At 41.1% G+C, this 72,089-nt stretch overlaps 1 protein-coding gene and 1 long non-coding RNA gene across 5 annotated transcripts; both read left to right on the top strand.

Moving 5' to 3' along the window:
* Window positions 1–31,073: 31,073 nt before the first annotated feature.
* Window positions 31,074–34,022, top strand: LOC129605076 (uncharacterized). Of its 2 annotated transcripts, none has more exons than XR_008696565.1 (3): window positions 31,074–31,525; window positions 32,712–33,283; window positions 33,482–34,022. It is a non-coding gene; the product is annotated as an uncharacterized LOC129605076 (long non-coding RNA). The 2 variants fall into 2 exon arrangements; XR_008696564.1 differs by having other exon boundaries at window positions 31,826–33,283.
* A 16,897-nt stretch (window positions 34,023–50,919) lies between these two features.
* Window positions 50,920–55,372, top strand: atf5b (activating transcription factor 5b). Of its 3 annotated transcripts, XM_029172064.2 has the most exons (4): window positions 50,920–51,145; window positions 51,825–52,040; window positions 52,373–53,558; window positions 54,174–55,372. In XM_029172064.2, the coding sequence occupies exons 2-4, from the start codon at window positions 51,899–51,901 to the stop codon at window positions 54,358–54,360; spliced, it is 1,515 nt and encodes a 504-aa protein (XP_029027897.1). In that variant the 5' UTR covers window positions 50,920–51,145; window positions 51,825–51,898; the 3' UTR covers window positions 54,361–55,372. The 3 variants fall into 3 exon arrangements, with proteins under 3 accessions (XP_029027897.1, XP_029027899.1, XP_029027898.1); XM_029172066.2 differs by lacking the exons at window positions 50,920–51,145; window positions 51,825–52,040 and adding an exon at window positions 52,073–52,121; XM_029172065.3 differs by lacking the exons at window positions 50,920–51,145; window positions 51,825–52,040 and adding an exon at window positions 52,080–52,187.
* The last annotated feature ends 16,717 nt before the right edge of the window (window positions 55,373–72,089 follow it).

Here is a 72,089-nt window from a genome sequence, read left to right as displayed (position 1 = left end):
GTGTGTAGCTGCTGGAAGGCTACATAGCTGGCTCACTACGTAGGAGAAGAATAAAGAAAAGAAGGATGTACACAGTGTGGAGTGAAAGTAGGTGAAGGAAAAAGAGTAAAGGGAAGGAAAATTAAAGTGAAAGGAAAGTGAGTGATTAAGCATGATGGGCGCTTTGCAAAGTGAGTGGGTGAGTGACATTAGATTGACAATAAACATTTACATGAAACATCTGCGAGAGAACGAGTTTGAATACTGGATGTAAAGTTATAACAAATAGTTGCATTGCATCTATTATTTTTTAACAAACCTTTTATATTCAAAGTTACTTTACATTTAAGCCACTCATGAGGTTTGTGTACTCGTTATTCCACCACTCTATTCTCACCCTCCGCAGGTGGTCTCATCCACTTTCCAAGCTCAGGTTCTCTACCAGAGGCCAGGGAGCTTGAGGGTTCTGCGCAGTATCCTTGCTGTTCCTAGGACTGCACTTTTGTGGACTGAGATGTTGGATGTTTTTCTAGGGATCTGTTGTAGCCACTCCTCCAGTTTGGGGGTGACTGCCCCCAGTTCTCCGATCACCACAGGCACCACTGTGGTCTTCACCTTCCAAGCCATCTCCAGTTCTTCTTTGAACCCTTGGTATTTCTTTAGTTTCTCATGTTACCTTTTCCTGATGTTGCCATCGCTTGGTATTGCCACATCCACCAGTACGGCTTTCCTCTGCTCTTTGTCCACCACCACAATGTCTGGTTGGTTTGCTATACCATTCTGTCTGTCTGTATCTGGAAGTCCAACAAGATCTTGGCTCGCTCGTTCTCTACCACCTTGGGAGGTGTTTTCCACTTTGACCTTGGGATTTCCAGTCCATATTCCACGTAGATGTTTCTGTATACTATCCCAGCCACTTGGTTATGGCGTTCCATGTATGCTTTCCCTGCCAGCATCTTGCACCCTGCAGTTATGTGCTGGACCGTCTCAGGGGCCTCTTTGCACAGTCCACACCTTGGGTCTTGTCTGGTGTGGTAGATCTGGGCCTCTATGGCTCTGGTGCTCAGGGCCTGCTCCTGTTCAAGCCATTGGTAGGATTTGTTAAGATCAGCAACTTCAGTTATGTTCCGGTGGTACATCCCATGTAAGGGCTTGTCCTCCCATGATGGTCCCTCTTCCAGCATCTCATCCTCTGTTCTCCACTGCCTGAGACATTCACTCAGCACGTCATCTGTCGGGGCCTTAAACTTGATGTACTTATGGATCTTGGATGTTTCATCCCGGATAGTGGTTTTCACACTCACTAGTCCTCGGCCTCCTTCCTTGCGGCTAGCGTATAGTCTCAGGGTACTGGATTTGGGGTGGAACACTCTATGCATGGTGAGGAGCTTTCGTGTCTTAACATCTGTGGTCTGTATCTCTTCCTTTGGCCACCTTATTATTCCCGCAGGGTATCTGATCACTGGCAGGGCGTAGCTGTTTATTGCCCGGGATTTGATCTTGCCATCGAGCTGGCTTCCTAGGACTTGCCTTACTCTTTGGAGGTATTTGGCTGTTGCCGCATTCCTTGTTGCCTGTTCAAGGTTGCCGTTCGCCTGTGGTATTCCAAGGTACTTGTAATTGTCCTCAATGTCTGCTATTGTTCCTTCTGGGTGTGAGACCGCTTCTGTGTGGATTACCTTGCCTCTCTTTGTCACCATCCTCCCACATTTCTCGAGCCCGAATGACATCCCGATGTCCGAGCTGTAGATCCTGGTGGTGTGGATCAGTGAGTCGATGTCTCGCTCACTCTTGGCGTACAGCTTGATGTCATCCATATAGAGGAAGTGACTTATGGTGGCCCGGTTCCGGAATCGGTATCCATAGCCGGTCTTGTTTATTATTTGGCTGAGGGGGTTCAGACCTATGCAGATCAGCAGTGGGGACAGTGCATCTCCTTGGTATATGCCACATTTGATAGATACTTGGGCTGTGGCTTCCCATTGGCTTCAAGGGTGGTTCTCCACAACCTCATCGAGTTTGCAATGAAGGCCCTTTGTTCTGTTGATGTTTTACAGCTCCAAGCATTCAGTGATCCATGTGTGTGGCATTGAGTCATAGGCTTTCTTGTAGTCGATCCAGGCTGTACATAGGTTGGTGTGTCGCATTCTGCAGTCTTGGGCGACTGTTCTGTCTACCAGGAGTTGGTGTTTGGCTCCTCTGGTATCCTTACCAATGCCATTCTGTTCTACGCTCATGTATTGACCCATGTGCCCACTTATCTTAGCTGTGATGATGCCTGATATGAGCTTCCATGTTGTGGAGAGACAGGTTATTGGCCGGTAGTTGAATGGGACTGTACCCTTTGAGGGATCCTTCATTATCAGGATTGTTCGCCCTTCGGTTAACCATTCAGGGTGGGTCCCATCCCTTAGTAGCTGGTTCATTTGTGCTCCCAGGCGCTCATGGATTGCAGTGAGCTTCTTTAGCCAGTAGGCGTGGCTCATGTCAGGGCCAGGTGCTGTCCAGTTTTTCATACCTAAGACTCTTTGTTGGATGTCTGCCACTGTGATAGTCACTGGATTCTGTTCAGGGACGTTGCTGTGGTCTTCCCTCAGATCCACCAGCCACTGTGCATCACGTACAGTACTGTTCAGTTTCCAGCCTTGGTGGGTCTGCTCTGCTGTTATTACCCTGCCATTGAGAGTACACTTTCGTAGGTTGTTGTTGGGGATATGCGAGGACCACAAATTATAATAATATATAATATATATAATAACTCAGCAAATCACAACTTAATCTTATGGTGTGTTCGTATGGAAGTACTGTATGTGTATGCGCGTTACCTGGGATGGGAGGTGTGTGTGTGTGTGTGTGTGTGTGTGTGTGTGTGTGGGTGCATGTGTGAGAGAGAGAGAGAGAGAAAGAGAAAGGAGGAGGGAGAGCGCCCCCCTTTAGGGGCGTGGTGAGGTGGCACAGCTGCGCGCGTGTGCCGGTGAGCCATTTGAATGGAGCGCGCGTGTCTGGCGCTCACAGGGAAAGAAGGGTGTGAAGGAGTGTGAAGTGAGACTAGCGTGGATAAGACTTGTGGTCACACAAACACGTGGGACTATATTCTGCGATATAGTCACGTGATCGCGGAAGCGTGCAATGGTTGAAACGTGCGCTTGGCGTGGTCGCAGAAGAAACAGAGCACTGCACAGTAACACAATAAAGCACTTAAACTAGCGAAATCACCGATTACAACACTTCAATGTGCACCTCTTAGACTCACGTAGATCAGTAACGTCGTTACAGTCACGTGATCGCGGAAATGCACAGTGGTCAGATCGCGTGTGCAGGAAAAGAAACAACACAACAATAAAACAATTACTGATACCCTAAGAGTTCTACTCTGCTCAGACCTAAGAATGCCTCTGCCTTACTGCGCAATCCTGGTGGGAAGATCCGGCGTGGCGTGCGTGCTTGCGCTGTTGCAGTCAGGTCCAGGTGTGCGTCGCGGTGATCACGTCGTGATCAGCTGATGCGGCGGCGATTGAGGTGGTTAAGCTCGCGGTTTCCTGCCGTGTGGCTGGAAGTAGATGAGTGATCAGGCCCGTTCTCTGTGTCGACGTTTCCGTTGGTTCAGCTGCTGGCTGCGGTGGAGGCTTCAGGCGTGCCGGTGCAGAGGGAAGCTCCAGGTGGGGCAGTGAGCGGGTCGAAGAGAACAAGGGGAAACGGGACAGGGTCGGAAAGAACAAGGGAGAGAACAAGGGACGAGTCTTCGGTTACGACGAATTTTATAACCGTGTTTTTGGTCACGCCCGTCCTATTGTTTGGTCCAATCAGGATGGCTGACGTCCAAGTTTCTCCTCCGTTTGTCGCTTGTGTCAGCGGGAGTTGGATGTCAGCGGGGGACCCAGGTATGGGTCCCCAGCCTGGCGCCTGGTTTTGGGATTTGGTTTTGAGATTTGAAATCTCTTTGTTCTCACTCACTACTATCAGGGTGAGGACTTTACATGCAGGCCGCAGTATTTCCTTTGTCTGAGCATGTGGGACCTTAATAATAATTCTGTTAATAACAGATTATACAGATGAGGTCCCCCAACATTGTGTTGCGATCAGTCGGTTTGTTCGTCTGGCTTCGTTGTCTCTGGTGTATCTCTTTAGGCGGCTGGCCAAGGCTTGTAGCCTTAGCCAGGCAGTTTCGAGTGCTTAAGGTATGGGCATCTGGCTGTACCTCTTGGGCATCGGTCTTTTCATTGCACCTCTCTGCGCCTCTGTTATTTGGCTCCCTTCCCTCAGAGCTGCCTTGATTTTTGCCTCCAACCTTCGTTGCCATGGTGGGTATTGTTTCTTATGGCTGCCATGGTTGCTCTTATAGCCAGGCTCCTCTAGGATCACTGATGCTGAAGCGTATATCAGCTCATTGGTTTCTGTGATTGTTGTGGTAGGGATCGCTCTCAATGCTGCATTCACATCTTCCATGAGACTTTCTGATGGCACTTAGCCATTGTAGTTGTCTTCGGGGTTGCCTGTTCAATCTCGCCATGATCTTATCTTTCAGGTCAGTCGCTGCCTCGCTCAGCGTATCTGTGCTCTTTGGGGCTTCGTACCCAATTTCCGGTTGGGGAGATGGTGAAACCTCCCCTCTGACCTGGCGTCCTGGCTCCCCCTTGCCATAGTATTTGTGTTGTACCTCGTCAATCTCAAGTTGTGATAGCAGTTGCCGTTTGTGGATGTTGGAACACTGAGCTACTAGTTGCTACTAGTTAGCCTTGAATGTGGGTTTCTCCGTTGCCATTCACCGCACATTCTTTGCATGTAACCCCTCTGACTAGGGTTACTTGAGTAGTAGCATTCCAACAGAGCCTTGTTCTCGCATCTTAGCCATTTCTTTCTTGCTCAAGGACCCACACTGGATGCTTATTCGCCCTAACGGGGATTTGAACCTTGACTTATGTCACCGGATGTCCACCACAGAAACCGAAGAAGGTCTAAGTCTTCATCAGGTACTTTAACTTGGTGAAACATCGCTTCCATTTCTGCCATGGCTGCTACTTCCTCTTGCCAAAATCTGATTATAACACCAAGAGTGCTTGTGAGATTTGGTCCCTGAAGCAGCTGTTCATTTAAGGTTGTGCCAATATGCGATATTCTTTTTCGGGTGGAAAACCCCATGGTGTGGTAGGTACCACACTTTATCATCATCACGTTTAAGATCAGTGATGGGTACCTTTAACAGCATATCCCTTTCCTATAGACAGACTCAGTATCGTGGACAGGCAAGGTTTGTGAGGATCCCAACGAGAGGATCAAGATTACAGTACCGCTCCGTCAGAGGCAGGGTCGTTGTCAAAGTAGCGTGCAAGGTCGTTACCAGGCAGGATCAAAGAACAATGCGTACAGAGCAGACAGGGACTAGACAAGAATCGGTCTCGGTGGTCAGTAGCAGGGTTCAAAATAACAAGAGAATACAGGATAGGCTAGAATACAGGACGCAGGAAAGTGGTGGAAATCACACAACAATCTGGCAGCTAGAGCGTGTGTGAAGTGGAGGCTATATACTGGAGTAGATTACTGATTATGAGCAGGTGTGGATAATGAGGACCGGTAATGGCAGGGAGAACAGCTGTGAAGTGACATGAACAGGAGGACCTTTCAGAGTAAGAGCGGAAGTAGACCTAAAACATGACACCGAACACGTTGCTCAGCAATTTTCCGATTGTTGGGTATCTGCACGTCTTTGTTTTTTATGTTTTGTCTAGCACTTTAAAAAGCAGCATATATTATGCTGAATGCAATATTGGGATGAACAGCTTTGCTCTAACAAGAGGGGTATATATAAAATATATATACTCTGGGTGGGGTGGGGTGGGTCTGCAAAACCTGCTGAAACCAAGCAAATCTGTTAAGTACATGTTAACAATCGGTGCAAAAAAAATAAACAGGAATGTACCTTAGGCTAACACATTCATAACTAAACAACTGTTGTACTGTAATTTACCTTGGAGATTATTACTAATACCAATAATAGTGTTAAGGTATGTGCACATAATCATAGAAACATATACATATCATACACATACACATATGGATTGTTATACATGTCCCATACTACTTCATAATAGTCATGACATACAACACCACAATTTCCATATTCACACATTATTGATATTGGTAGTGATAAGTATCAGTAGTACTTACAGTTGGGTTTGGAAAGCCTGTTCAGGTGTTGAGTGTGCCACTACAAGGTTAGTAAAGCTGTAGCTTAACATTGTTCACCCAAAAGGTGAGGCAGACATTGGTGCATGAACAATGCCACTTGTGAAAGCCAGGGTGATGTGAGCAGCTCGGCCACTACGCCCATCCAACAAGCTGAGGAAAGAATCCTAGCAGCCAGGGAGCCCACACACCTTCAGTTCCAGGAGGGCAGGTGTTGCGACCCAAGCCGCCCACAAAGAGCCCCCGGGGGAAACCTGCAGCAGCCACAGAGACAGCAATCCGAGGTCAGAGCGGGGCCTACCCCATCGGCCCGACCATATCCCCTGGCACCACACCGGGCCCGCAGCACAAGGCCAGCAATTGGTGGGTGTCAGCAGAAAAGAGACCACCCAGGCAGACGATCAACGTACCCAGGGCGGAAAACCGGACCCCCACACTCCAACCGCACCACACGCATACAGACTCACACAAACACAGACGCATACACACACCCACACGTACATCTCAACACACACACCATAAACTCTCTCACAAGAAACTACTCAATCATACGTGAACCCATGCACACTCTCAGATACATTCTCGCACCCACACCATTGATGTAATTTATTTAAAGAACTGTAACCTCTTATATCTTCACCTTTCCACTCTTCCTCCTTAGACACTATGGTCAAGTAGGTCAAAGTCGCGTGTCTACAATGAAAGAGGATTTAAACTGAGCTGAAAATTATTAATCATAAATTAAGTGTGTGTGTGTGTGTGTGTGTGTGTGTGTGTGTGTGTGTGTGTGTGTGTGTGTGTGTGTGTGTGTGTGTGTGTGTGCGTGTGTGTGTGTGTGTGTGTGCGTGTGCGTGTGTTCACAGCAGCAGGCAGAAGAGGGCAGCAGACATTTAGGCTAAGGGCAGACTGTTCCGTGTCTCTCAGTTCAGACTCAGAGAGGAGCTCATTAAACTGGCTCCTTAGTTCTGGGTGATGAATACTTGATTAAAAAATATGTTAATTCTGTGCTTTTAAGAAGATATTGTCTAACAGTTTAAATTACTGGCCCTTGATGATCTCATTAAGATAATCTTTTTTAGCTAAAAGCTCCCTTTACTACCATCAGAGCTTTTCCAGAGAGACAGAGTACAGTGAAAAACAGTGAAGGAACATCTACCAGTGAATAGAGAAAGAGAAATCAGATGCTGTGCCTGGGATTTATGTTCAAAGGAGCAGCCGGCACTACTGGGCCATGTAAACCTCTCTTGAGTCAGGGAATGAAATCTGTTGTTTAACAATCCTTTATTGGAATCCACACCTTTACCAAATATATCAAGATCAGGGCCAAACAGAAGCACACAGCAGCAGCAGCTACACGAGCCAGAGATAAACACAATCCCAGAACATTTTGTCAGTAAGACCGTATTAGATTGTATGATTTCGATTTCAAGGAATCTATCTGTGTCTTTGTCTCCATGTACTGTACAGTGTGTCTCCAGGGGTTAAGCAGGGGTGTACTGAGCTGTACTTACTGTACATTGTGCACTGAACTATCTACAAGCAGTTTATTAGCAACAAAACACAATATAGAAAACACAACAAATTACACTTGATCAAGCACATTTATACATGAAAGGATAATAACCATTTGCAAATATGTGGAGACTGATTCTGTTTTTGCTGTTTTAATGATTAGAACATTATTTACTGTTAGATCCTCACTGATCTGGTTGATGTGAGATCTAAATGATTAATGAAGTTGTTGCTTCTGCTGGGACACGAGCTTGTGGAAATATGCGAGGGCCCACTGTCAGTTGGCAGAAAATAGATGATACAAATGCACAAATGTTTTTTTTTCGGCTGCTATATAGCAAAGCTGCAGGTGTTTAGTCAAGTACTGTGTAAATAAATCTCAGAATGTCGCTAAACATTATCAGTTTAAAGGGGAATTTAGTGCACATAGATGTAAAATGTATCGGTTTCATAAAGTCCGGTTCGAATCATGTGATATATGGTACTGAGGTCATTCACTCAGCTCACATTTTAGCTGTTAGCGTCATGTTAGCCGCTAGCACGATGGTAGCTCAGCGTTAGCAGCTAGCGCTAGCCTCCACATGACGTTCAGTACAACTTTGGCTTGGCTGTGATAGTAAATTGTGAGAGTCAGCTGTGTTCCTAATTACTACCGAGCCTGTTGTGTGTATGTTGTAGCCCAAGTAGACCCGTAAATTTGGGTTATGGCAAGTTCTATCTAAGTCTAACATGTATGTTGTTGCTGTCTTCTCGTATGTGTTGCTTATCTAGTCAGCTACTGTAGCTGTAAATGTGACAATGTTTTCAATGTTTTTTTTTTATACAGGCTGACGCATCCCAGCTACCGAAACGCAAGGAGGTTGTTTGCAGGCTGTGGACACACAGCTACCTTGTAGGAGAGTTGTTGCTCACCTCAGGAGCAAAGCTATGCACATTTAACAGCAGTATGATAATTTGTTGGTCAATAGGCAGTTTTATTTGACAGAGATTTTGCATTTCACATTTCAGTAGTTGTAGTTTTCATAATCTGATCTATATTATTGTCTATATATTTACTCTGTATGCAGTTGGTCAACTTATTTTGACATTTTAGTCTGTTGACGGGTAATTTGTAATTCTCGTGTTATGGTGTATGGGGTGCCAAATGTAAAAGGAGCACCTATAACTAGTTTTCTCACATTTAACTAAATGACACAACACGTTGTCTCACATTTAGTTAAATGTGCAAAAGTCTAAATGTAAATGTTAAATGTAAATGTAATGTTAAATGTAAATGTTAAATGTTGAGTGTAAACTGAATATTCATGAATGTGCAAGTAGACTACACCCCTACCCTCAAACAGCGCTGGTCTAAGATCAGAGACGCAAACTCAAACACCTCAAACAGTGCGCGCAAACCCCGCCCACATCCGATCTGGAAACTTTTGTTTTTAGCCTGGACTCAACTTTGGCTAGCTAGTATAGTTAGCTAACTAATTCTCCACCGGCGCCGCAGAAATATTCTATTTAAACCTACTGAACTCCCCATTAGTGGTGTTAACGACAGAACAGCAGTTTGAAGCGGAGCCTCAGCCCGCACACCTGCCGTTACAGCTCGTTCAATCGCCGCTAATGGGAGGGAGTCGGACCTGGCAGCCATGATGGCTTCGACTTCAGGTTTTTCTCCAGTATTTTCGTGCACCGATCCAGAGTCAGATGTGGGTGGAGCTATGCGTACTGTTTGACGTGTTTGAGTCCGCGTCACTGATCTAAGATAATAGGTGGTGGACTCTACTGAAATATTCAGTTCGATCATTGAACATTTACATTTAACGTTTACATTTAACATTTAGATTTAACACATAACATTCAGATTTACATTTAACATTTAGATTTAACATTTAACATTTACCATTTACATTTAACATTTACATTTAACATTTACATTTAACATTTACATTTATATTTAACATTTACATTTATATTTAACATTTACATTTAGACTTTTGCACATTTAAGTAAATGTGAGAAAACATGTTGTGTCATTTAGTTAAATGTGAGAAAACTAGTTATAGGTGCTCTTTTTACATTCAGCACCCCATAATGATGCAGATTATGTGGAAAATGTGATGCAGACCATCTTCAATAAAGTCCTGCTGGACCCAGGTCGTTATATGGAGGACCTTGTGAACATCCCTGTCCCACCGGCCCTCTGAGCAGAATTTGAGCAAATGACAATAAGAAGGTCAAAAATGTCAAGCAATACTTTACAAACAAACACTATAAAAGGTAAGTTAAAAAAACGTGTTTGCTCCAAACACCATTACAGCTGATCTAACTACCTCTATATATTGTTTACACTTGTGAGGGTTGTGAGTGAGCACTTCAAAGTGACCATCTTTTTTACCGCAGTACCGCCACGGGTGCGTCCCTGACTAAGGATTTTTAATCCTGCAGCAAGCTGAAAAAAATCAGGGTGCCAGTCTCGTGTTAACCACCAGGTGGCGCAAAGATGTGAGGTCCGACTGTTCACTTCTATGTGTGTGCACATTAAGCACAAAAAACGATGTCATGGTATTGTATCATTAAATGTAGAGTAGTTAATTTTTAAATATTATAGATTATTATGCGTCTATGCTCGCTAGTGTGGGCTAGTGTTTGTTGTCAATTGCCGAAGCTGCTGATGTTTTTACAGTTCCCAGGCCAGCCAAGAGACACAGTCCCTCCTCCAGCCAATCCAATAGAATAATATAAGTATAATAACATAAAATAGGAATCTATATTTATTCATCAATCTGTGTTATAAATGTATTTTATATGAATATCTGTACTCGTCTTCTGGTTTGTTGATCATGAGGAAAAAATACAAAACAAACTTGGTTTTCGTTTCAGCTCGTAATATTAATTAACGGAATTCAAGTGTTTTTTTTTTCGACACAACACACGGAGTTGGATTTAAAGCTGATTTTTCATTTTGAGAAAAAAGCAGAGAACGAAAAACTAAGTCGTTGTCTTGTTATAACAGCTTTTAAGTTTAACGAAACTCTTAAAATTTACTCAGACCGCAATGACCTATTGTTTGCTCTGACTCTGAATGAAACGTAAGAGCCCAAATGACAGATGATGTGTCCAGGTAGAGCTTAACCGGAAATGTATGCTTGTCAAATGCAGGCAACAAGAGAATCAGGGAAGTGGCGTCACCATCTGAAGCAGACAGTGATGTGACGTTCCAACGATGGTGCTGAGGAGCCACTTATTCATAGGCAGATGACTTGGATCAAGTTGTCAATAATTCTTGTTTCGGGGAAAACGAATCGACTGTGGCATTGGAGCATTTTGCCAGAATGAGCTTTGCAAAGAAAGGACACTTGGTTTCCAAACCGCGACCCCTCAAACTCCACGTTTGGGGAATGATTTCTAGGTGGGGACCAGGACCAATGATTATTTTCGAGGGGATTATGAATAGACAGTTTTTCGAGGAGTCCATAATCAAACGCACAGTGGGGCCAAATATTAGAAAGTATATTGAAACACGGCATCGGTTTTTCCAGGACAATGACCCCAAACATGTTGCTGCAAGAGCCTGTGTGGAGGCGGAATGAATCAGCTGCGTGCGCACACCGACGGAGTCCCCTGATCTGATCCCCTACTAATTAAACAACATCCTGCTTCTAAAACCAATGGTCTTTTTCCTATACTCCTGACATTAAAAACCTTTCACTTCACTGCTTTTAAACGCAGTTCTTATGGACGTTCACATAAAATCTGTAAGAGGATTTTATTTAATATAAATAAATACATTGTATTAAATCTTTCTCTATGGCGCGTCAGGACTCAGCAGATCAACAACGCATTAATGCAGCAGCTTGTTTGTTTTACATGTGCTTATTATGCACGATAAATGTTAACGTTTTTTACTGAATGAAAACAAAAATAACTCCTGCTCTGCAGCATAAACCACTTTGACCAATTTTAAGTTGGTCAAGTTAAACAGTTAAAACAGTAAGACATAGTCAATGTGTCCTTTAAACGGAAGCTGCATTATTATACTTTACCGTAATGACATTTACCACAATATCTGCAGAAAAACAATGTTTTATTACACAGGCAACACAGTGGATTTGGAACTCGCTTTGCGCGAGTTACAGCGTCTGATGTTGATTCAGTTCCAAAAGCAAACTTCAAACCCCATTCCCTACTACGTATTGGCACAGAGACATTAACATATTGTCTCCACTCGGTCAATAGGTGTAAAACACTTTAGCTCCGAGACAGAGAAAAACTCCATGGGAGATCGGGCGCGTGATCAGCTGCACCTACGTAGGCTGTGGGACGCCAAAACCTTTCACTTGACTTTTTTAAAACGCTCTTCTTATGGTATTTCACACAGGTCTGGCAGACTACCACTGCTAACGTGTAGAGAATATCATATAATAAAAATAAATAAATTGTATTAAACTCTCTCTGAGGTATGCCAGAACGCCAGGACTCAGTAGATCTCCGACTCAATAATGCAGCAAGTTGTTTGTTCTGCATATATTGATTCTGCATGAGTAATAAGGACTGTTTTACACTTATTTAGCCGAAGACAAAACTCAAAAGAGAGACACCCATCAAGTTTTAACAAATGTGCAATAAAAAATATAAACAGAAAACGCTTGAAGCGTTATATTCTGTTTATTTCGTTATTACTCCTTTCACCTGTACCACAAGTCATTGCAGAGCTACAGCCATACAGCCAGCTGGTTAACTTTGTTAGGAACACATTTCATATGGTAGAGGTGAAAGGGACACTAACAACCCAACGCAGCCGAGGCTGTAGCAGGCAGAGAAACGTAGATCTTTGTCCTGCGTGTTGATACGTGTTTACCCTTCCCCCAGTGTCCTTGCTCTGGGACGTGGATGGCCCCGCCCACTTTCATTCACCAGACGGACATGAAAGAGGGAATAACGAAATAAAAAGCTGGTTAAATTTGTAGGAACACGGCTGTAGCTCTGCCTCTCTATGACTTTATGTGGTAAGGTTGAAAACAGTAATAACGAAATAAACGGAATATAAAACGGAAACACTTTCAAGCGTTTTCTGTTCACCCAAACTTGATGGGTGTACTGTCATCTTTTCAGTAATTTTTAGCATTTGCATGTTGCTGTATATGAATAACAAAATTAACAAAATCTATGTTTGAAAAAACTGTGCAGAGTTCCGTGTCTACATGAAAGCGGGCAGAACAACGTCCGTCTATGACTCACTGCCGAAAGCGGCTGGTGAACCTCTTGGGAACATGGCTGTAGCTCTGCTAAATAATACAGGCAGCCAGCCCTATTAATCATTTGTTATTTTCTTGTATGCCAAAATATAAAAATGTTCAGTAATTACAACTTCTGCTTCCACCGGGATTCGAACCCGGGGTAAAAAATGGACACATCAAGGCTGTTAAACAATAAACAAACATTACACCACGGAGGCGTTGATCCGTAGCACTGCATGGGCCTATATAACATAAATATAGGACAGTGTGGGGGCTGATCGCCACCTATAGGCCAAATAGACGTAACACAGCTCCAACATGCTAAAAGCCCGGTGATACCGCGCTGAAAGTGCAAACAGATTGCCGTAAAGGCTGACACCTTTAAGTGCTACGACTGTACTTGGGAAATACTGGACAGTTCATTAATCTACTATTCTATTCTTTATACCCTCTAGAGTGGTGTCAAGGAAAACAGCTGCATCCTCCATCTGTACAGCAGCTGCACTGCTTCCGTCTTCCAAAACGTGATGAAGACAAAAAAGATCCTCACATCTCCCCAGCCAACTGCCCATGACTGTACCTGTTCCACTCCAAAAACTATGCTTTCAACATAACTATAAATCCTACCCATTCATTTTGTATCCAGCATTATAGTGCTGGTGCATTGGTTGATAATAAAGTTGGCTTTGACTATTGCTGTTTCACTGAACTATTTTTATTTTTTATTTATTTATTTTTTTAATATTTCAACTTTTATTTAGGTTTGCCAAGAAAACAATAATTTAGGTATTTCACAGGTGGTCAAAGTCCAACATAGGTGCCTTGTCTCTCAGGAAACACTGCCCTGATCCAGACCAGGGAAGATGGGATGACAACTTAGATAAGCAGCCTGAATTACACTTCAGGTCAATGCCAGACCACCAGGGACGGCCGGTGTGAACCTGAGGCAGATACAACCTCTTCCCGACCGGCGGGAACCTGAGGCAGGTACAACCTCTTCCCAACCGGCGGAAACTAAAGCGGAGACGGCCTCTTCGTGACGGCGGGAACTGAGGCTGAGACAGCCTCTTCGCGGCCGGCGGGAACTGTTGCCGGCCGCAACAGTTTTTTGTCCAAAAAAAACAAAAACAAAGCAAAGCATGACTCCATTACGAGAGTTGAGAGACCTGAGACAGGTCGAAAACCAAGTCCATACATAGAGTCCAAAGCACAGTCCAAACAACCGACAGACCACCAGTTCGGCAGACGACACCAGCGAAGGGCCCTGCCAGGCCAACGAGACGCCAGAACCAAGTCCAGAGATGAGCGACGAACCAGTGGCAAGGACAGACCTGGGACCAGAACACGAGCTGTACCCGGACGTGAAGCTGGAACCACAGAAGAACCCAGACGTAGAGCTGGACCCAGAGACGAGTGAGGACGAAGAGCCAGAACCAGGCAAGACACTGGAGCCAGAGATGAGAGACAAGCCAGGGTCGAAGACAGATGACCGGGACCCGAACCAGAGACAAACCCAGACGTGGAGCCAGAGCAGATGTGGCAGTCGCTGGATCATCCGGAACCGAGACAGATGTGGTCGGTACCAGACCACCAGGAACTGAGACAGACGAGGTCAATGCCAGACCACAAGGGTCTACAACCTCTTCCCGACTGGCGGGAACTGAGGTGGAGACGGCCTCTTCGCGGCCGGCAGGAACTGAGGCGGAGACAGCCTCTTTGCGGCCGGGGGGAGCTGAGGCAGAGACAGGCTCTTCTTGGCCGGCGGGAACTGAGGCGGAGATGGCCTTTTCACAGGGCCCGTCCGGGCTGCGAGCGGCCTCCGCTTCAGAGAACAGAAATCGCCTCCTCCAAGCCAACAGGGACAAAAATGGCCGCTTTTTCAGGGCCAACAGGCACAGGAATGGCCTCCTTCGGGCGAACAGGGACAAGAATGGCCGCTTTTTCAGGGCCAACAGGCACAGGAATGGCCTCCTTCGGGACAACAGGGACTAGAATGGCCTCTGGCTTGGCTGGGCGGCCGCGGAGCTTGACAGGGCAGAAGCTGGGTTTGACTGGACTGGAGCTGGGCTTGGCAGCAGATTTGTTTAATATGAACTAATCTTTTATATGACTCGGGAGGAACGAGTCCTCTCTCTCCTGCACATCTCCAGGTCCTGGAGATGTGCAGCTCCTGGAGAGACGGGAGGTGGCAGCTGATCACCTTCTCCGCCGAGTGGATGACACACTGCAGCTTGGCTTTGTCTCTGGCCATGGCCACAGCGAACCAGACAGTGATGGAGGATGTGAGGATGGACGTCCCAGTCTGTCAGTCCAGACACTCCTGAAGTTCCGCCACAGCTTCACTGGTCCACTTCTTACAGGTCCTCACAACTGGCTTGCAGAGTTTTAATTGCTGCCTGTAGGCTGGATTCAGGTGCACCATGATGTGGTCGGACAGGCCCAGCCCTGTGGTGGCCCAGCCTGTCCAACTCTGGGTTAAATATTAAATTAAAGTCCCCTCCTACTATAGGTTTGGAACCAGAGTGAGGAGACAGTGATGGGAAGAAGCTGTGAAAGAAAGAGGGGTCGTCAACATTAGGACCATACACATTAGCTATGCAATATTCAATGCTTTCTATAAAGATATTAATGATTATATATCTTCCTTCTGGATCTACAATAGTATTATTATGAATGGCGACCCCTCTTTGTTTGGAATTGTAATCGGCTAAGTAAACATGTGGGAACTCTGTTGGTGCCAGAGTGTAATCTATAGTTTCGGGAATATGAGTTTCTTGTAGTAAAGCAATGTCTGCTTGTAGGGTTTTCAAAAGGTTAAATCTTTTAAATCGTTTCTCTTTTTTTATTGATTCCACGTACATTCCAAGTAACAATCTTCAGTGGTGTCATAACTTACCTGACTGCTGTGGATCACTAGTCTTGTGTGTATGTAGTGTGACAGACTTTAGGTGTGTGGCTAACCTTGAGTACCTGTGTATTCTGAGTTGTGTGTTGTTTATGTATGTGCACATGTTTCCCCTGTGCAGTAGATGTTTGTGTGTGGCTGCTGGAGGGCTACATAGCTAGCTGACTACGTGGGAGAAGAATAGAGAAAAGAAGGATGTACACAGTGTGGAGTGAAAGTAGGTGAAGGAAAAAGAGTAAAGGAAAGAAAAATTAAAGTGGAAGGAGAGTGAGTGATTTAAGCTTGATGAGCACTTTGCTAACTGTGGAGTGAGTGACATTAAAATGATAAACATTTAACTGAAACATCTGCGAGAGAGAACGAGCTTGAATATTGGATGTAAAGTTATAACAGTTAGTTACCTTTGCATCTCCTATTTTCTTTTAACAAACCTTTAATATTAAACCACTTTTGTTAAACACCACCTCCTACAGTACAGCCATGGAGTTGCTACCGGTCCCAATAGAGCTCTCCGTTAACATACAGTTTGTCTATACTGACCAACGAGGTGTAGGCCCAGTGAATGACCTTCCCTCTGACCCTGGGGGAACAAATAAACTTTCAGGAGGTCAGGCCGGGAGAGTCGGCAGGCCCTGGGTGGCGTCTTGAACTTCTCAATGGACCAGGAGACTGCTTCGACCAAACATCCAGCAGGAAGGATGAAGGCAGGGGCCTCAGGATCCTCATGCAAATGGTGAATCCGTGACAGGGCGTCTGGTTTGCCGTTCTTGTATCCTAGACGATAGGAGACATGAAAATTAAATCTACTAAAAAACAAGGACCAGCGAGCCGGCTGTCCTGAGCTACTCTAGGTTCTTGAGGTCAGTGAATACCAAGAAAGGCTGGTCCGACCCCTCCAGCCAATGCCTCCTTGATGGCGATCACCTCGCCGTTACTGATATCATAAGTCTTTTTTAGCTGATGACAACTTGTGAGACACATAGGCGTAGCCATGAGTCTTGCTGTCCTTCAGGTCCCGTTGCGAGAGAAACACAACGACTCCGGTGCTGGCGTCCACCTCCACGATGAAGGGGAGAGTTGGATTAGGCATGTGCAGGACAAGTGCTGAAGTGAAACTCAAGTGAGAGCATGGAAAGGTGAGGTAATATGACTAAAATGCTGGATAAACCTTTGGTAGAAGTTAACAAATCCGAGAAAGTGCTTCACATTGGTGTGACCTTGGGGTAAGGGTGATTCCTTTATTTCCTAGATTTTAACCAGGTCCAACCATATTTGCCCCTGGGAGACAATGAAGTCTAAGAAAGACAGTAGGAACATGTGGGAACTCGCACTTCTCTGTCTTGACATATAATCAGTGTTCCCGTAGTCACTTCAGAACCTGTAGGACATGGCTGTGATGTTCTTCCTCTGTCCGAGAAAACACAAGGATATCCAGGTAGATGAAAACAAAGTAATTTATCATAGGACCAAACACATCGTTCACAAGGGTTTGAAACACCGCTGAAGCATTGGTTAATCCGAACAGCATCACCAAGTACTCGTAATGGACTTTCGGGGTATTGAAGGCGGCCGTCCACTTGTCACCCTCACAGATCTGCATCAGGTGGTAGGTATTGCGGAGATTGAGTTTGGTGAAGATCCAAATCCATCTTGCATCTTGATCAAGTTGATGAAGTCTGCTCTTTGGAGGAACTAAACCGGGTCTTAGGGTAATAGCACCATCATACAGTAGTTGCCAACGAGTCGGTGGAGGCAGGCTCAGCATATGACGGGAAACATTAGCTGGAACAGTCTGGACTCCACTCCAGTCCAATTGAAGAAAAAAATACAGCAAGGTTTCCACTTGTACTTTGTGTCACTATGTGTGTGTTTTTTATTTTTTTTTTTTGTATTGTTTTGTACTGCAACTGTCAGCGGGGATGTGGCGCTGCAGATGGCTGCCTGGGTGTGCCAACACCAAGACAAGTTCCTAGTTCTGTAAAGTGCACTCAACAGGACCTGCCAATAAGCTATTTCTGATTCTGAACTGTGGGTAGAGAGCGGACAGAGGCCTGGCCTTTTAGTCGACAGCTTGCAGCGTAGTGCTCTGGCCGGCCACAGTACAAACATAATCCCTGCACGTGTTGTGTCTTCTCAGCATCAGACAAATGAGCTTGGCCCAACTGCATTGGTTCTTAGGCAGAAATCTGGGCTAGGGAGGAGCCAAAGCTGTTAGGGCCCAATCTGTGGAGAGGCGAACAGTGTGTGGCCTCTCTATAGGTGGCGTATATGTGGACTAAGGGATAAACCACTGTTGCTTCCAGAGCAGACGCTTGACCAGCCTGCTCAATTCAACCATTGCGTTCTCCTGACGAATGGCGCAGCAAGCTAGCTCCTGCAGCGCCATGCCTGGAGCACAGCACGGAAGTCCTTTATGCTGGCTGAGCCCATTCTTGGCCAGATTTTTCTGTCAGGGTGGTTAATATGGTGGACCCACATGTGCAGCTCAGAAACGGCAGGTGGACTGATACAGTGGTAGCGGTTCAAAGTGACTAGTGTTTTTACTGCAGTACCGACGCGTTGCCACGGTGCAGCGAGTGCGTCGCTCACTAAAGATTTTTAACCCTGCAGCCAGCTGAAAAAAATCAGGACGCTAGTCTTGTTTTAACCACCAGGTGGCGCAGCGTTGATTAGAAGCCTCCAAAGCACTACAGCGTAACTGAGGTCCGAGTGTTCATTTCTACCTGTAACACACATATATTACACCAGACCTATTTTACTATTAAGTTTTTACTATTAAGTAGCTGTTGTGTGCTCAAACGTGGGGAGTATGAAGGGCAACAACTTGTTGATGGCTTAGTTATTTTCTGTTCACTGCAAAGTTATAATTGTTCTGTGTGGTTTAAAACAGGCAGTGCCACAGCAGCAAAACGTTCTTGTTTTCATTTTCCTCAGCTTTTTCGTGTCTTTAAATAGAAGGCGTCTCTTAGGAATATGTACACACCCACCACTCTAACATCTGATATAACATTTTGGCTTCACATAATTCTGTTTTACAGCAGTTGTCAATCGTAATTTTGACAGGACGCCAGAAATCTGCAGGTCAACAGCGACGCATTACAGCAACATGTTTGTTCCTACGTGTTTACTCTGTGTCTGCAGAACTGCAGTTTGACTTGTTTTGACTGTGCGTGTCATTATAACTGGGTGGCTGAGATCACTTATTCCGCCCATGTACATTTCAACATTTTCATTTCCCATCCGTCCCTCCAGCCACTTTCACCGGCGTTTTCGTTTCTCTTGTGATGAGCAGCAAACAGATTTTAATCAAAGCACCGCCTTACAAACCAATAAACCAGGCAAAAATATTTGTTTTTTACAAAAAGACACGGAATTGGAGTTAATATGTTTTTATTGTTTAGAGACAGAGACAGAGTCTCTTGCTATGGGCGGCAAACAGATTTGAATAAAAGCACCGTTTTACAAACCAACAAACTGTGCAAAAATAATTTTAACAAAAACACACGGAATTGGATTTAAAACAGTTTTTTTGTTTAGAGAAAAACGAAAAACAAAAAACCTCTGCTTTTAATTTTTAATCGAAGCTCATCCATACATGGGTCGCGGGGCAGCAGTCCTAGCAGAGAGATCCAGACTGCCGCTTGAATGAAACACGAGATCGAATGATATGTGATGTGTTTCGTATTCAGATGACTTGCATCTGAGTTTGACCAAGCTTTTGTTTGTCTCATGTTTGCTCACAGTCGCAAAGGCAAACTTCACATCCCTCCCCTACTTCATAGAGGCGCATAGACATGCTAATGTGTCGCTACTACTCGATCAGCAGGTGAGAAATACTTCAGCTCCGGGACAAAGCTCCGTGGGAGACTGGGCATCATCGGGCGGCGTGAGGCTGCAGGTGTAAGACTCATTAATGTAGCAAGTAGTTTGTTCTATATGTTTACTCTGCAACAGTAAACGTATGTATTTATCGTAGCTTTCTGATCTAATTTATTTGTAGCACTTCGACATTCATTTAAAATATGCAGTGCATTTTAAAATGAAAATACTATTATTATTATTTATTACCTTTATTGTAAACACAGTATTAATTGCACAATTTGGACTGGCAATGATTTGCACTTCTTCCATAATAATCATGGATAATCAAGGAAGAAACTGAAGTTCATAATCATAATCAAGTGCAAAGTGCGGTTTGATAAAGATTCAGTGTGTTGTGTGTTTTTCAACTGAACTGCCAGCCAAGGTAAGTGCATTATCAAATGAATGCGCCTGTCAGCGGGGAAGACATCAACTCTATTCAGTTGCTTTTCAGTCGCTGCTGCTGTCTCCTCCCCAGTTCACACACCTTAAAGCGTCCAAACCAATGAATGCGTTTCCAGATTGACCGGTAATGCTGCACAGGTTGCTCTCAGTGACAGCAGCTGTTTGAAAAAGGGAAAAGCAAGTTAGCTGTCCTTGTCGATGCCTTGACAATGTTTTATCGTCTGTAAATGATATAATAGTTTTTATAGTTTTACAAGGCATAATATGACGCTTATGTTTGATCGTTGCTCGTATTCCATATAAAAATGAACGAGGGCTGAATAGGTATGCTGTTAATTGCTACGATCTTCTGTCAATAAAATATAAAATGTAAAACCTCTGAGCCCTGAATTTTATGTCTTCTTTGGATAAAAAAACAAATGTTGAATGTTCTCAAAAAATATAATATTGCCGCCCTCCGCGTCTCCCAGTGTTTGTTTTTTCATTTAAAACGTGGGTGTTACCAGTGGCCGACCTCTGGTCTAGATCATCCTTATTCACTTTTTTAAATTGTAGTAGTGTAACCTTAGTTAGTATTCCTTTTTATTTGTTTATTTTATGTTTGGGAAACGTGGCATTTCAGCTACTGTGATTTTATTTGTAATTTCACATTAGTTCCTATCTGCCCTTGTTGACAGAGGACAGGAAAAAGGTGACGCGCGTTGGGTAAGAGCAGCGTAAAGAAAAAAGTGTACATGTGCCGTACTGTCTTGTCGTGTGGTGCATTAAAGTAGAATACCACGTAAAGAAAATTGTAGCCCGTACCAACAGTGAGAAATCAGGGTTACAGTAGCTTGTCTGCCACAAATCGAACGCTGCACGCGGGAGGGCGTACCGTTCAGCTTCTTATTTTCGGTTTTAAACTGCCATAAATTGCCATAACTTACTTACGTTCATACAGAGGCAGCCGGTAAAGGTGTCTACCCCCACCGTGTTTGGGTTTCAAATCTGCCGCGTCAGTGCCGGGTTTGTACTGCGGGAGGAGTGTGTTACGTCCTTCTGGCCTGTAGGTGGCGATTGACTCCCACTTTTGGTCCTAAAACACCGTAGTTGCTTACGTCATATAGCCTCTTGTAGAACACCTAATGATCAGGTCTTGGGTGGCCTAGTGGTTAACGTGCATGGCCACAACGTTTTTTTATTGTCCGGGGTTTGAGTCTGAGTGGAAGCAGTTTTTTTATTTTAATTATTGGAAAAACAGCGTCTCATCATCATCATGTGATCACGAGATGACAACGTTGTATTACTTAGTGCATGGATCGCCAAGACCATGAACCGCTGGTCGCGTTATAGTATGAAGTTATGAACGTAAGTAAATTATGGCAAATTATGGCAGTTTAAAACCGAAAATAAGAAGCTGAACGGTGCGCCCTCCCGCGTGCAGCGTTCGATTTATGGCAGACAAGCTACTGAAACCCTGATTTCTCGCTGTTGGTACGGGCAATTTTCTTTACGTGGAATGCTTCTTTAATGCACCACACGGCAAGACAGTACGGCACATGTACACTTTTTTCTTTACGCCGCTCTTATCCAACGCGCGTCATCTTTTTCCTGTCCCCCGTCAACAAGGACAGGTAGGAACTAATGTTGATGACAAATAAAATCACAGTAGCTGAAATGTCACGTTTCCCAAACATAAAATAAAAAAAATAAAAAGGAATACTAACTAAGGTTACACTACTACAATTTAAAAAAGTGAATAAGGATGATCTAGACCAGGGGTCGGCCACCGGTAACACCCACGTTTTCAATGAAAAAAACAAACACTGGGAGCCGCGGAGGGCGGCAATATTATATTATTTGAGAACATTCAACATTTGTTTTTTAATCCAAAGAAGATATAAAAGTCGGGGCTCAGAGATCTAACCGATGATAAAACATTGTCAAGGCATCGACAAGGACAGCTAACTCGCTTTTCCCTGCTTCAAACAGCTGTTTTAACTGAGAGCAACCCGTGCGGCATCACCGGTCAATCTGTAAACGTATTAAATTTTGTAAATAAAAATAATGTTTGCCCTGTTCAAACCTGCATGGGGAATAAAAAAGATTCTGATTCTGAAAGTGGCTGAGCAACTTCGTAGGAACACATTTCATATGGTACAGGTGAAAGGGACACTAACAACCCAACGCAGCCGAGGCTGTAGCAGCAGAGAAACGCAGATCTTTGTCCTGCGTGTTGATGAGCGTTCCCCTTCCCCCAGTGTCACCGCTCTGGGACGTGGATGGCCACGCCCACTTTCATTCACCAGACGGACATGAAAGAGGGAATAACGAAATAAACAGCTGGTTAACTTTGTGGGAACATGGCTGTAGCTCTGCAATGACTTTATGTGGTACAGGTGAAAGCAGTAATAACGAAATAAACAGCTGGTTAACTTCGTAGGAACACCTTGTAGTAGGAACTGGTATATTTAGAAAACCCAGTAGTACTAGTGTTAAGCTGTGTGAACTGGGGAGGAGACGGCAGCAGCGACTGAAGAGCGACTGAATAGAGTTGATGTCTTCCCCGCTGACAGGCGCATTCATTTGATAATGCACGTGCCTTGGCTGACAGTTCAGTTGAAAACCACACTGAATCTTTACAAACCGTCCCTGAATAACATCTATGAACTGCAGTTTCTTCCTTGATTATCCATGATTATTATGAAAGAAGCGCAAATCTTCGTCAGTCCAAATTGTGCAATTAATACTGTGCTTACAATAAAGGTAATAAATAATAATAATAGTATTTTCATTTTAAAATGCACTGCATATTTTAGACGAATGTCGAAGTGCTACAAATAACTTAGATCAAAAAGCTACGATAAATACATGTGTTTATTTTTGCAGAGTAAACGTATGTAGAACAAACTACTTGCTGCATTAATGAGTCCTAGACCTGCAGCTGATCACGCCGCCCGATGCTGCCCAGTCTCCCACAGAGCTTTGTCCCGGAGCTGAAGTATTTCTCACCTGCTGATCGAGTAGTAGCAACACATTAGCATGTCTATGCGGCTCTACGGGGGAGGGGAGGGATGAGAAGTTTGCCTTTGCGACTGTGAGCAAACATGAGACAAGCAAAAGCTTGGTCGAACTCAGATTCAAGTCATCTGAGTACGAAACACATCACATATCATTCGATCTCGTGTTTCATTGAGTGGCAGTCGGGAGCTCTCTGCTACGACTGCTGCCCCGCGACCCGTCCACGGATGAGCTTCGATTAAAAATTAAAAGCAGATGTTTTTTGTTTTTCGTTTTTCTCTAAACGAAAAAACAGCTTTAAATTCAAGTCCGTGTGTTTTTGTTAAAAATATTTTTGTTCGGTTTATTGGTTTGTAATGCGGTGCTTTTATTCAGGATAGATAGACGGATGTGAAATCAAAGTTTTGAAACATACACGGGCCGAATAAGTCACATCAGCCACTCATTCAGTTACAATGACACGCACAGTCAAAACAAATTCTCGCTACATTTAGTGCGCCACTCCCCCGTTCCTCTCGTAGCCTGCATTTGCACATCCATACATTTGTGTATTGGTCACTCTCTGTCTGGACACATGACTCCGAAACACGTCACGTGTTTGTGTAAGAGATTGATGTCTCCACCAAATTATAAGCAGAGGTAACGAGAGAACGACTTTTTGTGTTTTCCGTTTGTCTCTAAACAATAAAAACATATTACCTCCAATTCCGTGTCTTTTTGTAAAAAACAAATATTTTTGCCTGTTTTATTGGTTTGTAAGGCGGTGCTTTGATTAAAATCCGTTTGCAGCTCAACGAAAGAGAAACAAAAACGCAGGTGAAAGTGGCTGGATGGACGGATGGGAAATGAAAATGTTGAAACGTACACGGGTCAAATAAGTGATCTCAGCCACTCAGTTACAATGAAACGCACAGTCAAAACAAGTCAAACTGCAGTTCTGCAGACACAGAGTAAACGCGTAGGAACAAACATGTGGCTGTAATGCGTCGCTGTAGATCTGCTGATTTCTGGCGTCCTGTCAAAATTACGATCGACAACTGCTGTAAAACAAATTCCTATGATTATTACGGTTATTTACGTAAAATCTACGACTATTGGAAAACATTCATTAACAAGTTGTGGAAGTTTAAAACCTAAATAAGCGGCTGTAGTCGCAGATGGACTGCGCTCTACGTCTTTACTTGCGCATTCAAATTATATTAATTAAACTGCGACGCATAATCATAGTATTATGTGAAGTCAATGTGTTGTATCGGATGTTAGAGCGGTGGGTGTGTACATATTTTTAAGAGATGCCTTCTATTTAAAGACACGAATAAGCTGAGGAGAATAAAAACAAGAACGTGTTGCTGCTGTGGCGCTGCCTGTTTTAAACCACACAGAACAATTATAACTTTGCAGTGAACAGAAAATAACTAAGCCATCAACAAGTTGTTGCCCTTCACACTCCCCATGTTTTAGCACACAACAGATACTTAATAGTAAAAACTTAATAGTAAAATAGGTCTGGTGTAATATATGTGTGTTACAGGTAGAAATGAACAGTCGGACCTCAGTTACGCTGTAGTGCTTTGGAGGCTTCTAATCAACGCTGCGCCACCTGGTGGTTAAAACAAGACTAGCGTCCTGATTTTTTCCAGCCGGCTGCAGGATTAAAAATCTTTAGTCAGCGACGCACTCGCTGCACCGTGGCGACGCGGCAGTACTGCAGTAAAAACCCTAGTCACTTTGAACCGCTGCCACTGTAGCTATACTAAATACTATAACACGACCAACGGTTCATGGTCTTGGCGATCCATGCAGTAAGTAATACAACGTTGTCATCTCGTGATCACATGATGATGATGAGATGCTGTTTTTCCAATAATTAAAATTAAAAAAACTGCTTCCACTCAGCCTCCAACCCCACACAAAAAGTTTTGCAGCCATGCATCTTAACCACTAGGCCACCCAAGACCTGATCATTGGTTGTTCTACAAGAGGCTATATGACATAATCAACTACGATGTTTTAGGTCCAAAAGTGGGAGTCAATTGCCACCTACAGGCCAAAAGGACGTAACACACTCTTCCCGCAGTGCAAACTGGGCGCTGACACAGCAGATTCGGATCCTAAACACGGTGGGGGTAGACACTTTTAATGGCTGCCTCTGTACAGGGAAGTGCTGTGGATACTGAATAAAGTTGTGTTCTAAGACCACTCATTCATTCTACATGGTGTCACAAGTGCGGGAATGAGGACAAGTAACGTAACATGGCGAAGTTTAATCCACCAGCAAAATTTTCCTTCGATAAAACGGCCGACTGGCCCGACTGGAAGTGCTATAGGCTAGCAACAAAACACCACAAAGATGACATCCAAGTGCAGGTAAGCTGCCTGATTTATGCCATGGGCAACAAAGCAAAAAAAATTTACAAGGCCAGAGTATGCCACATCCCTAAGGTCAGTGAACGAAGTAAAAGATGGTAAGCAGACTGTATATTTCCTGGGTTTGGTGTGTGATGCAAATGTAAAAGTCAAGCATGGACTGTGCAGCTAAATGTAGACTCTACTCCCAAAGACTTTAAGATTGACACAGGAGCGGAGGTCACCATCATACTGTAAATGAAGATACATACCACACACTTAACCCCGAAAGAACACTTGACCCAACCATCCAACCTTCCTCTCAACAGCTCAGGAGGAAAACATCTGTACCTAGGATGCCTTAATGTCACAATAAGCTATAAAACCAAAAGATAGTTTACATATTCCATGGACACAAAATCAAAAATCTACAGATGGAGCGGCAAACCCTTCAGGCTACTGCCTACCTCATAATGATGAGAGACAATGAACCACATGAGATACCGGCTCAGACGTCGCCCGGTCTAACAAGGTCTGCGTCAGGTGTTGGGGAACCAGAGCACCTCGATGGGAAGTGGGCTACTGGAACAAGAAAGAAATGGCTAAGATGCGAGAACAAGGCTCTGTTGGAATGCTACTACTCAAGTAACCCTAGTCAGAGGGGTTACATGCAAAGAATGTGCGGTGAATGGGAATGGAGAAACCCACATTCAAGGCTGACGGCGAAGCAACTAGTAACTCAGTGTTCCAACACACAAACGGCAACTGCTATCACAACTTGAGATTGACGAGATACAACACAAATCCTACGGCAAGGGGGAGCCAGGGCGCCAGGTCAGAGGGGAGGTTTCACTATCTCCCCAACCGGAAATTGGGTACGAAGCCCCAATGAGCACAGATACGCTGAGCGAGGCAGCGACTGACCTGAAAGATAAGATCATGGCGAGATTGAACAGACAACCCCGAAGCCCACTACAACGGCTAAGTGAAGTACCATCAGAAAGTCTCATGGAAGATGTGAATGCAGCATTGAGAGCAATCCCTACCACAACAATCACAGAAACCAATGAGCTGATATACGCTTCAGCATCAGTGATCCTAGAGCTGCTTGGCTATAAGAGCAACCATGGGAGCCATGAGAAACAATACCCACCATGGAAACAAAGGTTGGAGGCAAAAATCAAGGCAGCTCGGAGGGGAAGTGAGCCAAATAACAGAGGCGCAGAGAGGTGCAATGAAAAGACCGATGCCCAAGAGGTACAGCCAGATGCCCATAACTGAAACACTCGAAACTGTCAAGCAAAGGCTACAAGCCTTGGCCAGCCGCCTAAAGAGATACACCAGAGACAACGAAGCCAGACGAATAAACCGGCTGTTCGCAACACAACCTGCGAAAGTGTACTCTCAAAGGCAGGGTAATAACAGCAGAGCACACCACAGCAACCTCCCTGAACAGAATCCAGTGACTATCACAGGTGCAGACATCCAACAAAGAGGTGGCCTGACATGATCCATGCCTACTGGCTAAAGAAGCTCACTGCAATCAATGAGCGCCTGGCAGCACAAATGAACCAACTGCTAAGGTATGGGACCCACCCTGAATGGCTAACCCAAGGGCAAATGATCCTGATAATGAAGGATCCCTCAGGCATCATCTCAGCTAAGATAAGTGGGCACATGGGTCAATACATGAGCAAGGCACAGAAAGGCATTGGTAAGGATACCAGAGGAGCCAAACACCAACTCCTGGTAGACAGAACAGTCGCCCAAGACTGCAGAGTGCGACACACCAACCTATGCACAGCCTGGATCGACTACAAGAAAGCCTATGACTCAAGGCCAAACACATGGATCACTGAATGCTTGGAGCTGTAAAACATCAACAGAACTCTAAGGGCCTTCATTGCAAACTCGATGAGGTTGTGGAGAACCATCCTTGAAGCCAATGGGAAGCCACTTGCCCAAGTATCCATCAAATGTGGCATATACCAAGGAGATGCACTGTCCCCACTGCTGATCTGCATAGGTCTGAACCCCCTCAGCCAAATAATAAACAAGACTGGCTATATACCGACTCCGGAACAGGGTCACCATAAGTCACCTCCTCTACATGGATGACATCAAGCTGTACGCCAAGAATGAGCGAGACATCGATTCACTGATCCACACCAGCAGGATCTACAGCTCGAACGTCGGGATGTCATTCGGGCTCGAGAAATGTGGGAGGATGGTGACAAAAAGAGGCAAGGTAATCCACACAGAAGGGGTCTCTCCCAGAAAGAACAATAGCAGACATTGAGGACAATTACAAGTAACTTGGAATACCACAGGCGAACGGCAACCTTGAACAGGCAACAAGGAATGCGGCAACAGCCAAATACGTCCAAAGAGTAAGGCAAGTCCTAAGAAGCCACCTCAATGGCAAGAACATATCCCGGGCAATAAATAGCTACGTCCTGCCAGCGATGAGATTTCCTGCGGGAATAATAAGGTGGCCAAAGGAAGAGATACAGACCACAGATGTTAAGACACGAAAGCTCCTCACCATGCATGGAGTGTTCCACCCCAAATTCAGCACCCGGAGACTATACGCTAGTCAGAGGAAGGAGGCCGAGTAGTGACTGTGAAAACTACTATCCGGGATGAAACATCCAAGATCCATAAGTACATCAAGGATAAGGCCCTGACAGATGACGTGCTGGGTGAATGTCTCAGGCAGTGGAGAACAGAGGATGAGATGCTGGAAGAGGGACCATCATGGGAGGATAAACCCTTACATGGGATGTACCACCGGAACATAACTGAAGTGGCTGATCTCTACAAATCCTACCAATGGCTTGAAAGGGCCGGGCTGCAGGACAGCACAGGGGCACTCATCCTGGCCGCACAGGAGCAGGCCCTGAGCACCAGAGCCATAGAGGCCCAGATATACCACACCAGACAAGACTCAAGGTGTAGACTGTGCAGAGGCCCCTGAGACGGTCCAGCACATAAGTGCAGGGTGTAAGATGCTGGCAGGGAAAGCATACATGGAACGCCATAACCAAGTGGCTGGCATAGTATACAGGAACATCTGCCCGGAGTATGGACTGGAAACCCCAAGGTCAAAGTGGGAAACACCTCCCAAGGTGGTAGAGAACGAGCGAGCCAAGATCCTGTGGGACTTCCAGATCCAGACTGACAGAATGGTAATGGCGAACCAACCAGACATTGTGGTGGTGGATAAAGAGCAGAGGAAAGCCGTAGTGGTGGATGTGGCAATACCAAGCGATGGCAACATCAGGAAAAAGGAACATGAGAAACTAGAGAAATACCAAAGGCTCAGAGAAGAACTGGAGAAGGCTTGGAAGGTGAAGGCCACAGTGGTGCCTGTGGTGATCGGAGCACTAGGGGCTGTGACCCCCAAACTGGAGGAGTGGCTACGACAGATCCCTGGAAAAACATCCGAAATCTCAGTCCAGAAAAGTGCAGTCCTAGGAACAGCAAGGATACTGCGCAGAACCCTCAAGCTCCCTGGCCTCTGGTAGAGGACCCGAGCTTGGAAAGTGGATGAGACCACCCGCGGAGGGTGAGAATAGAGTGTGTATATATATATATATATATATAGTAGAGAAGGGAGTTTTTTTTGTTTATATATATATATATATATAAACTGAAAAACTCCCTTCTCACCCTCTATGGGATGTTTCATCCGCTTTCCAAGCTCGGGTCCTCTACCAGAGGCCAGGAAGCTTAAGGGTTCTGCGCAGTATTCTTGCTGTTCCTAGGACTGCACTTTTCTGGACTGAGATGTCGGATGTATTTCACACATTACACAGATCTGCACACCCAATTCTCTGTTGACAAGGCGAGTAGAATCAGATAAGGCAAAGACATTGGGCCTGGTTGTACAGCAGGAAATCATCATCATCCACCATATCCAGTAATAAATGGACATCTGAATACATATGTGTTACCAGAGTTATGCCAGCTGATATTCTTTCATTTCTGTGTCATTTTAGTCACCTTTTACGGCTAAATGTCACCAAAATCGGCTGATTGTGACGGCTAAATAATTTTCAAATTAACTCACAGACTTTTCTTAAAGTAGAAACATTACCAAAAGTGCAGGAACCTTCAGTCTGAGTAAAGTTATGCATTATCCTATATTTACAATAGTCTTCACTTCACACCTGTAAAAAACTGGCTCATCAGTTAAACAAGGGACTGTAAGAAGGTGTAAAGACCATGTACTCCATGAAGGACAAATAATGTAGAAGCTCCTTGAGAAACATTTATGCTCTAAAATAATGTAGCTGCAATGACCCAACTTTCAGAAAACCTGCTTTAGAAAATGGTCAAATGAACTGGATGTTTATGAAATATGTAAATAAAACTCGTTAAAAAGAAAGCATTAAGTTTATGCCTTCAGAATATAAATGTTTCTTATATTAAACCACCAACTAACAAAAAACGTTTTTTTTGTTTAAAAAAACTGTAGGTGGGAAGTTGTGCGCTTCAACCACTCGGCTCTTTGAAGTGATGGATCTCTGAAGAATCTTCTGTTTAAGTAGTTCACAAATGTATCTGGTTACATAACATCAGGTACTGTAACAGCACTGCAAGACTCTGATGCTTTGGGGAGAAGGGGTGGTGTGAAACCAGTCTAACTAGTGCTGTGGATTGGTCGTTGTGGATTGTCGTTGGTGTCTGAAAAGAGGCTCTCTATTGTTATGTTTATCTAAGCTTGATTAGAAGATTCAAATGCTCTTTTTTTATTTAAAACGACTCCTGGAGCATGCAGACAGACACACACTACATCAAAATCAATATGGCCGAATATATAGAATGAGAATTTAAGAATTTCAATAGGTACATTTGTAAAGTCCAATTCAGCCAGTAACTGATAAACCTCCAGAAGTTAGTTTGGCAGCTATGGCAGTGTGAGCTGCCGATGCTTATCTTTAATTAAAAAAAGTAAGTTCAACATTCAACTCTGACATGAAGTTTTCTCAACTTTTTAGTTGACTTTTTAGACAGACTATTGTCTGTCTGTCTGTCTGTCTGTTTGTCTGTCTCCCATAGCAAACAGTGTAGAACTGACATTATCACATCTATGTCCTGTTCTCAGAACTGTGTCTATACTTGGTGTTTGACCATAACTCTACAGGTCAGATACTGAAGCTCCACCTTTTGGTTTTACCCAGGAATTGCGTCTTTGGTGCTAAAAATGGGGGTGGCCTCATTAACATTTTTAACACCCTCCCCAGACAGACCAAGAAGGGTGCTGCTGACAGTCGTCTCATGAGGGTGTGATGAGTGTGTGATCAGCACCGGAAAGGGCACTGACAGTCGACTGAAATCAACTGCTCCATCTGTAGTCTTAGTATTTAGCCATCAGTACTCACCCCTGTCCTCTGCCAGATCGTTGTATCCTGTAACTGTTTCCACCTTTACCTAGTTCAATCTTTCCTTGTTGCCAAACTCGTTTTGGATCATCCCTGTCTGTGCCGTAGCCTTATCAGAGTACTCTGTTGTCAATCTCTTCCTCTGTGACTCCCTCTTTGCCTGTTCCTCTAGTCCCATTGCCAATCAGCTACGTTGTAACAAATCTCGTCTGTATCCTGACCATGAGCTTTTATTAAACCCTTATCTTTATCTGTCTGCCTTCTGTGCTGTGCATGTGGGTCCGACATCTCAGAAATCAGCCACGTGACAGTATGATCTGAACAGACTTGGACCCAGCCAGCTCCCAGGTTTTGTTTCAACCTAGTTTTGTTTGTTCGGGGAAAAGAGTTTTTGCGGCTCCATGGATTTTGCCTGTGGCGACTTACCCAGACATCTCCGCCTCTGCTTCTCGGCACTGACAAAGGATTGGGAAGCAGCCAACCCGGACGCACAGCGGAGCCCGGAGAGGTTGCAATCGCTTTCCTGGAGGAAGAGGATTGCTGGTTAGATTACCCCGGAATGTGGACCCTCTTCGACCAGCTGTGCTTGAGATGAGAGGAATTGGAGTGCGTTCTTCACGCCGTGTCCGCCTACACAGCGGTCCCGCGTTCAGTGCCAGCTCCCGTCTCTTCACTGATGTTCCACCGATCGCCAGCTCCTGCTGCGCTCCCCGCTCAAAGTCAGTATTCGAGCGAATGATGTGGGTGCGAGAATGTATCTGAGAGTACATGGGTTCACGTATGACCTTGTGCTGCGAGCCCGGTGTGGTGCCAGGGGATATGGTCGGGCCGATGGGGTAGGCCCCGCTCCGCTCGTGTAGGGGTGGTGGACTGGGGGTGGGCCCCACTCTGGGCGCATCTCCACTCTTTCAGGCCGACCCTCCCACCGGGGGGAGTGTTTGCCCCTGGTACTTATGGGGCGAACGTTGACCCACGGTGGCCCACTCTGACCTCGGGTGCTGTCTCTGTGGCTGCTGCAGGTGTGCCTGGGAGGCTCTGTGTGGGCGGCTTGGGTTGAAACACCTGCCCTCCTGGAACTGAAGGTGTGTTGGCTCCCTGGCTGCTAGGATTTCCTCTGCTTGCTGGATGGGCGTAGTGGCCGAGCTCCTCACATCACCCTGGCTTTCACAAGTGGCATTGTTCATGCACCAACGTCTGCCTCACCCTTTGGGTGAACAATGTTAAGCTACAGCTTTACTAACCCTGTAGTGGGACACTCAACACCTGAGCTGATAAACAGGCTTTCCAAACCCAACTTTAAGTATTATTGATACTTATCACTACCAATATCCATAATGTGTGAATATGGAGATGGTGTTGTATGTCATGACTATTATTAAGTAGTATGGGATATGTATAACAATGCATATGTGTATGTATATGATATGTATATGTTTGTATAAGTATGTGCACATACCTTAACACTATTATTAGTTTTAGTATCAATCTCCAATGTAAACCACAGTACAACAGTTGTTTAGTTATGAATGTCTTAGCCTAAGGTACATCCCTGCTTAATTATTTTGCACCGATTGTTTACTTAACATATTTGCTTGGTTTCAGCAGCTGGTTGCACCGCCCCCCTCCCGCACACACCCCAAAGCAGAAACTTGTCCATCACAAACCTGTCCATCACAATATGGCATTCAGCGTAATATATGCTGCTTGTTAAACTGCTGGACAGAAAAAAAGTCAGTCTTTGGTTTCTATTTTTTCTCATGGTCCTGCTCATATTTCTGCTCCTGCTTCGCCTCTTTCCCCTGCTAGAGCTTCAGCCCCGGCCTTTTAGCAATCTCTAGGCCGCGCTCTGGCTCCATCTACTGGAGAGTGGTCTCAATTGGACTCTGCAATAATCCCTCTGTGCAGTGAAAGGGTTTCCATGAAGTTCGTTCCCCCCTGTGTCCTGACTCCACCACCGACCTCCCGACTGGCTCTCAATGAGGGATGCCAGATCTGAGAGGAACTGAAAGGCCTGTACAGCCCGTGGTGCTCAGATGAGCACGTCTACTCCCGTCCCTGGCGGTCCAAGGGAAGCCACACCGATTCCAGTTTTTGGTGGTCGGGAGGTGACTGTACCATTCGTGGTTTCTGTGTCCTTTGCTTCACTGTATGCAGGTGGACGGCGGGCCGGCACTGACCAAGTTTACCTCAGCTACTGGCGGTCCGGCACCAACCATGTCTGCCAGTGGTGCTCACAAGAGCACGTCTACTCCCGTCCCTTTTGGTCCAAGGGAAGCCACACCGATTCCAGTCTCTGGTGGTCGGAAGGTGACTGTACCATTCGTGGTTTCTGTGTCCTCTGCTTCACTGTATGCAGGTGGACGGCGGGCCGGCACTGACCAAGATTGCCTCAGCTACTGGCGGTCCGGAACTGACCATGTCTGCCTCAGTTCCTGGGGGTCCGGCACCGACCACGTCCATTCCGCCCGCATGTCTGGGTTTGTCATTATTTCTGGCTTGGGTTTCTTGTCTGGTTTCGTCTCTGGTTCCGGCTCCACGTCGGGTTTCGTCTCTGGTTCCAGCTTCATGTCTGACTTCGTCTTTGGCTCCAGCGCCTTTCCTGCTCTCATTTTTGGCTCCGGCTCCCCCTCTGTCCTCGTCTCTGGCTCATCTATCGTGTCTGTCTCTGGTTCTAGCTCCTCAAGTTCTGTCATCTCGTTGGCCTGGCATGGTCCTACGCTCGTCTCGTCTGCCTGACTGGTGGCCTCGCCCTCGGTGCCTCACGCCACAATAGTGGCGCTGCCTCCTTCGTCACCGGCCACCTCGACTCTCCTGCCCGGCTCCCCGTCTAGAGGACACTTTTTACTACACTACACTACACTATTTAAACTGCTATAAATCAGAAACTATAAAAGATATTTAAAAGATTTCTGGAAGATTAATAGTTGAAGATTATTTTGTAGTTCAAATGGTGTCTGTAGCTTAAAGTATGCGAAAGTAGTTAAATCTGAAAGTAGACAAAGCTGAAGCAAATTTCAAAAGTTGTTTCCATTCATTTCAATGGGGAAAAAAAGTTGAAAAAAGCTTAATAACTTGAAAAATATAAAATCTATGAATAAGAAAAGTAATAGCACACTTCTTAAAAAGCTGAACATTTTGATAGTGGAATCGTTTCTGTAGCTGAAAGTATGCGGGACTAGTTAGATGAGAAAAACGTGCGGAAGAAAAATAATTAGAGTGGCTGTATAGATCCTACTCAAAAAAATAAAACTTCCTAAAAGTTCTTCATTTATGATATAGATTACTAATATAGTCAGACATTAAGCATATAACTCACTTTATCTGGGAAATACAAATATTTACACAATAATGTGATGCATAAACATACCTCAGACCGGAATCGAACCGAGATCCCCCACTCCACAGTCAAGCACACAAACCATTGAACTACGGGATATAGCAACTGCAACATGACTTGGCTGAAGAGTTACCTCATGATGGAAAGAAATCCTCAGTCATTTTAAAATGTTTATTTTATTAAACAAAGACTTGAAAGTTGCAATAGTCTCAAAACACTAAACCTAAAACAAATGAGAATGTTTTAATACAAAATCATGCATCAATCATTGCAATTTCAATTTTAATTTAATTTTTTTAATTTTACTTTATATTGTAGTGGCTTACAGCATTTAGTCCTGCCGCTAAGGCTTATTGGTAAAACAACCGTTCTTGTGTTTGTAGTCTTATAGTTAAAGTTACGATTCAAAAAATTGTATAACTTTGGTGAAATTAATTTAGAATTTTGTTCATTTATGGTTGTAATGTGTTCTTATTGTTTTTGTTCTTTTTTGTGTGGCACCGTGAGTGAGGGGATTGTGTGTGGAAGTGACCATCAACGACCAGTGTTTTGTTTTGTGTGTGAAAAACGAATGTGCCTTGCTTTCTACAAAGGGAGCTCACAAAGAGATGCATTTGTTGTGTGTCTTTTTGCCTGTACAGTCTAATCTGAGTGATTTTGACATGAACGATTTCACCTGCAAATAAGTACAGGAATTAACTGGACAGTCAGTCATTTGGCCCTGCTTTTTGTCTGTCAAGAGCGACTCTTACTTTTTTTTTTAATGTTGCTGTAGTCTAGTAAAGTGTTACCCCAAGCCAAATGTGCATAGTTTAATACAAAAAATTGCAATAATGCTTTTTCTACTATATAAGCAGAAGGACAAAGCAGAACATCATTCTGTGATTAAAAAATAATTTTTATAATAATAGTGAGACATTAAGCATATAACTCACTTTATCTGGGAAATACAAATATTTATACAATAATGTGATTGAATAAAGATGCCTCAGACAGGAATCGAACACAGATCATCCACTCCAGAGTTGAGCTACAGGACCTAACAGCTGCGACATGACTGAAGAGTTTCCTTCAGATGAAAAGAAATCCTTAGTCATTTTACCATGTTTATTTTATTAAACAAAGACTTAAGAGTTGCAACAGTTCCAAAACGCTGAACCTAAAGCAAATGAGAATATTTTAATACAAAATCATGCATCAATCATTGTAATTTAAATTTTAACATATTGCAGTGGCTCACAGCAGTTAGTCACGCCCTGAGAGCTAAGGCTTCTGGGTAAAACAACCTTTTTTGTGTTTGTAGTCTTATAGTTAAAGTTAGGATTTGAAAATTGTATAACTTTGGTGAAATTAATTTAGCATCTTGTTCATTTATGGTTGTAATGTGTTCTTTTTGTTTTTGTTCTTTTTTGTGTGGTACACCGTGAGTGAGAGGATTGTGTGTGGGAGTGACCATCAACGAGCAGTGACTTGTTGGGTGTGTGAAAAACAAATGTGGCTTGCTTTCTACAACTACAACTCATCAAGGAGATGTTATTGTTGTATGTCACTTTGCCTGCACAGTCTAATCTGAGCAACTGAGACATGAATGACGTCACCTATAGATGAGTGCAGGATTTAATTGGACATTTGGTTAATTGGCCCTGCTTCTTGCCTGTCAAGAGGGACTCTTACATTACTTCGTTTGAATATTGCTGTAGTCTACTAAGTTGTTAACCTGAGCCTAATGTGCATAGTTTAATACAAAATAATGCTTTTTCTACTAGATAAGCAGAAGCACAAAGCAGAACATCATTCTGTGATTAATAAACAATTTAATTAAAAATAAAATAAACAAAAAAATATTTTATTTAAACATAAAGAGCCTAATCCAAGGGTCACTCCTATTAACACCACGTTCTGTTATGGTGCATTACCCACAATGCATTGAAACACTTTTCCGTTCATTTTAATGGGACAAAAAAAGTTGAAAAAAGCTTAATAACTTGAAAAATATGAAACATATGAATGAGATTATTTTGATAACGGAATGGTTTCTGTAGCTCGAACGATGCGAGCGAAGTTAGATGCGGAAAAACGTACGGAACAACTAAAGATAATAATAATAATAAAGATTACAACAACATAACAGTGAATGCTGGAGGCATTATTAGCCACTAATAATGAGTATTTCTACCCTAACAGAAGCTGGTGTAAGAAGGAGTGATAATTGCAATGACTGATGCATGGTTCTGTATTAAAATGTTCACATGTGTCTTAGGTTTACACCTTTTAGACTGTTGCAACATTCAAGTCTTTGTTCAATAAAATAAATGTGTTGAAATTAGTATGTGTTTCTTTCCATCTTGAGGAAGCTCCTCAGCTACATGGTCTTTCTGCTATTATACTGTATCCTGTAGCTTAAATGGCGGACCTTCTTGACTCTGGAGTGGGGGATCTGGGTTTAATCCCCGTCTGAGTTATGTTTATGCAATCACATTATAATATAAATATTTGTATTTGCCAAATAAATTGTGTTGTATGCTTAATGTATTGCTATATTAGTAATCTATATTATAGATTTTCATTAGTATGTACTGTATACTGAGCAGTACTTTAAGCAGCTGTTGTGGCTGAGTGACTAAGGAGTATTACTCTGATGCAGGAACTCCTGGTTTGAAACCTGACTGAACAAGTCTTTCAACAAAATTTAGAAGAAGGTCTTACAGGACTATAGTCATGTGTGAAATGTTGTTTTATTGAAATCAAACTGCTTTTGTTTTATTTGTGCACATTCAGCTCTGCAACTTTTTCTTTGCAGATCTGATCAGCTATATAATCAACTCAGTTTCAGTAATGTTTCAACTAAATAATTACAAATGGTTAATTCAAATATTTTACAGTATAATAAAAACCCACACTCCTTTCCTCAAAATGTTTTCACAATAAAAGCAATTCAATAGTTTATTAGCATGTTTTCTGCTTTTGACTGGATAGTTACTGACACTGTTTTAAATCATTGAACTAATGTTCAAAATCATTAGCTTTAATAGAAAATCTGTCAACTGCTTCAGCCTTTTCCTCATCGACCACTCATTCTGAGGCTCAATGGTATGAGTCCCTGACTTGGGAGTAGGAGATCTACTTTTCATTCCTATTGGAGGCATGTTTATGCATTCAGTTCTTAATATAACTACATTGATTTCCTTCAGATACATACAGACATATATCTGTGACTAGTCATTCACACTGTTTTACACTTTAGCAATTAACCACACACACTTTTCAAAATAAAAGCACTAATTCAGATCTTCAGCTTTATATGGTAATTTTCTTGCTTTCAACTGGTTTATTATGACTTTAGTAATTAGGCACACACTTCCTCCATATCCTTACAAAATAAAAGCACCAACCCAACTCTTTACACTAAAGTCTTTACACTAAATAGCACATTTTCTGCTTTTGCTTAGTTAATTATGATTAGTTAATGAGACTATATCACTGTTTAGCAATTACCTGCACATGCTTCCTCCAATGCTCCAACTTTTCCAAATTTAAAGCTGCAGCTGTTTTAAATGTTTTCACAACTTTAAACTATTCTTTGAGCTCTTGAGCTCTATTTACCTATTTTGACAATTTATCTATATTTTGTGCTTAAGCTACTTTCAGATACGTTTTTAAAGTTTCAGCTAGTTTCGGAAGTTCTTCAGCAATATATTCAGTGTGGAAGCATTCACTGTGCGTTTTCTTTTGGAAATGCTTTTTCTAGTGGTTCTAGTTCTTCCGTCTGCATCTAACTAGTCCCGCATACTTTAAGCTACAGAAACCATTCAAATATCAAAACATGCAGCTTTTTAAGGAGACACGGGCTATTATTTTCCTCATTCATATTCACTCATTGATGAGACAGGTCCATGTCATTGGACAAAATTTTCTCACAAAGGAAAGAATCTCCGGGAGAACCCCTGTGCCCCTCTGGGACTCTGTGTCTGGACCCTGTGTCCATTGAGGATGCAGAGGATATATTCATATTTTGGACTTTGATAACAGGGCTACTCATGATTGGTCTTGGTGGTGCCCTGCTTTATCGGAAGATTGGAAAATCTGCGGCCGGCTTATTGACATGTCCACCGGCCGTGGAGTTACAAATGCCGCTGGGGGCCATGGTTACTCGGCTGACGGAATTACACCAGAGGATGGCCTGGATTGATGGACTTACAAGTAACACCTCAGCTCGTTCAGATCATATGCATCATAGGATGACCCGGATGGAGGGACTGAGTAACACCTGTTACCTGTTGGGGCAGTGTGAGGGTTGCGATAGTGCCAAATGAATTAGCAACACCATCTAGTCTCAAAAAGGGCTGAATTTAATTAGCCTCACACGGGTTGCACCAATTATGTTGGGAATATGTAAGGAGCACAAATTATAATATTTGGATATATAGCTCCTGAGTGGAGATACCAATTATGTTTATAATTTAGATTGACAAATTTTAGTTATTATCTTAAATATATATCTATATGACAAAGGTCTATATTTTGGTAAGTGAAACACTTACTTACTACTACTACTACTACTTACTACACTTACTATTATAGATTTAATAATTATTAATTGAATTAATAATTACCTAATTTACGGGGCAACACCCTGTTTCCAGGGACCAATAACCAATTTGGAATAGCCAATACAGTCTCAATTGTATTTAGGTTGGTTGAAGGATGAACTCTGTACCATAGCTGACTCAATTCACCGGTGCTGTAAAACCATATACAAATAATCACAGACAACGACCAATTAAATTATGAACGCTTTATTAGACAATTAATATTAACTGCAGTGTCAACACTATCTTGGATAACTCAGCAAATGACAACTTAATCTTATGGTGTGTTCGTCTGGACATACTGTATGTGTATGCGCGTTACCTGAGATAAGAGGGGTGTGTAATTCTGTTAATAACAAATTATACACATGAGGTGTGAGAACACATCTCAGCCCGTTCGGATGCCCGGATTGCAGGACTGACTAGTAAGATTCCAGCCTGTTCGGAGGAAGACAAGAGACAGAGGGATAACATCTGCAGAAAGACTGAACACTTGGTGAATATAGTGACAGCCTTGTCTGACTTTTGAGATGTCACGGGTAACCCATGGTCCCACAAGAGGCGATGAAGCCCTGAGTTCTGACGACAATATGGATTATTGATCTAGACAAATTAGTCATGGACTGTTAAAATGTACTAGAATTGGCTGTGTATTATTCTGTCCCTTCTTTCTTACTTCTAGACACACAAAAGATTGTCTCTTTTTGGACGCTCACTCAGCAGAGTGCAAATTCAATTCAATTCAATTCAATTTTATTTATATAGCGCCAAATCACAACAAAGTTATTTCAAGGCACTTTACAAAGTAAGGTTTAAAACCTCACACAACTAAACCCAACAAATCCCACATACAGCAAGCATTTAATTTGACAGCAACAGTGGAGAGGAAAAACTCCCTCTCTAACGAGGAAGAAACCTCCAGCAGAACCAGACTGGATGTAGGCGGCCATCTGCCTCGACCGGTTGGGGTGAGAGGATAGAGAGATACAAAAGCACAGCAACAAGCAACAACAAGCAACAACAGAGCACAGGCAGGATGGTAGGACCAGGGACTGGATGCAGGCAGGATGGTTGGATCCGCAGCTGCCCATCACAGACACCAAACTTTGAGTCCAATGATACCTGTAGGTGAGGACAGAGAGGGAGAAAGAGTGGGGGTGGGGGGGGAGAGAGGAGAGAAGCACAACTACTGGACAGAACGAGACAAGGTTAGTTAAACATGATGATGGGAGGTTATGGGACAGAGGAGGTAGAAGGAAACAGAGGAGCTCAGTGTATAAATTAAGTCCCCCAGCAGTCTATGTCTATTGCAGCTTAACTAAGAGATGGTTCCTGTGACTAACAATAATTGCCAGTGACCTGAACCATCCCTAACTATAAGCTTTATCAAAAAGGAAGGTTTTAAGCCTAATCTTAAAGGTGGAGAGTGTGTCAGCTTCTCGAACCTGAAGAGGGAGCTGGTTCCAGAGGAGAGGAGCTTGGTAGCTAAAAGCTCTGCCCCCTGTTCTACATTTAAACACTCTAGGAACCACAAGTAGCCCAGCGCTCTGAGAACGAAGTGTTCTGCTGGGAGCATAAGGAACTATAAGGTCTTTAAGATAAGAAGGAGCTTTATCATTGAGTACTTTGTATGTGAGTAGGAGAATTTTAAATTCTATCCGACATTTTACAGGCAGCCAGTGCAGAGAAGCTAATGTAGGAGAAATGTGATCTCTCTTTCTAAGTCCTGTCAGAACTCTGGCTGCAGCATTTTGAATGAGCTGTAGGCTTTTTAAGGAGCTGTTAGGACATCCTATGAGTAAGGAGTTACAGTAGTCCAGCCTAGAGGTAACAAATGCATGGATCAGTTTCTCTGCATCGCTCTGAGAGAGGATGCTTCTGATTTTAACTATATTTCTAAGGTGGAAGTAGGCGGTTCTGGAGATTTGTTTAATGTATGATGTTAAAGAGAGATCCTGGTCAAACATGACACCAAGGTTCCTCACAGTAGAATCTGAAGCTAATGTTATGCCATCCAGGGTGGCTATCTGACTCAATAGTGTCTCTCTCAGATTTTTAGGCCCAACAATAAGAATCTCGGTTTTATCTGAGTTTAGTTGAAGGAAGTTTTGGGACATCCAGGATTTGATGTCTTTTAAACAACCCTGAATTTTGACTAGTTGATCTGTTTCATTTGGTTCCATGGACATGTATAGCTGAGTATCATCTGCTTAAAAATGAAAATTAATAGAATGCTTTCTAATAATCTCACCTAGAGGAGACATGTATAGGCTAAACAGAATTGGACCCAGCACAGAACCCTGTGGAACTCCATAGCTAATCCTTGTGCGTGTGGAGAATTTATCATTAACATGAACAAACTGGAATCTGTTCAACAAATAGGATTTAAACCATCCCAATGCTGTTCCATTAATCCCGATTCTATGTTTTAGTGTCTGTAATAGAATGTTATGATCAATTGTATCAAATGCAGCACTAAGATCTAACAGGACAAGGACAGAAACTAGACCATTGTCCGAAGCTAATAGAAGATCATTAGTGACTCTAACCAGAGCTGTTTCTGTGCTATGATGTTTTCTAAATCCTGACTGAAAATCTTCATATAGGTTATTCCCACTAAGGTGGTCAGATAATTGTTTAGCCACGATTTTTTCCAGAATCTTGGAAATAAAGGGTAAATTTGAAATGGGCCTATAGTTGGCTAGTTGTCCAGGGTCAAGTGTTGGTTTTTTCAATAGAGGTTTGACCACAGCCACCTTAAAAGCCTGTGGTACATAGCCTAGTTGTAAAGATTGGTTGATTTGATTTAATATGGATGAGCTGATTAAAGGTAGAACTTCTTTGAGTAATCTGGTTGGGATTGGATCTAAAAGACAAGTGGACGACTTGGAAGAGTTAATTATTGAGGTTAACTCCATATGAGTTATGGGGGAGAAGCTGTCTAGGTAAGACAGAGGATTTAATAAATTTAAAGTTGATGGATCTAGACAGTGCTTTCTGTCATTTGGAAGAAGTCACTGCTGAATGTTTTTTCTAATGATGATAATTTTATTAGTAAAGTAGCTCATAAAGTCATTGCTGCTGAGATTTAAGGGGATAGTAGACTCAATACAGCTATGACTCTTTGTCAGCCTGGCTACAGTGCTGAAAAGAAACCTGGGGTTGTTTTTGTTTTCCTCAATTAGGGAGGAATAATATGTTTTTCTAGCAGCACAAAGTGCTTTTTTATATTTCATTAGACTGTCCTTCCATGCAATGCAGTTTACATTTATTTTCTTGGAACGCCACTGTCTTTCTAGTTGTCTAGTCCTTTGCTTTAGGCTGCGGATGTCTGAGTTATACCACGGAGCTAACCTCCTCTGATTCACTGTCTTCTTCTTCAGAGGAGCCACTGTGTCTAACATTGTACGTAGAGAAGCTGCAGCATCATCTACAAGACAGTCAACCTGTTCATAAGGATTAAGGTGACTGTTCTCTGTGTATTTGCAAGACATTGAGGCAAAAGATGATGGAATCATCTGCTTGAATCTGGCAACAGCATTGTCAGATAAACATCTGCTATAGTAACATTTCTTTCCAGCTGTTATAGGGTCAGTTGTGCTAAATTCAAAAGTTAATAAGAAATTGTCAGATAACAGAGGGTTTTGGGGAAGAACTATTAAATTATCAATTTCAACCCCATATGTCAGGACAAGATCTAGGGTGTGGTTAAAACGATGAGTGGGTTCATTTACCTGCTGTGTAAAACCAAAAGTGTCTATTAAGGAGTTAAAAGTAGTGCTGAGACAGTTGCTGTCAACATCTACATGAATGTTAAAGTCTCCCACTACAATGACTTTATCTGTGCTAAGAACTAAGTCAGATAAGAATTCAGAGAATTCAGTTAAGAACTCTGAATATGGAGCAGGAGGACGGTAAACAATACAAAACACAACTGGTTTCTGAGTTTTAGAGTCTGGGTGAGAAAGGCTCAGAGTGAGGCTCTAAAATGAGTTATAACTATGTTTAGGTTTAGGAGTAATTAATAAATCAGATTTATAAAATAAATCTGATTTATAAAAAATCCCATTTATTTTTTCAAACTTCTCATATATCACTGCTGCACAATCTCCTCCCTCAGGGTGCAGCACACAAAAAACACAGACAAAAACAAAGAACACAATATACATGAAGAAAATGCTAAATTAATTTTACCAAAGTTATAACATTACTTAAATCCTAACTTTAACTATAACACTACAAACACAAGAATGTTTACTTTACCCATAAGCCTTAGCGGTTCAGGACAGGAATAACCCCCCTGGGCTGCTACAACGTGTTAAAATGAGTATTTCTCTTCATCTGGAGAAAGCACTTCAGCTATGTCCTTAATCAGCTTTAATATCCTGTGGCTCAATGGCTCAAGTCCGTGACTCCTGTCTACGACATGTTTATACAACGTCAAAATATAAATATGTCTATTTCTAAAAAAAAAACCCAAGTTTTATGATAATGTATCACCAATGTTTAACTATATTATTGATGTTTTAAGAAATTTTCAGTTTCTAATATGTGTATAGTGCTGAAGTGTCATCAGCAACTAGTTAAAGGACTGTTGTAACAACATGTGTTACTTTTTAAAATTACATCAAACTGCTTTTGCTTTTTTTTGCTTCTTCTCCAAATATTAAACAACTCCTAAATCTCTTAAGATACATTAATCTGTGCTTCCTGTTTCCTTTGTGTACATTTAGTTTGAACCACCTCTTCAGATATATACAGTTCTACATTAAGTTCATCAGCTACTTTCAGCAATTCGTCAGCAATACATTCAGCATGGAAGCATTCACTGTGCATTTTCTTATGGAAATCTGTTAGCATTGATATTTCCTTTCTACGTCCTTTCTGCGATAGTTGGTACCTAACTCCTGCATGCTTTGAGCTACAGAGACCCTTCAAATGTCAAAATGTCATTTGTTTTGAGAAGTGTGCTATTATTTTTCTTTTCATATCTTTATACTTTTTGAAATATGAAGCGTTGTCATTTCCCTATAAAAATGAATGGGACTTTTACCATTGCCAGTAGAATGTGTAATGCAGCTACAGTATGTGAGCAGATACTGACAGCTGCTTTGGCTGAATGGCTGAAGTCCTTCACGCTGAAGCCTGGAGTCTTAGGTTCATTTCCCAATTAGCGCAAGAGAAAGATGTGAAAGTGAAATTAAATAGATTACAAGAAAGTAAACATATAAGGCTCTTTGCAAAGTGAAAAAAATGTTAAAAATGTTATGTGTTTTTCCACTTCATTCCACTGTATGGAGTTTTCTTGTGTTCTTTCTGCGTCCTTTGTGTACATTCACCCAAGTTTAAACAACCTCTTCAGATATATACAGCTCTACATTCAGTTCATCACCTACTTTCAGCAATTCGTCAGCACTACATTAAGCATGGAAGCATTCACTGTGCATTTTCTTATGGAAATGTGTTAAGTATTGATATTTCCTTTCTACCCCTTTCTGCGATCGTTGGTACCTAACTCCTATGTATTATGTTGTGGCTGTTTTTAGGAGGAGAGTGTTTGGCTCAGAAGCTTCCATGTGCCAGGCCTGTCTGTTGGTACCAGTCCAAGACATCAGCCATCCACTACACATGTTCTTATCCAGGTCCAGTCCTCAGAGTAACACCTTACTGTACCTGTTGGTCTCCAGAGCTTGGAAAACAACCCAAGGTCTCAGGTACAAAGACTGCAAGTATAAGAGATTTAGCTGGGTACGATTTGCCCATGTCAGACTCCTGCAGACTCAGACTCTATTAATTATAGAGCCTCGGTGGTTTTTTAACCTGCCATTAAAGGCCAAATCAACTACAGTCTTTATACAGGCACCATCAACCCCTCATCTGTATTTTCATTTTACCTGCATTGAACAGAAAATAAATCCAACTCCACTTTCTCCATTTCTCATGATCAGGGTGATACCACCGGCTTGCTGGTGAAGGTGCTGAGGGAGCAGGGGAAACATTGTTTGAACTACAGTAAAACACAGCTCCCCTCAGCTCCCAGATCAAAGGCGTAGGATTACCAACAGCCTGCTGTAATGAGACCACAATGAGTTGAAATAGCTAGCATGGCTTGGTACACTCTCCCCCAACCACAACATCGTTATTAAGAGGCTGCAGTGGAAAACCCTGAGAAAAACAACAGTAATCTAGTAATGTGGGTTTCTCTGGATGCAAGCGTGTCTGCTTCGTAGAAAACAGTTGCAATGCTGTGTGAAAAATCTCAGATTTAATAAATTTCTGGTTTTATATTAATCAATATATCTGCCATGAAACCAGTGCTGTGCAGTAGAATAATGTTATTTGTCCATAACCACATTTTTCTCTCAGTTCACAGACACCGGTGGAGATCCTGTCTCGCTCAATAAACTTCATTTATCCCCATGAATTTATGGTAATTTAATATATAAGGCCATATACAGTACATGTGTGTGTTATTTATTCAAATGTCAGAATTGATCTTTCCGTTTATAAGCTACAATTTATTTTAGATTATGTTGATACTGACGGTAGAAATTTTAAGGTGAGAAGGATAGAGACAACATGTAACAAATGCCAATAAGCAGTACTGAGACAGTGCAACACTAAGAGTTACAAAGTTATGGTGCAGAAACTACTATACAAATGTTAGTGAGATATAAAGGCAGTAGCAGTGATCCGGATCCAGTATTGGTTTATAATTATATAGACATTCACGTTTATCTGTTTTATTGCTCATTTTGTTCATTTTGATTTCAGGTTATTTACAGTTTAAAGCTCCACTTCACAACAAAACCACTTCAAGGCACTTACTGTATGAGCACAAAACCACAAATATTCATAAGTCCAACAAATCATTTGTGGTTAAGGTTACAGTGTATCTATCTGCAACATACTTTATATATATTTGCTTCTGGCATGTACGTATTAGAATAAAAACGGTGGACACCCTTCATATTGATCAAATCTTTTACTGACTTAATTGTGATGTATATATTGAAATGTCTTTGACTTTTGTCTTATTATCATCTGCATGTATTTAATGCATACCACATTCATAACAACATTCATTTTTCTCTTCCAAAATAATCTATTTCAATCTAAGACAAAGCAATATATCATTAATTAAACTTCCCTATTCAGAGTTACAGAGTAAACAAACACAGGCGTATTGAATATATTGTGCTTTGTCTTCTACAAGCATTTACAAAATATCACAACAAGCAGTGATGAAGGCAGATCTAAGCATCATGGGAACTAAATTAAATTGCCTACATCTGATATGTTTTCACACTTCCTGCGTAGCGCTACTATTCCCACCATTACAGGATAATTACAGGACATGTTCATTTAGATTTACGTTTTAAGCTAATTAATTATCTGCATTTTGCATTTGTTTGCATTTGTTGCAGTTTGTATGTGTGTGTGTAAAGGCTAACAGCTCTGCAGTATTACCCTATGAACGCTGCAATTACAGCAGGTTTTAACTTTCCTTCCATGCCCAGCTCCCTGTTGCAGAGAGATGAGAGGAGAAAGTGACATGCCACTTCACATGTTCTCCTCAGGGAACACTTATCAAAACAATATGCCAGCCGTCATTCAAACACACCCGTCCACACTTCACCACTTTGAAGTTTCCCTCATCCTCTTGTTTTTTAATCCCCCTTGCCTTTTCTCTCAATGTAATCCCACTGTAACCGCAGGGATTCTTCACAATTCAGACCATTTGTTCATACAAATACAACACTTCATCAACAAATAACAATACGTTGAGAGCTACTATTGAATGAAGAGGATACGTCTAAATGGGTTCAAGTGTTGGCGCGGCCATGCATCTCTGCCTCTGTTTTGCCAATCCCTATAAAAAGTTAATGTAAGCAAGATTCACAGGGAGCAGCTGGTGATGAAATTATGGTGTAACTGATACCAATGTGCCATAGTAGAGAAGTGCATGGCCGCGTGCGTTTTTGAAGGAGGCTCTTCCCATCCCATGATGCGCTGCTGGAGAGAGCTCCTGTATAGCTGTACAGTACAAACGGACAAATGGAGGGCAATACTGCACAAAAAACAGGCAATCGTTTTGCCGCAATACAGAAAATGCCTGCAAGTGAGGGGATTGATTGGAAATTACATATTGCACACAGCAGTGAAATCTGCTATATATACTCTACTGTATATATTTACAGTCCATTCTACATTCTCCAATAATCCAGTTGCAATTTATATATTTTTTATAACCTATTGATTTTTTTATAAAGTTAAAGTGGTACCAAAACTTAAAATTTCAGGTAGATGTGGGAGTTATATGGTCACGGATCTACACATGGAATTTTTAGAGGGTACAAGACAAATAAAATTCAACATTCTTGCATGGACATTGCACATATATTTCCATCATCGCCGCGACCCAACATGATTACAAATTCATGTGCGATTAAAAAGGTGGGTGCTTCATGCATAGTAAAAAATACTGCCTTGTCTGCAAAAATAGCAGGTCAAACAATAGGGGTAAATAATGCGAATGTGAAAAGTCTGAGGGGGAGGTCATAAAACCTGCGGCTACAGGGATGCCAAAAACATGTTTTGAACTGGGGTGAGCCAGTGTTGCCTATTACTATAGCAACAGGAAGACTTGGCTGCTTCAATCAGCTCTTGGTTTCTTGGGGAGGCACCGGGTTGGCAGAGGTGCTCCAGCCAAAAAGAACTGTGCCATTCTGGTTTTACTAATGAGGGAAGCAGGATCCACTTTTTGTCATCTTGCCTGTCCACCCTCCACATGTCTTACTGTAGCTGTTACACTTCCCATCATGCTACACAAGTAGCCCGGAGGTCACATCTTGACAGCCTGTCAAGAGAGAAATAGTCAACTGCCAATATCTGATTACAGAAAATTATAATATAAGGTGCTGTGTTGCAAAGTACATTTAGTCTTACATTCCAGATTCATTTTGATAAAGCAGTGCCTACAGATGGATTAGCACACATATTTGATGCAAATATGTTTTTTTTATTTTAGTGGTTGTCATTGTCTCAGACCAAGCTCCCCTGAAGCAGTCAGTTGTTTTATGGTAAAAAGTCGCATCATTTTGTTTTTGCTTAAAGTGTGTATGTGTTTTTGTGTGTGTTGTTATTTTTCAGCTCTGCAGAAAGAGTGAATGTGGCGAAGCAGTAAAAACTACTCCACATCCTGAAAAAGGGTCTTCTTCTGCAATTATCCAATGCTGATGTGTTGATTTGACATTATATAATTTGGGGCATGTGACTGCCCTAAACAAAACAAACAAACTACAGTATGTAAGATGTTCAACAAATTAAAATCTATATTATTAATTTGTAAATAAGACCATTTAATTTCGGAAATGCTAATCCTTCATTTATAAAAATGAAAGAATAAATAAAAGAGTACAATGATAAAACACACTCACATCCAATCATTTCAAATTTCCATTATGAATCAGATATTTTTTTATATTCAGCTGGTGTATTATGTGCAGTAATGTAAATTTTAAATTACAAATTTAATTTTTGTATTGGATCTTTTAATACCCTGTTTTTTTAACCAAATTTATGTTTTATCTTTTTATTTATTCAAAACCTAAGAATGAAAATACCAATATTACTATAATATTCCATTTTAATACCTCAATATTAATCTCTCTCTATGCTCAACAATTCCTAAACTGTTTCAGGTTGGATTTTATTTAAAATACTTTGGTCAGAGTCAGGAAAGATTGTCCAGTATGATGAAGACATTGTGTGTGAAAGGTTTGCTATATTTACCCCACTGACAATCTTTTTCTAGTCTTAAGCATGTGCTTTGCGTATGTGACCCAACCATAAGAACTAGGAAGAAAGAGAAAAAACTGAATGTTAGTTGTTAGCAATCAAGTACACATACTGTAATAGAGTAGTTCACAGTAACAAAAATAACCATTGGACAAACTGTATCAGGCCCACAATGCTTGATGTACCTGAGTCAGTCCGATGCACCAGGATGAGGTTACTCTCAGATTAGATCTGAAGGACAGAGGAACCTCTACAACAGAATACTGGATTTTGGTCTGCACTAATCACACAATAACACTAAACAAAACAATGAATTTCATGACAGTTATCAAGTTACAGTATCATGATATTTATTTAGTGCAGTCCGCAGTCTGCCTCTGTGGCAGGCAGTCACAATAGAAACATCACCATACCACAGCATTATATAAATTATATCAGTAAATACTACTCATTGCAATCTAATCAAAAGTTGATTTAGACATATAATTAAAAAACCTTATGGTGAAAACTCCAACTCACTGGTAAAATACAGTACGAGTACATTACTACACATTAACCAGTATTATGAATGACTTTTTTCCTCAGCTATATTTATCAATTTCAGGTGTCATTTTAAAGAGCAGTGTTGTATAGCGTGCACTGTACTTTACATATGAAAATGTGTCTTTATTATGGGCCTGTAATGCAAGTGAAGTACCCAAATACCATCAAAACAATTCTTTTACAGTCAGCACATAACGCTCAACCTAAGTTAAAATCACTCCTTCAATTTGGCATCTATTTGTGGGGTCTGGGATTTGGGGCTGGGATTTATATAACTCTACATAATTGTTTTTTTCATATATTGCGCAAGGTTCATTTGATAAAATTAGGCCATATCAACAAGGGAAAGAAAATTGAGTCTGGGTCTAAAATTGAAAACAAATCACATGTCAGATCTTAAAAAAAACTTATTTTTCAAAGAGATAAGTAGGTTCTAGGATGAAACAAAGAGTTACTGTATATTATAGTTATATTGTACACTAAAGATTTTAATATACATATATACAGTACATACAGCATATGTATGACTGTTTATAAACAAAATATGTCTTTGGTTATAGTGCATATTGTTAACATTTGAAAAAGGATTGTCAAAATATCATAAAAATGTAATATTAATGTACTGTTATTACATTATACATATGTAACTTGCTTACAGTACATGTCTGTTCCTTGGGCGTCAGTGTTGGACTCTCATTTAGCTGACCCCTCAGCTGACTCCTTTCTCATTTCATGTTCACAACGGCAGCAATGGGTGAAAACACAGAGCTGCTGCCAACATCTGAAGTAATGTGGGAGGTTTGTTCCAGGGTTTAACACTTGTAAAAAGCTGCAAATGTGGTCACTGACTGTAATAATCTATTGGTAAACCACATATTTTTACTGGTGTAAATGCTGTTGCTGGGACCTCTTGCAGTTTAATCATTTATAACTTATAATACTATGAAGACACTGCTCTCATTGAAATGATATGATGTGCATTAGAAAACTCAACGTAGCCTGTAAAAAAGTATATAAAGTAAAGCAAAAGTATTAGAAAAGTGATATTTTGTCTGTTAGGGTTAACAAATGTATCATTTTAACTGAGGAAATAATATTTTGACCAAATGAAGACTGAGAAAAGTAAGATATAAATAAAATTCAGTTTTATTCTAAGAGGCTATATGTCTTTCCTGTTGTGTCACAGGTTAAACTGTACAATGCACTAGTCACAAGTTGGACCTAATGTGTAATGATTAGCAATCAGTGTAAGAGTAATAGCAGACCAATAGAAATAGAAAAGTTCCCCCAGACAAACCAATGGTGTGGCTACATTGTTAAAGCGCTCAGCGAATCCCCAGCGGATCTGATGCAACAGGGATGCAACTAAGGTTACACCATCGAACTGCAACATCGTGTCCTTCCGCTACGGCGCATCAAGAACTAGTACCGGCTCAGCCGTCTACTTTCTGTATCGCCACAGTCGTTTACTGCTTTAACAATGTGCTTAATGTACTGTTTAATGTTCAGTGTACAAATTTATAAAGTAAACAGGAGGTTTGTCGACTTTAAAGATGTTTGTGTGTCCTGCGTTTATGGGTTTCAGTGTGTATTCTGAAAGCAGTTTTAACGCTAGGTTTTCATTATTTTCCATAGCGTATGAGTAATGTGTAACTTAGAACACTGCAAGCACAACACTGAGTTGTAGTTTTTGTTGCGATTGTTTCAACAAAAAATTAAATGTAATTCAAATACACACATACACAGACATGCACACACACGCGCACACTAGTCTCTGGATACCGGGAAAGTCCTCACATTATGACGTAACTGCCCGGCGCGCTCTGTAAACTGCGAACGGATACGGTGTGCTGTGATCAGGTCCTGGTGTTAGGAGTTGAAGAAGTAGCGGATTTAAAAACTTTCTGTCTGCTATCCTGTTCGGCGAAATAGCACTTCAAGAAGAGTCCCTGTTTTCCAAAAGGAAAAGAAATGGCGTTTTAAATCATATCTGTATTCCTGCTTTCCGTGAAAATTCGTGTGCTTTGCTTCCCGCAACGCACTTTAAAAGACAATTCTGAAACTATGGGGTGAGTAAACCTGTTTTCTATCTTTGAGTGAATTTTGTTCTCTTCTTTTAAGTAACAAACCATTTGAGACAACGCGTAACAAACATTTTGTTACCGTTATAAGTTATAACTGTTTATTTGTCTCATATACACGACTGTCCTGCTACTTTTCCTGCCATAGTTGTCACTTTTGCAAGTAACAATGTTAAATTTCTTGTGAAAAATTTGTGCATTTCTTAGAAAAACTTAATTTAGTATTCAAAGTGTGCAAAATATCGTCCTGCAGTGTATATTCTTCCTGTCTTTAGTTATTAGTTGTTTCATAACAAGTGTTCAAACTTACTACTATACTACCATTTTTGTCATAGTTAAACATTTTTTAAATATATATGGCAGGTAAATATTTTCAAAATGTTGTTTATAATATAACTGTTGTAACCTAAATCAGTTTTGGCTTTACAGCATAAGGTGACAGGTGGGGTATTTTCAACTTAGTAAACCTGAAGTAAGTTTATTAATAGTAGTAATAACAACATTATAACGTGATGTCTATGTTGAGTCAAAGCATTTTAAATCAATTGAACTTACTTTATTTTGAGTACTTTTACATTTTAGTGAGTCAAAATTGGGATTTTTAAAACAAAAAAAAAACACAAGTAGAAACAATTAATTAATTTTCTTATTTTTTTGCTCCCCACAGGTGTATCACAGCTATTTCCTCCACTTATTGCACGATTTGTGCTTTTGAACAATTTGATCGTAGCAGACGACACAATGGCGGCATCGATCCTTCGCAGCAAAATTCCTCTCATTTCCACAGTCGAGCTTGGCGCTCTCCTTCTTCGACAGGCTAGCATTCCTAGCCAATCAGAGCCTGCAACAGGGGTGGAGCCAGTGGAGAGGCAGCACATAATTGGTGAGTTTTGCCAAGACGCTTTTTTATTTTTCCACATCCCGAGGTTGGAGCCGCAGTGCAGCACGGGGCTAATGTCGTACAGTGAGTACAGCTAAGTGGATATTTATCGAATGCAGACGATGCTGTTCAATCATTTTCAGATGATCGGTTAGTTGTTCACTTGGATTTTTCGGATGTATTGGTTGATTTTAACTTAACATTTTTTCACATTTATCCTCTACACCTTGGGTGATTTTAGATTTTTTTCCTCAATTTGTAGTTATTTTGTATGAGCAGATGAATGAAAAAATGGATTGTTTTACTCATTATATGGTTATTTTTAACTTTTATAGGTGATGGTCACTCAGATTGGATGACAGAAAAAGTTGATTTGTCTTCATTTGTGTCGACGACTGAGTCTTCTCCGAGCTCATCACTTCCACCCTCACCATTAGACCAGGATGTCAAGGTGCCCTCGGATCTGGAGGTCATGACCTCTCTATTGCAGGAGGAGCTAGCTCAGCTTGAGGACTACTTCCGTTCTGAGTCCACATCAACAACAAATAAGTTGGACAAATCCTCAAAATGTGACAAAGGTGCCCAAGCCATGGGCTCCCAGTCTTATTATCAGTTGCCCTATGGTTCGTATGGGACCAGCCAATCAGAAACAAGCCCTGTGGTTGTTACCTTGGCAACAGGGGAACTGGACCTGGCCAGCTTCTGTGGTGGTCCGATTGGAAGAACCAAAATTGCTCGACCTGCTCCATACAACTACCATCACCGCTACCACCATAATAACGGGCGAAGAATAATCAGTGAGGCTGTGAAAGTCGGGGACGAAGTTGGACTTGATACATGGGGAACCAGAGGAAGTTACTCAGGAAGCACAGAGTTGTCTGTGAACCATTACTCTACACTGAAGACAGTAAGCAAGAGCAGCCTTGGTAGTGTTAAGAAGGTGAGAGAATGTGCTTTATCATTGAAGGAAGAGGACAGTTATTTTTCAGAAGGAATGTTTTGTAGCGAAGAGATTGCTCGAGGTTTTTGTTTGGGTGGCTCATATGACAGCCATCACAAGCGAGAGGGACAGTTGATGCACAATGTGAAGGTCAACGTAAGTTACGACAGCACAGGGCTTGACATCTTGCACTGCAGCAAAGATGGAGGACTTTCTGGAAATATACCCCAAGAGACAATGATGTCCAGTGATGGCTACTTCCACCAGTCAATGGCGAGCACAGAACCTTACCATAGCTTTATAGGTGATCTAGATCAGCAGTCACAAGCACAGGCTGTAGAGCCCCAACATGGCCACTACCTCTATCCAGAATGCCTTGCAGACCAAAGCTATGAATGTCTGTCCAGAGGTGAGGACAATGGGCCACTGATGGGGAACCCTATCCACCGCCCTTCCCACAGGCTAAAGGACGACCCCTGCTCAATGAAGCCATCTCTGGTGATGGGCGCAGTTTCTCTGGATGCCAGCAGTGGAGAAAGAAAGCAGAAGAAGAGAGATCAGAATAAAACTGCTGCTCATAGGTAAAGCACTCACTTCTTTGTTGTCTTCCCTTTCTTTTTCTCCTTTCTTTAACCTTTCACAAACATCTACATTTTTTACAGAAATGTGCATTGTAATGAAAAAAATATTTATACAGATTAGAAGTGTATTTTATATCAGCAAATGCCATGGGTCATTTCTCCTGACCCTGGTGTTTATTAGATTATCTATCAATTCTATCAATTGAAGATTGAGGTTTGTTATTTTGCTTTGCACTTTAAGATAACAGCTCTGTTACATAAGTCAACCATACTGGTTCATTCAATGTAAAAAATGAAACGTCCCTCACTCACTGCCAAATCTATCGCTACCTAATATATACTCTGCCTGCATCATATTTGTGTGTTTTGCTAAATATTAAGTCTGTAAAATGACAAACACAAATAAAGCTGATGTATTTTAGCAAGGGAAAACCTCACAAAGTTTTAAATGGTAAATTTGTATCAGTCATTACAGCCACAGTTCTCTGGGAGGGATGTCTGAGCTGTTTAAGTAACCCATTTGACGAATCTCAAAGGTCAAATGTGCTTGATTCATTAAAAAAGATACAAGACAGCAGAAACCTCTGAAACCAATCAAATGCCTTCCCATGGCAGGTACAGGCTGCGTAAGAGGGCGGAGCTGGATTCTCTGGAAGAGGAGCTACATGGCCTTGAGGGGCAGAACCGGGAGCTTCGTGACAAGGCGGAGTCTGTGGAGCGAGAAATCCAATACGTCAAAGATTTACTGATCGAGGTCTACAAGGCTCGCAGTCAGCGTCTCAAACAGGATGGCAGTGCCTAACAATGCTAATGCTGACCTCACCACAAACCTCCCAAACAGCATCAAGAGACAAAGCACAACACCAACTGATTTTGGCACCAAAAAATGTAGTTACATGTTTTTGGTAGTTCTTTTCTAAAAGCAAATCTAATATTTCCAAGAGGATGGCCAAACAAAAACACACCTTTTCCTAAAAATAGAACAGCAGCTTCCAAATGGGTGACTAAACTACATGTATAACGAGCCTTTGTGAGTAGGCTTCTGGAGGAGATGGTGAACTTGTCCGTGACCACTGTGATCCGAACTGCATTCACAGCCTTGTGATGACTGAGTTTTGGGCTTGCAACAATCGATCGTTTACAAAACACCTTTGAGTTAGTATTAGTGATTGAACTCCTGTGGTTTTTGTGATCAGCAGCATCGGGGCAGATCCATACTATTAAATATATTTTTATTTTCCATTTTATTTTGTCTTAATGTTCATTTGCTTACACAATCTACTAAATAAAGGGATTGCTTGAAAACGTGTGTAACATGCTCTACAAATATTCATTATCAGAAACATTTAGAGATTTGTATTGCTAAAATGTTGAGTATTTACACCTTTACCCCACTGAATACCCAATGCATGTTTGATTTTGGAAAAGCATGTGTGAGTGTTATTTGAAGGCAGTATTCTGTTAAGTGCATGGCTTTAAGATCTCCAATCCGTCAGTTTATCTGAGTTGACTTTCTTCTTGTCATCAGCTGGTGACGTGAGTTCCCTCCAGCATGACTCATGCTCAGGTTTTGGTTTTCTGCTTGGAGAAACAGGAACTTTTGCCGTCTTCTTTTTTTTTCTCTTCTCTCGCTCTCTCGGCTGTATTTTGCGAACAAACAATCACTTGTTGATACAACAATAAAACGTTGGGTAAGGGTAACTTCGTGGGAATTATGTTTTCAAAGTTGATAAACTAATTTGTCTCATTTCAGGTCCTTTAACCTGTCATTGTCAGGTCAATTACAGCCAAATAAAAAAACTTATGTAGTTTCATTCATGTCTACCTGTGGAGTGTTTACACTGTACAACCTGCACCAAGAACAAGCATGCACACAAGAGTGTGGCATTAAGAATTATAGCTGTACAGTATGAGGGAGATATAGAGGACAAACCCAAACTGCCACTCCCTTAACTACTGGTTGCAGCCCTTTTTATTTTGGCTGCAATGCAGAGTCCACAAGTCATTTCACACGATTCACCACTGGTTGGCACCATGTCAGTGCATGCTTTAACCGATACCTGAACATTCTGAATCATAACAGGCTTCTGATACACTATTTAAATCAACTTCTACAAACAAGAGAGAGGAACTAATAACTATTATCATTAGTACCATTGATGCTGTTTTTAACAATATTTAAGCATGTTGTTCTGCTCTGTGATTGGTCCCTGGGGATGAGAGAAATGGTATTAAGCAGTCAACAGAGAACATAAATTGCCTATCTCATCTCACAACTAATGGAGGGTTTGTAAATTGTGTGTGTGTGTGTGTGTGTGTGTGTGTGTGTGTGTGTGTGTGTGTGTGTTTTGTGTGTGTGCACAAGAGAAATCTCTTGGTATCTCTCCTAGCAGTCCTTTCAAGTGCATGAGGCAATATCACACAATACTTGCAACACGGGAAGAGATGCAAGTGAAGTATCAGAGTAAAAAAAGTATTGGGTTGACAGAGAATGCCATTATATGTGTTAAATCAGTTGTGTTTCAGTTTGTTTGATACAGATACAATGTTAAAGCCAACCGTAATGCCGATGTAAGATGTATATTGTGATCTGATTTTGCAATGCAATATTTTGAAATAAATTCTTTACTTTTAACATAGTATTTTTAAAGATGCAAATACAACTAAAATGCAAATAATTATGACTACATACGTTTTAAAAATGTTTAAAAAAGTTTAAAAAAGTTTAAATAGAGCTGAAACATTTATAAAATATATATACATATACCTAAATGCATACACACAGTAAATAAAGCTGTTTGTAGAATTGTTGAACACTTACCATATGTCCCAATATGTTAACCCTCCTGTTCCTGTCCCTTAATGACTGTACCTGAGTGCTATCGGCAAAATAATTAAAAAATTAGTATTTTGACCGGAGGGAGGGACAGTCTGTTTGATTGATTGATCACACACATTTGCCAATGCATTTTGCATAGTTACTGTTTCAGTTTAGACTAAATGATGGCCAACAAAGACTTTCCTTGAACAATGCAGCTAACATACTAGATTTAGTTTATGTCAATTGCTGGACATCCAGCAATTGACAGACAGATTCCATAGTACCTACAGTACACGTGAAATGCATATAACTTGGTCAGGATTAAAGAGAGAAATAAATGGAAGATGCTATTTAACAAATACAGTAATGGAAACTATGAATATGTAGTGCACCTAGTCATGCCATTCAGAGTTACGGTATCAATGCCCCAGCAGTGTTCCAGGCCTTAGTAAATGATGTCCCAAAAGAAAGAATGGTAAATAGGTTTGCGCTTGTTTATCTGGACAATAAAGTAATTTTGATTTTCTCATGAAACATGGATGAACAATTGAGCATGTCATCACTCATCCGTCAAAACAGGGATGTTTGGTAATTGCCAGACCACCAGGAACAGGACTTGCAGTCCCCTTCAGGGCCACCAATGACAGAAGGGGTCTTTCTATGGACCACCATGACAAGAACCAGCAGCCATTCTCGTTGAGACGACAAGAATACAGCATCAGCATCAGGTGCATGGGACAAGATCTTCAGTGCTGGGTAAAACGAGATGCTAAAAATGATCTGCAGAGTCAAGAGGAACGGGTGAACAGGGAGACAAACCAGGCTGTGGATCTGTAGTAGCATGAACAACAGTCTGTGTTTCTTTCTTCATTAATTTTTCAATAGCAGACAGAGTCTGTGAAGCTGTTAACAGAGTAAAACTGCTGCAGGACAAGAAACTAAATGTGATTCTGCATGTGAGTAGTGTGGGTGACTTTAGGCCTTCAGCTCACTTTATATTCACCAAGCCTCGAAGAAAGAAAAGCTGGTGGCGTGGGAACTGGTCTGGTAGCAGGGACGCTAAAGCAACAGTAGGATCTGACATGGTGGACATCGCTGTTGAAAGAAGAGACAGTCTGAGAGGGGTGCCGTGAAGAAGTGGAGCAAATTCAGTCACCTCAAGTGCCAGCTTTTCTTGTAGCTCAGAAAATCTAGCCACTATTTCTGGAACCCCTGGAATAGTGAAGAACTGCAAAAATCAATTTAATTCAATTAAATTTTACTTATATAGTGCCAAATCACAACACGGTTATCTCAAGGCACTTTACAAGGTATGGTTTAAGACCTTATACAACAAACAAACCCAACATTTTCCACATATAAAAAGTCTTTAATTACAACTTGACAGCAACAGTGGGGAGAAAAAACTCCCTGTCTAACAAGGAAGAAACCTCCAGCAGAACCAGGCTGGATGTGGCGGCCATCTGCCTTGACCGGTTGGGGTGAGAGGAGAGAGAAAAGCACAGCAAAAACAACTAGAAAAAGTAATTTCTCGAGAAATTACGTAGGAGAGCTGATCTGCTGCCGCAACGATGCCAAACGCTGATTAAGCTGCTGACGTCAAAAAGTTGACTACGTCCAAAAGTTGACTACGGCAAAACGATGAAAACGAGAAAACATTGACAAAGATTAAAACGATGACAAAAGATGGCGATTAAAAAGATGATGATTAAAAACATGACCAAGGTCATACTAAGACAAGATTAAAATATGACAATGATTCAAAAGTTGACCAAGGTAGAAGGATGTCAAAGATTAAAAAAAGTTGACCAGAGTGCATTGTTGACAATCATAAATAAGGTGACTAGCTTTTTGATTTGAAGAAAGTATTTGTAAATAATTACCCGTGGAATAGTTTAATAACTATTAAAAATTTACCAGTCAGAAACAATAATCTAATCTAATCTAATCATTTAGGGTAATAAATTACATTGGTGCTTTTATTTTGAAAGGATTTAGAGGTTGTGTGTGAGTGATTACTAAACTATAAAATAGTAATTAGATAGTCATAATTTATCATTCAATAGAAAGAATAGTCCTATTAAAGCAAAAGATTTAGAGTAAGCCCTTTCAGAATAAAAGCACCCTAATAAGTGTGAGTGGTTATTTGCTGAACTCTAAAATAGTCTCATTAACGATTGGTAAGTATTCAGAACCAGAAATTTTGCCATTAAAGGTAATAAATTGTAATTGGTGCTTTTATTTTGAAAGGATTTAGAGGAAATATGTGGGGGTAATAGCGTAACTGTTAATTAGTCTTTTAATAATCATAATTAACCATTCAAAGGCAAAAACAGTGCAGCTAAAGCTAATAAATTGCATTGGTGCTTTTATTTTGAAAGGACGTATAGGAAGCATGTGTGGGTAATTACTAAACTGTTAATCTATCTTTAAATAGTCATAATTACCCATCTAAAAGCAGAAATATTGCTATTAAAGCTAATTATTTGGCTTGGTGCATTTATTTTGAAAGGATGTAGAGGAAGTGTGTGCTTAATTACTACACATTCCAATAGTGTAGTTGAGTAATCAGTAATAAGCATGGAACTGCTGTCTACACTGAGCATCAGGAGTTTGACCTGTCAGTCAAATCTGCAACTGCGCCGTCGCCATGGAGACAAAAGGCGGGAAAATCAGGCTCACTCTGCTCTGTAAAAGCAGAGTTTCACCCTGTATAAACAGGCAGATAGTTATCACAAAGATTATTTCATTTTACGAGTCCTAAGGCTTCAATGAGCAAATGGTGTGAATTTTATGTTTGAGGACAAAAGCTTGTAGCCACAGTGGCCATTTCAAAATATGTCTCGTCTGTTTTTCTCCCCAGATGTCTGCCAAAAATTATCATTAGGGTCTATGGGAGAATTTCGGGATCTCTCTGCGCTTTGAGGTTGATAGCGACTAAAGTATAGGTCTGAGGGTATATCCAGACACATCATTAGAAAGAAGACAAGTATGACTACGATTTACTGAAATAATTACATTGATAGAGTGAAAATTGTGGATCTTGGAAAAGCTGAAAATTTAACAAAAACCACACGATATTTAAACGCTTACAAGTCGAAAACTATAAAAGATACGAGGACGCTGATTTACACGGAGAACGTTGACAGATGATAGACGCTATTGACGTTAAAAGGATGTTTCTACGCCAAAGTATGACGATGACAGAAGCTGACGAAAAGAGGCAAGTTGACAAAAAGTTGAACAATGATTCCCATAGACGACCATTATAAAAAAACGATGAAAAACGTTGAATAACGTTAAAAGTTGAAAAGCTTAAAACGTGAAAAGTAATAGCCCCCATCTCCTAAAGACGACACACGTTTAGAAAGTTGAAAGACGATTCTACAACGAAGCGTTGAGACGATGAAAGCGACTGAAAAACGGGGCGAAATAATAATAAGAAGTTTAAGAAGAACTAGATAAAGCATTTGCATAAGAAATTGCACAGTGAATGCTTCCACGCTGAAAATATTCCTGAAGAGTTGCTGAAAGCAGCTGAAACATTTAAAACAGATGAAAATAACTCAAGCATGTAAAGCATAGTTCAATGTATCTAAGGAGAAATAGGAATTGATTAAACAGTGCTGAATATTTGCAGAAGAAGCTGAAGTAGTTTAATTTCATATGGAGGAAACACGACAAAGATTTGGTGAGATTACAGAATTGCTGAAAATCAAGGAAGTGTGTAAAGGTTTGCTTAAGTTGTTGTAATATAGCCAAATGTATCAAAATGGCTAAATATTGTAATTAAATAGTTTTGATTTCAAGAGCTGAATGAGTAGCTAAACGTTTTGGAAATATTTAATACGGCTTAAATTTGCTTCAGAACAACTATTTGAATTTAAATTGATAAAAGCTGAAACTTTGAAGGAAGTGTGTGCAGATAATTGCTGAACAGTAAAATAGTTTCATTAACTAGTTATAATTAACTAGTCAAATGCACAAAAGCGATATTTAGGCAAAAGAATTAGATTGGTGCTTTTATTTTGAAAGTAATTTGAGGAAGTGTGTGTCCTAAATTGCTAAACTGGAAAAAGCGCTCATTAAGTAGTCCTAAATAACAAAAAAAAGCAGTCAAAAGCAGAAATCAAAAAGGTTTAGAGCTTAGTTAGTTGCACTAAAAGTTTAGTACTCTTATTTTGAAATGATTTACAGGAAGCTTGTGTGAGTAACTGTTAATTTTTTTCATTAACTAATAATAATAAACCAGTAATTACTTACAGACTCATTGCCGATTCACAATTGATCATTCAAAAACAGATTTTATGCTATTAAAGCTAAAAAATTGGATTGGTACCTTTACTTTGAAAGGATATTGAGGACACCTGTGCAGGTAATTTCAGTTAATTGGCCTCTAAAAAAATTATTGTAGGTTGCCAAAGAAGTCTTCACCTGAACCAAGTGTGCATAGATCATTTAAAGAATGAAAATCCATTAATGAATTTTTACTGCATAAGCAAAAGGACAAAGCTGAGAGCATTCTGTGATTAAAAAAACTTAAAAACACAAAGATCAGTCTCTTATGTCAACATGAAGAGCCTAATCAAATAATTGTTCATCCTTAAGGGTCACTCCTATTAACACCACGTTTTGTTATGGTGCATTACCCACAATGCATTGTGCTATAAATTTGCATATATTGTTGAATGCTGTAATGTTGAATAAATTCCTTAAAAAACACCCCCTTAACTATTTGACAGACCAGGTAGTTTAAAAAAGCTTAATGTCTACACCTACTCTTATGGGGAATCAACAATGCAATGAACTCATCAATAATATGCATAGAGCTGCTGTGAGCATTAGGAGTTTGATTTGTCAAAGTGCTACTGAGATCAATCCCTTATCTGCTGTAGCTGCGCCGTTGCCATGGAACAGGCAGGAACCTCCACTGATCAGCACAAAGAGCTGGAGTGAGGCTGATTTCCACCCCAGCTTAACAGGCTTGTTACACCAAGACCATAAAGATTATCACAAAAATAACTTCACTTTATGAATCCCAAGGCTTCAATGATCACCTGGTGTGCGTTTTATGCTTGAGGATTGAAAATTGTGGCCACAGTCGCGATTTAAAAATGTCTGTCCCACTGTGATATTACCCAGATGTCAGAGAGTATTTTCCATTGGAGTGATTGGGAGGATTTCTGGAACTCTCTGTGCTTTGAGGCAGATACAGACTAAAGCATAGTTTTGATGGCTTAGCCAGGCACATCATTGGTAAGAAGACAAGTATGACTACAAACGAGTGAAGAAAATGCGTTGATAGAGTGAAAACTGTGGCTGTAGTGACGAGTTGAAGAGAAAAGTTCTGGCGTAAGAAAGCGTCTCTCTACACTCTAGCTGTGCAAACTCCCACTCAATTAGACGCAATACACACTAATGGAAAAGCAGAGAATTCCTAAAAAACCACCCTATGCTTAAACTGCTATAACTCAGAATCTGTTAAAGATATTAACAAGTTGAACAATACATTAATAGTTGAATAGTTGAAGATTGTTTTGTAGTTTAAACGGTGTCTGTAGCTTAAAGTGTGTTGAAGAAGTTAAAGCTGAAAGCAGACAAAGCTGAAGAGGATTTGAAATCCTTCTTCCATTCATTTCAATGTGGAAAAAAAGTTGAAAAAAGCTTAATAACTTGAAAAATATGAAACATATGAATGAGAAAAGCAATATCACACTTCTAAACCTACAGCAAATGAGAATATTTTAATATAAAATCATGCATCAATCATTGCAATTTCAATTTTAACATTGTAGTGGCTCGCAGCAGTTAGTCCCGCCCTGAGCCGCTAAGGCTTATGGGTAAACAACCGTTCTTGTCTTTGTAGTGTTATAGTTAAAGTTTGGATTCAAAAAAATGTTATGAGTTTGGTAAAATTAATTTCATATCTTGTTCATTTATGGTTGTAATGTGTTCTGTAATGTGTTCTTTTTGTTGCTGGTGCTGATTGGCTGACTGACGGTAAGCGTATCGCGTCACTTCCGGTTACTGAGGTTTGCTGCCGCTGTGTGTGTACAGCGTTACTCTCCGCTCTTTTCTAAATATTATCGTTTTATATCCGATAGCGACTGCTAAAAGTTGCAAAACAAGCTTGTAACACTCAAGCATCTTTTCCTTTCATTAAACGTCCTGCTAATTTACACTGTTATCTAAGTGTTTTCTCCGCTAGCGTAGCTCCTAGCTTACTTTCCTGCTATGGCGTCCCCCTTTTCCTCTCTGTTCGGTGCTCGGTGTGTCTTATGTTTAGCTTATCCTTCGCCTCCTTTAGTGATGGTAATGGTATCTGTAATAGGTGTACGCTAGTTGCAGGGTTGGAGGCGAGGTTGTTAGACTTAGAGTCTCGGCTTCGCACTTTAGAAAACAGGCCAGCTAGCCAGGTCCCTTTAGCCGGTGCAGAGCCTCCTAGCTTAGCTGCTACCAGTCCCCCAGCAGGTCCCAGGCAGCTGGGCAACGACTGGGTCACGGCTCGTAAGAAACGTAGCTTTAGGCAGGCGCCCACGGTTCACCACCAACCGCTTCACGTTTCAAACAGATTTTCCCCACTCAGCGACACACCCGCTGAGAAACCCACTCTGATCATTGGTGACTCCATAGTCCGAAACGTGAAGTTAGAGAATCCAGCGGTCATAGTTAAGTGTTTGCCTGGGGCCAGAGCGGGCGACATTGAGTCTTATCTTAAGCTCCTGTCTAAGGATAAGCGTAAGTACGCTAAGATCGTAATACACGCAGGAGCTAATGACGCCCGGTTACGCCAATCGGAAGTCACTAAAACTAACATTGAGTCGGTGTGTTCGTTCGCCAAAACAATGTCGGACTCCGTAGTTTTCTCTGGACCCCTCCCCAATGTGACCAGCGATGACATGTATAGCCGGCTGTCATCGCTCCACCGCTGGTTGTCTAGGTGGTGTCCTGCAAACGATGTGGGCTTTGTGGCTAATTGGAGCACTTTTTGGGGAAAACCTGGGCTGATTAGAAGAGACAGCGTCCATCCCACGTTGAACGGAGCCTCTCTGCTCTCTAGTAACATGGCCATGTTGCTTAGTCCCCCCACTGCTTGACAACTCAGAGTGGAGCCCAGGACGCAGAGTCGCAGTCTTACACGCCTCTCTGCATGTTCTCTACAGCCGCGACCCACTCTTAGTCTTAGTTATCGCATAGAGACTGTGTCTGCTTCCCGACCACCTAAACTATACAAGTCACACACAAATCAAAGAGGAGTGACTTACCAGAATTTAATAAACGTCAAAAGAGTTCCTCTTACGGAACAAAGTAACAGTAAGCTAATAAAGTGTGGTTTCTTAAATATCAGATCTCTCTCATCTAAATCCTTTTTAATAAATGACTTGATAAGTGACCATCACATAGATCTGTTCTGTCTCACTGAAACCTGGCTGCAGCAGGATGAATATGTTACTTTAAATGAGTCGACTCCAATGAGTCACATCAACTATCATGTTCCAAGTAGTACAGGTAGAGGTGGAGGAGTAGCAGCAGTTTATAAATCAGATTTATTAATTACTCCTAAACCTAAACATAGTTATAACTCATTTGAGAGCCTCACTCTGAGCCTTTCTCACCCAGACTCTAAAACTCAGAAACCAGTTGTGTTTTGTATTGTTTACCGTCCTCCTGCTCCATATTCAGAGTTCTTAACTCTGAATTCTTATCTGACTTAGTTCTTAGCACAGATAAAGTCATTGTAGTGGGAGACTTTAACATTCATGTAGATGTTGACAGCAACTGTCTCAGCACTGCTTTTAACTCCTTAATAGACACTATTGGTTTTACACAGCAGGTAAATGAACCCACTCATCGTTTTAACCACACCCTAGATCTTGTCCTGACATATGGGGTTGAAATTGATAATTTAATAGTTCTTCCTCAAAACCCTCTGTTATCTGACCATTTCTTATTAACTTTTGAATTTAGCACAACTGACCCTATAACAGCTGGAAAGAAATGTTACTATAGCAGATGTTTATCTGACAATGCTGTTGCCAGATTCAAGCAGATGATTCCATCATCTTTTGCCTCAATGTCTTGCAGATACACAGAGAACAGTCACCTTAATCCTTATGAACAGGTTGACTGTCTTGTAGATGATGCTGCAGCTTCTCTACGTACAATGTTAGACACAGTGGCTCCTCTGAAGAAGAAGACAGTGAATCAGAGGAGGTTAGCTCCGTGGTATAACTCAGACATCCGCAGCCTAAAGCAAAGGACTAGACAACTAGAAAGACAGTGGCGTTCCAACAAAATAAATGTAAACTGCATTGCATGGAAGGACAGTCTAATGAAATATAAAAAAGCACTTTGTGCTGCTAGAAAAACATATTATTCCTCCCTAATTGAGGAAAACAAAAACAACCCCAGGTTTCTTTTCAGCACTGTAGCCAGGCTGACAAAGAGTCATAGCTGTATTGAGTCTACTATCCCCTTAAATCTCAGCAGCAATGACTTTATGAACTACTTACTAATAAAATTATCATCATTAGAAAAAACATTCAGCAGCGACTTCTTCCCAGTGACAGAAAGCACTGTCTAGATCCATCAACTTTAACTTCATTAAATCCTCTGTCTTATCTAGACAGCTTCTCCCCCATAACTCATATGGAGTTAACCTCAATAATTAACTCTTCCAAGTCGTCCACTTGTCTTTTAGATCCAATCCCAACCAGATTACTCAAAGAAGTTCTACCTTTAATCAGCTCATCCATATTAAATCAAATCAACCAATCTTTACAACTAGGCTATGTACCACAGGCGTTTAAGGTGGCTGTGGTCAAACCTCTATTGAAAAAAACAACCCTTGACCCTGGACAACTAGCCAACTATAGGCCCATTTCAAATTTACCCTTTATTTCCAAGATTCTGGAAAAAATCGTGGCTAAACAATTATCTGACCACCTTAGTAGGAATACCCTGTATGAAGATTTTCAGTCAGGATTTAGAAAACATCATAGCACAGAAACAGCTCTGGTTAGAGTCACTAATGATCTTCTATTAGCTTCGGACAATGGTCTAGTTTCTGTCCTTGTCCTGTTAGATCTTAGTGCTGCATTTGATACAATTGATCATAACATTCTATTACAGACACTAGAACATAGAATCGGGATTAATGGAACAGCATTGGGATGGTTTAAATCCTATTTGTTGAACAGATTCCAGTTTGTTCATGTTAATGATAAATTCTCCACACGCACAAGGATTAGCTATGGAGTTCCACAGGGTTCTGTGCTGGGTCCAATTCTGTTTAGCCTATACATGTCTCCTCTAGGTGAGATTATTAGAAAGCATTCTATTAATTTTCATTTTTACGCAGATGATACTCAGCTATACATGTCCTTGGAACTAAATGAAACAGATCAACTAGTCAAAATTCAGGGTTGTTTAAAAGACATCAAATCCTGGATGTCCCAAAACCTCCTTCAACTAAACTCAGATAAAACCGAGATTCTTATTGTTGGGCCTAAAAATCTGAGAGAGACACTATTGAGTCAGATAGCCACCCTGGATGGCATAACATTAGCTTCAGATTCTACTGTGAGGAACCTTGGTGTCATGTTTGACCAGGATCTCTCTTTTACATCATACATTAAACAAATCTCCAGAACCGCCTACTTCCACCTTAGAAATATAGTTAAAATCAGAAGCATCCTCTCTCAGAGCGATGCAGAGAAACTGATCCATGCATTTGTTACCTCTAGGCTGGACTACTGTAACTCCTTACACATAGGATGTCCTAACAGCTCCTTAAAAAGCCTACAGCTCATTCAAAATGCTGCAGCCAGAGTTCTGACAGGACTTAGAAAGAGAGATCACATTTCTCCTACATTAGCTTCTCTGCACTGGCTGCCTGTAAAATGTAGGATAGAATTTAAAATTCTCCTACTCACATACAAAGTACTCAATGATAAAGCTCCTTCTTATCTTAAAGACCTCATAGTTCCTTATGCTCCCAGCAGAACACTTAGTTCTCAGAGCGCTGGGCTACTTGTGGTTCCTATAGTGTTTAAATGTAGAACAGGGGGCAGAGCTTTTAGCTACCAAGCTCCTCTCCTCTGGAACCAGCTCTTTCTTATCTTAAAGACCTCATAGTTCCTTATGCTCCCAGCAGAACACTTCGTTCTCAGAGCGCTGGGCTACTTGTGGTTCCTAGAGTGTTTAAATGTAGAACAGGGGGCAGAGCTTTTAGCTACCAAGCTCCTCTCCTCTGGAACCAGCTCCCTCTTCAGGTTCGAGAAGCTGACACACTCTCCACCTTTAAGATTAGGCTTAAAACCTTCCTTTTTGATTAAGCTTATAGTTAGAGATGGTTCAGGTCACTGGCAATTATTGTTAGTCACCATCTCTTAGTTAAGCTGCAATAGACATAGACTGCTGGGGGACTTAATTTATACACTGAGCTCCTCTCTTTCCTTCTACCTCCTCTGTCCCATAACCTCCCATCATTGTCCCATGTTTAACTAACCTTGTCTCTTTCTGGCAGTAGTTGTGCTTCTCTCCTCTCCCCCCCCCCCCACCCCCACTCTTTCTCCCTCTCTGTCCTCACCTACAGGTATCATTGGACTCAAAGTTTGGTGTCTGTGATGGACAGCTGCGGATCCAACCATCCTGCCTGCATCCAGTCCCTGGTCCTACCATCCTGCCTGTGCTCTGTTGTTGCTTGTTGTTGCTTGTTGCTGTTGCTGTGCTTTTCTATCTCTCTATCCTCTCACCCCAACCGGTCGAGGCAGATGGCCGCCCACATCCAGTCTGGTTCTGCTGGAGGTTTCTTCCTCGTTAGAGAGGGAGTTTTTCTTGCTGTATGTGGGATTTGTTGGGTTAAGTTGTGTGAGGTTTTAAACCTTACTTTGTAAAGTGCCTTGAAATAACTTTGTTGTGATTTGGCGCTATATAAATAAAATTGAATTGAATTGAATTGAATTTTTGTTTTTGTTCTGTTTTGTGTGGCACACCGTGACTGTGGGGATTGTGTGTTGGAGTGACCATCAACGAGCAGTGATTTCTTGGGAGTGTGAAAAACAAATGTCACTTGCTTTCTACAAAGAGAGCTCACCAAGCTATTGCTTCGAGTCCCTTGCCTGCACAGTCTAAACTGAGCAGATGAATGATTACACTCAAACACATAAGGATTTAATTTCTTGCTTAATGGTGCAGTAGTGAAGACAGTGTTAACCTAAACCATTGTGTATTTTAATATAAAAAAGCAAACATTGCAAACATGATTATTCTACTGTATGGAAAAGAAAAGAAAAAAGCTGAAGAGTATTCTATGATTAAAAAAATAATTTAAATTAAATAAGTAAATGTAGTAATTTAACATAAAGATTTGTCTTATATATCAACATGTAGAGCCTAATCCAAAGAATGTCCATTATTTATTGCAACGGTCACTCCTATTAACACCACGTTCTGTCATGGTGCATCACCCACAATGCATTGTGCTATAAATTTGCATATATTGTTGAATGCTTGTTGAATGCTGCCCCATAACTATATGAAAAACCAGGTAGTTTAAAAAAGCTTAATGTCTACAACTGCTCCTATGGGGAATCAACAGTGCAATGAACTCATCAGTTCACTAAGCGTAGAGAGTGTGACTTGTAAGTCAAGGTGCTAATGAGCTCAATCCATTATCTGCTGCAGCTGTGCCGTTGTCATGGGGACAGGGCTCCACAGGCAGGAACGTCCACTGCTCAGCACAAAGAGCTGGAGTGAGGCTGATTTCCACCCCAGGTTAACAGGCTTGTTACACCAAAACCATAAAGATTATCACAAAAATAACTTCACTTTATGAATCCCAAGGCTTCAGTGAGCACCTGCTGTGCGTTTTATGCTTGAGGAATGAAAATTGTGGCCACAGTCGCGATTTAAAATTGCCTGTCCCTCTGTGATTTTACCCAGATGTCAGAGTATTTTCCATTGGAGTGAATGGGAGGATTTCTGGAACTCTCTGTGCTTTGAGGCAGATACAGACTAAAGTATAGTTTTAATGGCTTAGCCAGGCACATCGTTGGTAAGAAGACAAGTATGACTACAAACGAGTGAAGAAAATACGTTGATAGAGTGAAAACTGTGGCTGTAGTGACGAGTTAAAGAGAAAAGTTCTGGCGTAAGAAAGCGTCTCTCTACACTCTAGCTGTGAAATCTCCCACTCAATTAGACGCAATACACACTAATGGAAAAGCCGAGAATTCCTAAAAAAACACCCTATGCTTAAACTGCTATAACTCAGAATCTGTTAAAGATATCAAGAAGCTAAACAAGACATTAATAGTTGAATAGTTGAGGATTGTTTTGTAGTTTAAATGGTGTCTGTAGCTTAAAGTGTGTTGAAGTAGTTAAAGCTGAAAGTAGACAAAGTTGAAGAGGATTTGAAATCCCTCTTCCATTCATTTAGATAGGGAAAAAAAGTTGAATAAAGCTTAATAACTTGAAAAATATGAAACTTATGAATGAGAAAAATAATAACACACTTCTCCTTAAAAAGCTGAACATTTTGATATTGGAATGGTTTTTGTAGCTCAAAGGATGCGGGAGTAGTTAGGTGCCGAAAAAAGTACGGAAGAACTAAAAATAATAATAACTAGAAAAAGTAATTTCTCGAGAAATTACGTGGGAGAGCTGATCTGCTGCCGCAACGATGACAAACGCTGATTAAGCTGCTGACATCAAAAAAGTTGACTACTTCCAAAAGTTGACTACGGCAAAACGATGAAAACGAGAAAACGTTGACAAAGAATAAAACAATGACAAAAGATGGCGATTAAAAAGATGATGATTAAAAAGATGACCAATGTCATACTAAGACAAGATTAAAATATAACAATGATTCAAAAGTTGACCAAGGTAAAAAATATATCAAAGATTAAAAAGTTGACCAGAGTGCATTGTTGACAATCATAAATAAGCTGACTAGCTTTTTTATTTGAAGAAAGTATTTGTAAATAATTACCTGTGTTATAGTTTAATAACTAGTAAAAATTTACCAGTCAGAAACAAAAATCTTGCCATTTAAGGTAATAAATTACATTGGTGCTTTTATTTTGAAAGGATTTAGAGGTTCTGTGTGGTCAATTACTAAACTATAAAATAGTCATTAGATAGTCATAATTTATCATTCAATAGCAACAATAGCTCTATTAAAGCAAAAGATTTAGATTTAGCCCTTTCAGAATAAAAGCACCCTAATAAGTTTGAGTGGCTATTTACTGAACTCTAAAGTAGTCCCATTAACGATTGGTAAGTATTCAGAACCACATTTTTTTTAATCAATCTTGCCATTAAAGGTAATAAATTGTAATTGGTGCTTTCATTTTGAAAGGATTTAGAGGAAATGTGTGGGGGTAATAGCGTAACTGTCAATTAGTCTTTAATTACCCATTAATAATCATAATTACCCATTCAAAGGCAAAAACAGTGCAGTTAAAGCTAATAATTGGCATTGGTGCTTTTATTTTGAAAGGATTTAGAGGAAGCATGTGTGGGTAATTACTAAAGTGTTAATCTATCTTTAAAAAGTCATAATTACCCATCTAAAAGCAGAAATACTGCTATTAAAGCTAATTATTTGGCTTGGTGCTTTTATTTTGAAAGGATTTAGAGGAAGTGCGTGCTTAATCACTACACAATCCAATAGTGTGGTTGACTAATCAGTAACAAGCATGGAACTGCTCTGTACACTGAGCATCAGCAGTTTGACCTGTCAGTCAAATCTGCAGCTGCGCCGTCGCCATGGAGACAAAAGGCGGGAAAATCAGGCTCACTCTGCTCTGTAAAAAGCAGAGTTTCACCCTGTATAAACAGGCTTGTTCCAGCTAAACCATGATAGTTATCACAAAAATTATTTCATTTTACGAGTCCCAAGGCTTCAATGAGCAAATGGTGTGAAATTTATGTTTGAGGACAAAAGTTTGTAGCCACAGTGGCAATTTCAAAATATGTCTCCTCTGTTTTTCTCCTCAGACGTCTGCCAAAAATTATCATTAGAGTCTATGGGAGAATTTCGGGATCTCTCTGCGCTTTGAGGTTGATAGCGACTAAAGTATAGATCTGAGGGTAAAGCCAAACACATCATCAGACGCAATACACACTAATGGAAAAGCTGAAAATTTAACAAATACCACACCATATTTAAACGCTCAAAAGTCGAAAACTATAAAAGATACGAGGACGCTGATTTACACGGAGAACGCTGAAAGATGATAGACGCTTTTGACGTTGAAATGACGTTTCTACGCCAAAGTATGATGATGACAGAAGCTGACGAAAAGAGGCAAGTTGACAAAAAGTTGAACGATGATTCCCTTAGACGACCATTATAAAAAAACGACGAAAAACGTTGAATAACGTTAAAAGTTGAAAAGCTGAAAACGTGAAAAGTAATAGCCCGCATCGTCTAACGATGACGCACGTTTAGAACGTTGAACGATGATTCTACGATGAAGCGTTGAGAAGTAGATAGCGACCGAAAAACGGGGCGAAATAATAAGAATAATAATAACTAGAAAAAGCATTTCCATAAGAAAATGCACAGTGAATGCTTCCAAGCTGAAAATATTCCTGAAGAGTTGCTGAAAGTAACTGAAACATTTAAAACAGATGAAATAGCTCAATCATGTAAATCATAGTTGAATGTATCTAAGGAGAAATAGGAATTGATTAAACAGTGCTGAATATTTGCAGAAGAAGCTGAAGTAGTTCAATTTCATATGGAGGAAACACGAAAAAGATTTGCTGAAATTAACTAACTGCTGAAAATCAATTAATTAACTTGTTGAAATATAGCTAAACGTTTTGAAAATATTTAATACGGCTTAAATTTGCTTCAGAACAAGTATTTTGATTTGAATTGATAAAAGTTGAAGCTTTAAAGGAAGTGTGTGCAGATAATTGCTGAACAGTAAAATAGTTTCATTAACTGGTTATAATTAACTAGTCAAATTCACAAAAGCGATATTTAGGCTAAATAATTAGATCGGTGCTTTTATTTTGAAAGTAATTTGAGGAAGTGCGTGTCCTAACTTGGTAAACTGGAAAAAGCGCTCATTAAGTTGTCCTAAATAACAAAAAAGCAGTCAAAAGCAGAAATTAAAAAGGTTTAGAGCTTAGTTAGTTGCACTAAATGTTTAGTATTCTTATTTTGAAATGACTTACAGGAAGCTTGTGTGAGTAATTGTTAAATTGTTTCATTAACTAGTAATAATAAACCAGTAATTACTGGTATAGACTTATTGCTGAATTTGAATTGACCATTCAAAAACAGAATTTATTCTATTAAAGCAAAAAAAATTGGATTAATGCTTTTATTTTAAAACGATTTAGAGATGTGTGTGTTTATAGCTAAACTTTAAAATAGTCTCATTACTTGTCACAATTAACCATTCAAAAACAGAGTTTATGCTATTAAAGCTAAAAATTTGGATTGGTACTTTTATTTTGAAAAGATATTGAGGACACCTGAACAGGCAATTACTAAACATTAAGATTGTCTTTTCATCTAGTAACAATACACCAGCTGAACGCAGAAATATTGCCCTTTTTAGCTAAAGATCTGGAATGGGGCTTTTATTTTGAAAGAATTTGGAGAAACTGTGTGTGCAGTATTTTAGTCTAAATAAATAGTCATGATTGTCAGGAATGCTCGGATGAGGACCCAAATGCACAGC

Source organism: Betta splendens, chromosome 13 (assembly GCF_900634795.4).
Source record: "Betta splendens chromosome 13, fBetSpl5.4, whole genome shotgun sequence".
In the NCBI taxonomy this organism is placed as follows: Eukaryota; Metazoa; Chordata; class Actinopteri; order Anabantiformes; family Osphronemidae; genus Betta; species Betta splendens.
Note: the sequence above shows the minus strand (reverse complement) of the source record. Positions and strands in the feature narration are given on the sequence as shown.

What these genes read in the sequence shown, in the direction of transcription:
- atf5b (XM_029172064.2), top strand. Translation starts at nt 51,899, where the DNA reads ATGGCGGCATCGATCCTTCGCAGCAAAATTCCTCTCATTTCCACAGTC. An exon ending in GGAGAGGCAGCACATAATTG is followed by an intron (nt 52,041 to 52,372) that starts GTGAGTTTTGCC and finishes TAACTTTTATAG; the next exon opens with GTGATGGTCACTCAGATTGG. An exon ending in AATAAAACTGCTGCTCATAG is followed by an intron (nt 53,559 to 54,173) that starts GTAAAGCACTCA and finishes TTCCCATGGCAG; the next exon opens with GTACAGGCTGCGTAAGAGGG.